This window comes from Manacus candei, unplaced genomic scaffold (genome assembly GCF_025592945.1).
Source record: "Manacus candei isolate 608988 ecotype Guabito, Panama unplaced genomic scaffold, ASM2559294v1 h1tg000028l, whole genome shotgun sequence".
NCBI lineage: Eukaryota > Metazoa > Chordata > Aves > Passeriformes > Pipridae > Manacus > Manacus candei.
Window position 1 is genome coordinate 2,485,140 of NW_026138076.1, and position 72,089 is coordinate 2,557,228.

A 72,089-nucleotide genomic window follows, 5' to 3' on the forward strand; every position below is an offset into this window, starting at 1 on the left:
TGGGAACCACCTTAAAGGAGGATAAAGTGCTGAGGAAAGCGAGAGAGTGAAGAAAATATTTTTTAGGTCATTGATGTCACACTTTACTTACAGTTCTTCTTAAGAAGACTTCTAACACAACTTTTCTTCTAGAGTAGTGTCTGAAGGGAAATCCTGATACTTTTCCCCAGAGAGTAAAAATAACACTGAAAATAAAAATTAGCTTCCTATCACCACCACCATGAAGCATTTACTTCACTACTTGTGTTATGACAGGAGAAAACATTTTATTTCAGCACTGAACCATATTACCAATTCCTTGTCAAACCTTTTTATTTCATTGTATGGATGTATATTTTAAAAAACATCTTCATTCAATGAACAACAAATAAGTTTTAAAAAAAGCACATGTATAGCCAAATTTTATTTATTTTTCAATCCTTCATATATTCAATGCAAAATTTGCAGGAGGTTCCACAAAAAGGAAAAAAAATCCACCAAAATTATCATTTTGATATGCTAAATTTAAATGTTTTCTTTTCTGTTATGGTAGATAATCAGTAAAGTATGAAAGCTTGGAGAGTAAAAAAACCCCAGGTCGAATGTTTCAGGTTTTAGTGTTCTAGAGCTATCACTAATCACATACCAGAAAAAGTATCTTGCAGTCACTAGTAGAGAAAATAAATCTGAGCAATGGATCATGATATTTATTTATCTGCTGATATTCTACTATATTTGTGGAAAATTAATTTCTGCTACATACCTCTCTTCTCCAATTTGCAAACCTCAAAATACTAGTTAATAAATTTTAAAACAGAAATGTGTCAGATTTAGATTCTGCATCCTGCAGAACATGCATACAGAGAAAATAACGGAGGTTGTATAAAGATCAATATAGGCAAGGTGTTTCAGAGGGATTTTTTGGTGTGGTTTGTTTTTTTGTAAAAATGGAGATGAAGCATGAAAAATCAAAATCAATTTGTAAAACAAAAGGAGTTTTTTGGGTGTTTTCAACACAGTACATTACAGTGTGTAGACTAGTTACCCAATAATAGTGCAAAACAAATACTTACTATGACAGAACAATGACAGAACAATTCTCCTCAGATTAATGGTAACTGACTTAGCTTTCTTTTTTAACTGACTTTAATGTATCAAAATGTAGTATATATAATTTTTTTTTTATCCGATACCTCAAATGGTACTACAAAAGAGAATAGAATTAAAGTAATAGAGACTGGCCAAACATCTTTAATATGGAAACTAGATAAAAAAGAATCAGAAAGCGATAGTGTTGGAAAAGGAACTTTCAGGCTAGATGAGATTACCGATTAAGTTGCTAAAGATTAGTCTTGGGACAAATCTTGTTCAATAAAATCATTAGTTATAATGAGCTAATAGAGTGTGAGTGTGGAATGAAAGCTGATAATAACAAAGTTAAGTGATATTATTAATATAGAACACCAAGAAATGACTGGATGACATAGAGAACTAAAAAATTAAAAATGGCCTGAAATTCAAATATAAATAAATTAAATACAAATTTCAACAAGACAAAACATTTCTCAGTATTAACAACAATAATTTTGACTATGGTGTGTAACTCATCTTCTGGAAACAGCAGATGAAGGGAAGATATAGAATTATTGTCTGATCACAGTTTCACATTACAAAACTTGCAGAACGCACCTGTTTGGCAGGAAAGTGCAATTCTGTGGTATAGGAGCTAAGTTTTATCCAGAATGGGGTTCCAGGATACACAGGAAAATATTTATACCATTTGATGAAGTTTTTGAGACCTTTTCTGTAATGCTTCTTTGAAACAATCTGCACAATTATTATTTAATTTCCTAGGAAAATTAAGTTTTTAGGAACAATTATAAGAAATTATGAAAAATTCTCAGATATTCTGAAAAAAACTTTCCAGTATGAGGATGTATTAATAAAGGACTGACTGAACAAATAAAGAAATAAATAGTTGAATGCCACTTTTACTGTTTTCTACTCTACCTGAAAAAAAAAAAGGCAAGGTGTGATTCTTTAAAAATATTTTGAAATAATCACAATCAGTAAATATATGAAATGTTGTTTTAGTATCTTCTATGGTTATTAAATGACAAAATCATTAAAAGACTTCGTGGATGCATGGAGTTCTACATTTGTTTCTTCAGTCAACTACCTTAAAAAATAAATTGGAATTCCTGTTGATGCTGCAATCAACACAGGAACAAAGAAGAGGGCACAACTAAATAATTATCAGTAATTTATGAATTAGAGGAAAGTAAAAAAAACACTTCACATTATTCAGAGAGTAATTATCTATTTAGTCGTTAGTCTAGTAAGGACAAGTGAATTAATCAATTTCCTATAAAATATGATTTCATCACATTTTAATACCTCCATATAGCTTCCAGAAAATAATATTGCAAAATTGGAAAACAGAATATTATTTTCAAAGTTACGCATTGTCTGTCCAGTAATTTCTCTTACACTCCAGTTTTGTAATGCTTGGAAAACAGTAAAGCTTTGAAAAAATTTTCTTACCTAGGAACAGCGGAAGTTCTCTTGGAATCCAAAGACCAGATGATGATCATGTTCATTAATGACAAAACTGTGATCTTATGTATGGAAATTTAGGCTAATTTAAGTGGACACAAACAATGTCATAAGATGTATATAAAGCTAGAATACTATCTGTGCATTAACAAGTTTAGCAAAAGTGAAAGCTTTGAGTGGCTGAATTGGTGCTTTTTGATTTTTACTGACAGTTTCCATTTTCTGAAGAAGGCAGGATGTAGATTCTGACTCTTGCTGAGGAATAGTGAAATGTTTGCATGATAAGTCTAACTTTCAATGACATTATTATTGCTGATAAGGCCAAGAATACTAGAAAAGAAGACCATTTACCAGTTATTTTTTATGACTATTCCTGTGTGCAATGGTGATGTGTTAAATGCCTAATCTGCAGTACCTGGAAGAACCTCCCAAAATCTGATTTTATTAACAGGATAAAATAATGAGATTACCCTAACTGTAAAAAATAAAGCTATAAGATATAGAGGTATGGAAAATTTGTAAATGAACTTATAGATATGTACACAAATATAATAACTTCACATAAAATTGAAACTTAATAATTCCTAAGAAAATTAATCTAATTGCTTTAAATATAAGCATGATCATAAGAAAAAACAAATTATCATAATAAGGATTTACCTATAAAGAATTTCCCATACTTAGCTATATACATGTGCAATCTCCATATATGCACGTTAAGTATAAAACATACAATATGATTTTATGATGTATTTATATATCTTCTAGAAATATAATGTACACATAAATATACATGATACACAGAGTGAATATCACATGCATAAAAAATGATATAGCAAATACAGTTGTAGCTATAGATGCTTTTAACATATTTTGTTGTTTCAAACAGTCTGATGGAAAGCTTTTTCAAAGCAAAAAAGAATCTTGATTCATTATGGACTAGTTTCAGTCAGAAAAATTATGTCCATGTACTGCTCCAAATCATATTCATAATCCCGATAGAAAGGAATATTTTTTTTAACATCTCTTACTGTTAGTCTTCTACTAAAAGAATGGTCCCATAGAGTAAAAATATTTTACCACTGACTTCAATGGAGACAGAACCTACATATTTTATTCACAGACAATCTAGGTGTTTTGGCATCTGCTACACAGATAATTCACAAGAAATTGTGTTTAAGAGGCCATTCGCATGTTCAAATATTTTAATGCTGCAATATCAGCAGTACAGAGAAACAAGAACATTATTTTCTTCTGCAGAGAGCAGAGGGCATACATTCTTGTAGGAAAACATATCAAGATCTAATCTGTGCAATGTTCCCCAGTGTCCTTGGAGTTGATGATCTGTCAGTATTTTCATGTATCATATTAATTTTACTTTTAGATATTTATAAATCAGCTAAAAAAATTTATACTGCAGGTTGAAATTTAAAAAAAAAATTTCAGGAAAAAAAGCCTCAACAAAACAGTTTAGATATTATATTAAGCAAGGTAACAGACAATTTTGCATGAATATAACACAACATACATTCCTCACGCATCTGATACATAAAACAAAAGGGAAAATACAGTCCTCTAAATCTTTTTACTCCTTTTTTCTAAGCCTGTTGATCGCTATGTAAGCTTTAGTTGAATCTTTCAGATCATAAACTGTTTACTATTACCCTTAATAAAAAAAGTAAGTAATTACAAATTGTAACTACGGTGTGGTCCACCAGAACAAAAAAATGTTATTTGATGAATATTACAACAATTGCAGATAATTAAAACTAGATTTTAAAGGAAAGTACCTGCCTAGAAGAATGTTTAAAAGTTATATGAGTTAAAACTATTGGAAACAACTGTTCTGAATTAAAGACTGAGTATAGCAAGCTGGATACCTAAAAAATGAGATTTGCACAATGCAGGAGGCTGAGGATTTCCAGAGCTCCCATAATATGCAGAGGCACCTGGATTACCTTCGTCAGAGTGGATTCGCACAAAATATGTCAACTCTTAAAGCTGAATGCACAATCCAGGTTTCTCTGTCCAGTGAAAAAGTCCAACATCAACTCTTCAAAACTCTTTACTTTCTGCAAAAAAAATATCATCATGAATTGTGGGGTTTTTTTTAAGTTGGAAAAACTTCACAGAAGTGGCTAAAAAAGACTCAATGCAGTGTATCCATGCACCTGACCATAAGTGATGCTGCCACTGCTTATGGGAGGTATATCCAGTTCTTTTTAATTCCCAGGGATCACCACTGTTCTTGCTGCAGTGTTCGTAATTAGTACTACCACTGCTAAAATATCAGTACAATTTCTTTTCCACACAGGTTGATTTATTGAAATGCACCCTAGATTGGGCAAAAAAAGAAAGACACAGTATGAGGAAGTCAGAAACACTTAGACAGCGGCTGAACTAAGACTCAACAGCAAGAGTAAGAATGCTCAGATGCTGTGCTAGATCCTCAGATGTTTTAAACCTCCAGGTAGTTTTGTTAATCAAAATATTTGCAGTAAAAAACAGACATTTTTTTAATTCCCTCACAGTAAAATAAATACCTTTAAGTTTATGGATCATAAAGCCATTCACCAGGTCAAACATCAAAAGATCTGAATAGTTTTGGACATATTAAAAGGGCAAAACAGCAGTCCGACATCTGTATGGAATTAGTTCTTACCCTTTACCATCAACAACAAAATCAAACAACAAGTGCAAAATTCCTCATTTCCATTTTTAACAATATTTTGTCACATTAGGATGAAGATTTCATATGAAGTCTGTGAGTGCAAACAGTCCAGAAGAGAGGAATGGGAAGTAGAAGGCAGCAGTGAACTGCAAAATACCCCATATTATCTGTGGACTGGAAAAGGCTCCTGCAGGAAAAACACTACACTGGAGTTTGATATGAAAAGAGAAAGATTATAAAATGTGATGGGCAGGGCTGTCTGTAAGCACTTTTGGTTGCCAAGAAAGCTTGCAATGTTCAGAGTTCCCTCGGGAACATTTTAGGCACTCATTTACATAAGCTGTGGATAGTGTGATGGGTAACAGCAACAAAGCTGGGCTGTCAGGGAGTTTGTTCTCTCGCCTATAACATCACACCTCCTGCCTCTGCCAGTAGTCTGGCCTCCACAGTCTAATAAAACACTAAATGGAGTTATGTCATAATGTCATCTTCTTTTAAGTGTATTTACAGGGGGCAACTTAATATGCTCTAAAGTCAGACTAGTGTTTTTTCACAGTAGTTGTCTTGAATAATTTCTTATTTTTTAAAGAAAATACTTATATTTTAAAGGATACACTCTATTCTAGTCTATTAATGATTTCCAATATGGTTTACTAGTAAATTGAAATTGTGTATACTCATGAGGGTATTCTTTTCTACGTAATTTGCCTATTCATCAGTGTGTACTTAAGGTATTTCATTTCCAGTAGGACAGAGTAAAACAGTTATAAAAAGTATAATTATCTACAATATCTGTAACAGGTAACTAGATACTGTATAAAAACATATGAATTCATTTTATTTAGATAAATTTTAAAAAACATAGTTCAAAAGCGAGATAGGAAATAATTGATGTAAGCTGAAACTTTCAGTTTTCAAAGCGACTGATATTTGAATTAACTTGCAGGTTAAAAACTGTTTTTATTTTCCCCCTTTTATCATTAAGTCAGCTGATACCTTTTAACATTAACACAATATTGTAAAACACATAGAAGTACAAAAGAAACTTAGAGTTACTCATCACAAAGCATAAAACAACATTTGGGATAAAAAAAATACTATTAACAATTTAAATAAAGAAAAAATTTCTATTTTGCACATCAAATAATATTTCTGTGGGATAATATAATTGTAAATCACATTACTAAAAATTAAATCTCTCACAACAGGGATCCCGTTCAATTATTTAGCTTCCCAGGTGTTATGCAGTCAAAAAAATTAAATATAAGTTTATTATAGAGTTAGAAGAAGCAGCACCCAGACAGGACCTCAAAAGAGCATGTGGTCAATCCTTCTTCACTAAAGCAAAATTACTTATAGTCAGAACCTTCCATTAAAATCCTATTTAAGAATATTTCTCTACAATGCCATGGAGCCTACTGCACTCTGGACCAACATTACAGTTAGACTGTTTCCTCTTACTGTCAAGCTGAAATACCTTTTGTCTCTTAGTGAGCTGGTATCTCTTTCTGCTGACATTTCCTTTGTAAGGAACTTACAACTTACATTACAGCAACAAGGCCAAGTGCAAGACCCAAGACCTGGGTCAGGATAATCCCTAGCATCAATGCAAGCCAGACAATGAACAGACTGGGAGGAGCCCTGCCAAAAAGGACTTGGGGGTGCTGGTGGCTGAGAGGTTGGACACGAGTTGGCAGTGTATGCTTGCAGCTTAAAAAGCTAATTGTATCCTGGGCTGTATCAAAAGAAATGTGACCAGCAGGTCACAGGAGGTGATTCTGTCCCTCTTCTCTGCTCTTATGAGATCCCACATGAAGTACTGCATCCAGCTCTGGGGTCCCCAGCACAGGAAGAACATGGACCTGTTGGAGCGAGTCCAGAGGAGGGTGACCAAGCTGATTAGAGAGAGGGAGAGAGCACCCCTGCTATGAGTTTAAGCTGAGACATTTGGGGTTGTTGAGCCTGGAGAAGAGGACATTCCAGAGTGACCTAAATACAGCCTTCCGGTACCTAAAAGGAGTCTATAAGAAATCTGGAGAGGGTCTATTTACAAGAACATATAACAATAGGACAAGAGAGAATGTCTTCAGACTGAGAGGAGGTTTAGATTATATATTAGAAAGAAATTTTTTACTGTGAGGTTGGTAAGAACCTAGAACAGATTGCCCAGAGAAACTGTGGATGTCTCATCTCTGGAAGTGTTCAAGGTCAGGTTAGATGGAGCTTTGAGCAACTTGGGCTAATAGAAGATGCCCCTGCTCTTTGTAGAGGGTTTGTAACTAGATGATCTTTAAGGTCCCTTCCAACTCAAACCATTTTATGATTTGTTGTTTTTAGGAGGTTATTATTATGCTCCCATTTTCATCTGAATTTGTACATCACACTTTCTTTCAGACAATCCGTGGCATAAGGGTGTATGTCCCATTAGCTTATTCAGAACACAAGTGGTATGCCTAATGTAAAAAATAATTCTTTTTTAGACAGTGCCAGTGACCAAATGCAAACAGAATTGTTATCGTCCACACGTGATTCAAAATACTTAAGTCTAAGTGAATCTTGGAATGCAACTACCTTTTTTGGCAGAGCAACATATAAAATCTTGTCTAATTTTTGGCCTCACTGCAGTTGTACATTATTTCTGGCAACACTAATGCCTAGACAATATTATTTCATATTTGCACACATTTTATTTATGTTTCTTAATTGTGACATTTATACTTTGTTTTTATTGATGATTTCAGATCAGTTTTTTCATTTTCTCAAGATCACAGTGAATTCCGATCTTTCAAAGCACTCATAACCTCTCCTATCTTAACACCACCTGTACGCATTATTGTATATCAGCTTCTAAATCATCAATGAAAATGTTAAATAAAATCAGCCATAGAACAAATCCTGCAAGTACTTCACTCAAAATCTGTGCAACAAACAGTGGATCAATAATAAAGACTAAATGTAAGTTTTCATCCATCTGGACACCAATTTTGCACCGATAGAATGCGAACCATACTTCGTGAGGTTGCTCATGAAAGCCTGTTATGCAGTCCTCAAATCTTACTATGACCTTAGTAAATATTATAGTATTTTCTTCCACCTCACTCATTACTCTATTAGTATAACAGAAAGGAAGATGTATTGATAATGACATAATATTTAATTGACCAATAGGAGGTGTTTTTTACCACTTATATATCTTCTGATTATCTATTAACACTGTTTCACAGACCATCTGAAGAGAATACTATTTTATTTTTTTTTAATTATCTTCTCTCATATTTATTTTCCTCTTCCTCCAATTTTAAGTGTTCTTTTCTTCCTTTTAGAAGGAAATACTTGGGCTTCACTAGAAATTCAGATTATTTCAATGTTTTTAAAGCAGTGTTAGTTTCTTTAATTCTTCAGTTCCTCAAGCACTGAAGACTTGAACTAAAGTATTCCTCGGTGTCTTCTTTCCATATTCTGGCCTACAGTCCTATTTCTGTGCTAAGATTAGTGTTGTAATGTGTTTGGACACAATTAAATTTGTAAAGTCTTAAGCTTCCTTTGTTTAAATCATAATTTGTTCTCTTTCCCATAAGTAATTAACCTATATATTTTACTTTGTTCTATAATACATTCATAAAAGATTCTTTTTATCTTTCCCTTTCGTTACAAAGAACTCATTTTGTCTCTTAGTATTTTTAATTTTATCCCTTTTTTGTAGAGGTACATTACATAATGAAGGCTATCCACTAAGGAACAATTAGTTATGAGGAACCACATACTGTAAATGTAATGAAAACCAAACTATTTAACCGAACTTTTCATCTGAGTAGGATGATGGAAGATGTGTCTGTGAGAACAAAGAACAGATCCTAAGGAAATAGAAAAAAAAAAAGTAAAATGGCATAAAACTTCACATTCAAGAAAATCTCTGTTATCTACAATAGCTGTGAACAAGTATGAAATTTATGAGCAAATATCACCAAGTTTATTCTTCTTTTTCTCCTTGTAACTGATGAACATGCACTACTATTACATTCTTTTAAGGAATAGATGCCTACGATGGATGGAAACGTTCCAAACATGTAGTGGTGGTAACTGTTAAATGTCATAGGCAGGCATGGTCTTGTTCAGTCCATGCTCCAAATACATGTGAAACATTGTCAACACAGCACTTATCACTAACCTTTGCATTAGCAAACGGTGCCTAGGTTGGATATATTTGCTTCTGCTCAGCACTTTAACTGTGCTCGTTGTCCTTGGAGAGTAAACACACATGGAGCTCACACATGTATGTAAAGACACAGAGACACTAACATAGTAAAGAATTATGCTTTTTCTTGTGACTTTTCATAGCATTTTCAGTCACTGATCCCTTCATGCATACTTGAAGTTTTAATAAATATTCTCAAATTTGGAAACAAAACTTCAGAATCTATTGAAATGTTAGTGTATAATGTTTTCTGCAGAGTACATATTTTGACTGATCAAGATCAGATAATCATGCAGCATAACTTCTACTCAGAAATACTGCATTTCAGTTTGGGTTTGCACCTAATTACTTTATATACGGAAATTCTTAAAACAGAGTAAAAGTATGTTTGTTCTCACTAATGAAAAAAATCTGGCCAGAAAATTAATCCTTCTCATTGTGTGGCTTTCAATTTCTCCTGGAAATAAGTAACTTCCAGATGAGTTCATCTTAGAACTTAGCAAAACTGAACTCGTATTACAATTTGCCTGCATGTGCTTAGATTTATTTCATGTTTTTATTGAGAGAAAAATATGAGAGAAATATTCTTTGTGCATACTACAATGTGTAACGAAATATCTATATACCATTTTCTATCCCCTGTGAATCTCAATCTATATAACTTCAGAACATTGTCCTTCTCAAAAAAGTGTCAATGCATGTTAGCAGTTGAACAATCCTCCCACCTGTGCTGTTTTAAGGCTCAGATAGCAAAACACATACTCTGTCTAATACTTTCTGTGTTACATGACTTTATGGCTGTAATTCTTCAGTAATGGCCTGGGGAAGAATAAAAAATAAAACTATATACCACTTCAAAGCTTTAAGAGTTTATAGCTAACTGTGTTTTTCATTAAGGAAACTAAAAATTATGATTTCTTTCAAAATTAGCCACCTAACTTTCAAAGTTAGCCAGATGTATGAAGTCAGATTTTAGACACAAGGAAGACAAAAATAACATTTTGATTTTACAGAACAGCACTAGTCATATGGTCAAAAACTCAATTCATATATTTTCCCTTAATCACCTTTGCTAGAACTTAAATACCTGGACTAGTTTGACTACATTCTGTTCTCTGAGAAAAGTGTTTCAGTTATCAACCACTCTTGTCACTACTTTCCTTCATTTTGCTATTTAAAACATTCCTATTGTCTGCTACTTTTATGAGCACAGTCACTTACTGATGGTGTGCAATGCAAAATGTATTTTCCTTCCCCAATACTAAACAAACATGCAGGAGATAGGCAGTTCTGAATGTTCAAAGTTTCTGTGGGTTTGCACAGGTTTCAGTTTAAGCAGAAGGTGAACTCATGGTGAAAAGAATGAAGAGGAAGGAAAGAACATACAGAGCCCTTACTTCAGAGTTTTGGGGGAAAAAATAAGGGGAAGATAAAGTTCTTTTGTGCCAATGCATAATTCTTTTTTTCATTTTAGTAAAATAAAGCAAATCAAACAAAAAAAAACCCCAAACAAAACCCAACTACAACCAACAACCAAACCCTTTAAAAATAGAAAACTAAGCTTATATATAAAGTATGTGGGGTTTTTAGGCAGTATTTGTTTGGTTTCTGTTCAGTTTTTTATTATGGCTTTAATCTTCTAAGTTAATTTATACTGGTTTTCTAATCATATAGTACAAAGCTGTAACACCTACAAATATTCAGCCAGTCAAAATGTATGGCCAACTAAACTTTTTGATTATATTCTGCTGTTGTTTTAAGAATAAAAATGCTATTAAATTGCTATTTATTTTTAAATAAATCAAACACTTTCAAATAGGAAAATAAAGGTTTCATTAAATATGAGGTTAGTCTCAACAAACATTAGCATTGCATTTATACTGTACCTTTTACAATGTAGTTGTTCTGTTTCATGAGACCAGAGTGTGGCAAATGCTGCCGCTAGATTGAAAAAAGAACGTATGAAGTAAAATCATGTATCTACTGCAATGTTGTAACCAATTATTCATTAAAACTTTTAAATAATTTACCTTGAATGAGTTCCCAACCTGTAGTTTTTCCAATTCAATTGTCCTAATGAATATGTTTGTTAAATTATTTTCTAGTAAGAGAAAAGCCTTGAAAAAAAAACAGAGGACAATTTGAGCTTCAAAATAGCTCTGAAAATGAGAAAGCAGCTACTGTAAGACTTTGGCTAATCCAATCACACAAATCAATCAAAATATCTATAATATTATATATCACTTCCTAGATTGAGAATATTATTTATTAAAGATTGTATGTTAAAAATATACTGAAACAAAGCTTTCATCAAATTGCTTCAATACATATAAATAACATAAAAAATATGGGAGAAATAACTCTCTCTCTCTGATGACTGCACAGAGAGAGTAAACCAGAAGGTATTGTAAAATATATCTTGCCTTTTTTATGACCTTAAAAAGCTGCAGAAATGCAAGTACTCAATGACTAGATGTATAATATGCATTTGCTGAGTCACAAAACTTACCTTTTGTGAGCCTTTTATTTTATAATTTTGTATTTAAATACTTGTTTCAGGAGACCAAAATCAGTCATAGTTGGTAGGTTTTGCAGTTATGAAACTTTGTTGTTTTATATAACTTTGCTTCTTTAAACCAGTGTCTTCTAGGGAAAGTGTTTTGGGGATTTTTTTTGAGGGTGAACTTCAGATGGAAGTTTAATGATAGGAAAAATACACAGGAATTAAATGTAAGGTGGAATTTTCCAAGGCAAAAGGGGCAGTTACATATTTAGATGCCATGAATGTGCTTGTGTGCTTGCCCCCCATTTCAGTATAAACTTAATAATATGAGTTGTATGATTGGCTGTATGATTATCTGTACTAATCTTTTTTTTAATGAGCATACATTTTACCACGGTGGTAGTGGATCAAGGGTTGGACTTGGTGATCTCAGAGGTCCTTTCCAACCCGGTTGATTCTATGATTCTATGGTTCTGTGATCTTCTTAAGGCATCAAACAATTTTCTCAAAGGAAATACGACTAATGGTACTGTAGTATATTAGATAACCCTTGAAGGCTATGCTACATTATCTAAGACTTCTTGTCTTCTCCTTCTCCTTTATCTAGACTTTAAAATAAACAGATTTTCTCATAAATAATATTTCAGAATTTCGTTGAAATTAAATTGTTGAATGAGATACTAATTCTTGCATGAAAATGTGTCTCTAATATGTACTCCCCTTTATTAATTGCTTGGGATTAATTTTGTATGGTCAATGGAAAATCCTCATGGTTATAGATGCATTAAACCATTCACATTCCAGGCATCAATACACTCTTGAGTGAATGATTACAAAAACATTAAAAATCAGATCTAAAAGTGTTTAAAAATATTCAGAGAGCTTTCTTTAATCATCATGAAATTCTGAAACAAAAAGCAAACCAAACTAATGAAAAAGAAATTTTTGAAATATGAATACAAAACCTAGAGCAAATACTGCATTTCTTAATCCAGTACAGAAAATTTCTATAGGGAGAGTAAGGAAAAAAATAATGTTTTAAAATAAAACTCTTTTTGCTTTTTACACTTCATGAAAGGAAATGGGGATATTTTTAACCGCTACTTCGGTGAACTATGAATTTTGATGCATTTTTCTTGGGATGACCTGTTGTTACACCCCATTAAAAAAGAACATTGTGTTTCCTTGCATAATGCACCATGTTGACATAACAGTGAACAATTTATCATTCTGATGAACCTTCAGGATTGAGAATTTTGAGAAACTGCGGTGCACTGAAAACCAAGATTTAAACAAACTTAGTTTATTTAGTTAACCTTTGCAGTGCCATGGGTTTGTGATATTTCATACAGGTTAAACATGCTACATGAATTTCACATATTTCTTTCTCAGAAAGTTATCCTTTACCTCAGAATACAACTAATAATAAACTATATAATATATAATTCATACTTTAAATGTTGTGTCCGCTTCAAAGAGGTACCCTGGAAACACTTTTCAAATTATATAGATCTAAAAGTTGTTCAATAGCATGGGTAGTTTCATTATTGTCACAAAACATTGTTGTTTCCTGTCCATTCTGAGACAGTGCAAGGCAACGGTGTTGCCAGACCTGAAAGTATACAACATGCTTTGAGTGTCTGTGACACTCAAAGCCAGATTGCAACAGATCAAGTTTTAGTCTTAGATTGTGCTTCATAATATGAAACAGCCAGGTAGAACCACATGGATTGAAATTAATCTGTGATAACGTGCTAAACAAATCTTGTATTTTAGATGTCATTTTGAAAATTTAATCTCTTTTACCCTTTGAACTTCTGTACTTTGCATAAAGCTGATCAAGGGACTGGTGGATCTGTCATGTGAGGAAAGGCTACGAGAGCTGCTCAGCCAGGAAAAGAGAAGGCTTAGGGAATCCAATCAACATGTAAAAACATATGATGGGAGAGAGTAAGAACAACAGAGTCAGGCCCTTCTCAGCAGTGCCCAGCGAAAGAAGAAGAGCAGATGGGGACAAAATGAAATATAGGAAATTCCTTTTAAACATAAGGGGAAAAACCCTACTGTTTTTTACTGTGAAGGTGGTCAAACACTGGAACACATTTTTCTGAGAGTCTGTGGGGTCTCCGATATATTTAAAATATGACTGGACATAGCCTTGTTCACAAATACAGGCTATAAATTACATCTGGATAGAAAATAATAGCTTGCTTTCTGAATAGACACTAGAAATTGCCAAGGGGTTTTTCAAGGAAATCTTTTTTTCTGGATTTTTATGAGGAACAAATGAGATCTGAGGGTTTGAAATCATACATAGAGGGACATGTTGTCACGGTCTGATGAGAATGGAATATTTACTAAAGAGGATGAGTTATGAGATAGACCAAACTTCTCTCTCTCAGCAACTGTAAATTCAAAATTAAGGGGCTTTAATCGAGGAAGTGTGAAAAAAACCAGAAGAAATAACAACCCTTTATTAAAAGATATATGTATGTTTGGCAAAAAACAGTAACAGAACACAAAAAAACTAGACAGTAATCCTAGAAAAACAAACAAACAAACAAAGGTCTGACTGAATACTTCTCTGTCCTTTAGCGCAGCCCCAATCGTGGCCTGCAGGGGGCGCTGTTGGATCGTTGAAGGTGCAGGGCCTGCAGTTCCCTGTTGTGGCCGGCAGGGGGCGCTGTTGGGCTCCGGCGGTCACCACACGGGGTGGGGTCTGGGGGGTGGCCTCGAATCTCTGGAGAAGCCAAAAGGAAAACGGACACCATTCCCCCAATGGAAGAAAGGCAGAAGGAAAAGCAGTTCATCCCTACAGGACTCACTGTTCCCAGATGACGGCGTTCCAAGGCTCTCCCCTTCTCTCCCAGCAAGCACAGACCTCTCTGGTAAAAAAAACCCAGTAGGTCCTGGTTGGAGTCACGAGGCAGTGGCGGCGCAAGGCCGGTGGTCAGGCCTCACCAGGACAAAAGAACCAGAAAGGTTGGCTCCCAGGTTTTTCCTCCAGAAATGCCCGGACACAGTCCCTGTCTCCGTCCCAGCGAGAGAGCTCTGCGGTCTGACCCATCCTCTGTCAGGGGGCCAGCTCCCCAAATCCCCAAAACCTTCCCCCCCTCACTCCAGCATTGATGGGCCATTAGCATGGAATGCAGTCTGGCCAGCCATTTCTTTTGTAAGGCTAATTGATTTCCTTCCCCCTTCCCTATTCGAACTCTGTTTCTCTTACAGGGAAGCAGGGAAAGAAAAATTTCTCTCTCAGATTTGTAACCTATAACACATGTCAATATTTTGTCTGCATTGTTTACAGACTAGAATCCAGATCATCTTCATACTGCACTCACCAAAATTAGAGAGAATTCAGTTTTTTCCATATATGTAAATTTTGCATCCTTTTTTTCTCCATTGTCAGTGCATGCAAAATTTTAAGTGTTCAATTGCTCTGGTGAATTTTCTTAACTCTCTAGGAAGACTGTGCTATTAAATTAAGTAGAAAGGTAAACTATCTGCACAGCTGGCAAAGAGCGCAGATTTGTTTAAGAAGTACTTTTGCTTATGTTTCTCATGTTCTCAGCTACTTCAGCAGTTTGTGAGCTTTGCAAGTGTTGGTTCTCAGACTCCTCAACATTTGCAATGCTCTGCATGGGAAAGTACTCAAGGAGCTGACATTAAAACCTCAGTGTCCACTGCACTTACTGCTGTAAGACCAGCCTTTCTCAATGTATGTCTTAAATCCTATTATTAAGCTAATGATTAACATTCTCAATTCTAACTCTTGTCCACTTGTTATCTCAAGAATTTTCTTCTTCAAATTGACTACTTTCACACTAAGGTGTGCCAGACAATACTGTCTTTTCATGTTTTCATTAATTATATTAAATTTGTAATAATGAATAATATTATTTGAAGGGAAAAACAAACTAACAAACAGAAAGTCTTTAGCAGTCAGCAGAACTAAGTCTGAAGTGTTTATAAATATTTTTAGTGACTTGGAAAGTTCTACGTTTTGCAATTTCCAGGAAATATTAGAAGAATAGCTAATAGCAAAGAAGATACTTCACTAGAACTGAATGAAACAAAGTTCTAAGTAGAGGGGTATGTTATAATATGGGCAAGTGTGAAGTCTTATGTCTGCTTTTCACTTAATTTTGCTGCTCTCTGGGAAAGATGAAAATGTAATTAAAAATCTATCAGGAGAAAAGAGTGTGGAAGATCTAAACATTATGTTCCTTAATGTCTTACTAGAATTTCTTTTATACATATTATAGCTTCTCATTTGCTCAATTCTAGTCTGGAATTTGCTAGTCATATTTTTGTCTTGAAAACAATGAACACTTGCTAATGCTGATTTTCAGACAGTTCTGATGTCTTAAAATATAGTAATTTCTCTACAAATTCTTTTAAAAAAAGGAAACTCAAACAAATGTGTGTCAGCTGGCAGTACATAAGAATAAAAATAAAATCTTGCATCAGCCTAAAAAAATCTCTCTAATCAGAAATATTTGCATTGAGGAATATTAGAGATTCAATTAAATACTTAATTTAGGAACTAGAATCACTAATACTAGTTAACCTATACACTTTAGTGTATTTAATTTAGGAGTAGAAAAAATGAAACTGAAACTTTAAACATCAATGCAAATTCAAGTGGTTATTTTTTTTCCCCTGAAAATTAGTTACCAGTATTAGTTACAGATATTTAAGAAAGTTTCTGGAGGAAAAGAAGTCTTACTTCCTAAATACATTGCAATAACCTGATATTAAATGATAGAACAACTTATTCCATTAAACCTTGCTCTCATTAACTAGTATGATTTCAGCATAAAAAGTAAAAAAAACCCAGAATTTGATATGAACAGGCAAACCCAAATAATACCAATATTTTTCTCACTTTGGCTAGTAAATTCTTCATTTAATCAGTGCCACTGAGAGTGTTGAAGCCAGCAGTAGGAGAAATTTGTCACTCACAGAAGAAAGGACTACGAAGCCCAGATCACAAATATTAAAAGTTACATGAATTTAATATGTCTGGATTTAGAATTCTGGATAGCAGAAATAACAACTGACTGGGAAATTTTCTATCAAATAGCTAGATTTCTACAGGAATGTATAAAGTTATCATGACTGATTAAATATATACCTACCTAATTATTAAAGTAAAATTTGTATAGTACAGAACAAAGAAACTTGTAATCTCCTAAACTACCTGAAAATTTATATGTTTAGTTCTGTTTCCAATTTTTTTCCACCAGGTTTGGAATACATGCTAGTACTCTGATCTAAAGAAACTTGAAAATCGTCCTGAATAACTATTTTGTTCCCTTAGTTCCTTAAAATTTGCCCTTTTGAAATACAAATCTAATTGTTTCCTTCTAATAGGAAGGATTGCCCACGTCAAAGACTATTTTCTAAATCTCTCTTCTTGCCAAATACACATAAAAAATGTACATCAATCTTAGCAGCAATATTGCATTTATTAAATACAGAAATATTTAACCCATATTATCGTTAATAGTATTTAGTTTCTACTACAAAATAGCACACTGATCCATAATGTTTATTTCTAATTTTTCATGCAAATCTATCTCAGAAAAGTTGCTAAGGGCTAACAGTGATACCCCCAAAAAACCCATTCTGATTTCCTGACCGTACTGTTTCTGGGTCAGATGGAGTTCATTTTCCCACAGAAGCCCTCACAGTGCTAAGCTGTGCCTTGGTACCTAGAAAGGTGTTGATAACACATCAGTATTTTGGCTACTGCTGAGCAGTGCATCAGCACTGTCTCTCCAACCACCCTCCATTCCAAAGGTCAGCAGGCTGGGGGCAGGCAAGAGGTTGGGCGGGGACGTAGCCAGGACAGTTGACTCAAACTGATCAAGGGGTATATTCCATACATTGTGGTCAGCAATAAAAGCTAAGATAAAAAACAATGCAGGAAAACATTCATTAGTAAGCATTTCTCTCTGGAGCAACTGCTATGTCCGCTGAGGCTTTCTTCCCAAGGAAGTGGTTGAACATCAACTGCTAATGGTTAGTAAAAAATAGATCTTTTTGGGTTTTTGTTTACTTCCATATGTGGCATTTGCTTTTTAATTATTAAGCTGCCTTTATCTCCACACATTAGGTGGGGGTTTTTATTATTTTCTTTATTTTCTTCCTCCAATCCTACAGAAAAGGGGAGCGATAGAGGAGTTTGATGGGCACCTGGTGGCCAGCCAAAGTCAACCCACCACACTGAGTCAGACCAATTCTGATTCAAATGTGTTCTATCTATATTATATGATCATATTTCATTACAGATTATAAAACATCATTGTGTTAACTTATCTTTTATTTCTAGACACAAAATATTCCTTAACTTTTTTCAATCATGATGTATTGCTAAATATGATGTTCATACTTCTGTTGGCCCTGCAATGATTAATTACTTACATTTCCTCCTTTCTTTTTTTCTGTACCAAATACTTGCAATTTAATAAACGCTTTTATGAGTTGTTCTTCTCCCAGTAGTCTGTCTCCTAGCTCTTGACTGGGCATAGTTTTTTAGCTGCAACTCTCTTACTCCAGCTGGCATTAGTATTAGCATTTTTTCTATTTTATCCTTATTCATTTTCTTTTCTTTAAGTAAAAGCAAATCCATTTTGCAGATACTGTTTTATTTTTGCAGATACTTTTTATTTAAATTAGTTATATAAGATAAATTAATTATTCACTAGTTTGGGGAGTCCCAGGGTCATTTCTGGTTTTGTTCAGTGACTATTAATATAAAATGCCTGAATAGTCTTGACAGCAAGACTGACTCCAGCTTATTTCAGAGCTGCAGGTAAGTAGATGCTGAAAAGCTCAGTGATATTTAAAAGTTGGAATAAGAAACTCGAATAGAGAATTTGTTACTGTTTTACACCAGACAGTGGAATTAAGGAACTATACCCTGTACAAAATATCACAAAGCATCTAAATCCTTTAAAAGTGTGTCGCTTTTTAATCTCAATATAACTGTTATTATCCTAATCTTCTATGAGATTTTTTGCTTTATACTGCCCAAGGTTATTCACTCACTAGGTCTACCAAATTATAAATTACAGCAATTTGATCTACATTTATCACAGAATCACAGAATGACAGAATGGTTGCAGCTGGAAGAAACTTCAGGAGGTCATCTAGTCCAGCCCGCCAGTAAAGCAGTTTCACCTAGAGCACGTTGAACGAAATTGCATCCAGGCACCTTCAGAATATCTCTAGAGAAGGAGACACCACAACCTCTCTGGGCAGCCTGTTCCAGTAGTCTGTCACCCTCCATGTAAAGAGTGTTTTCCTCATATTCAGATGGAATTTTCTGTGTTTCAGTTTGTGCCCAAAGCCCCCTATCCAGCCACTGGGCACCAGTTAAAGAGTCTGACCCTGTCTTCTTGATACCCACCATTAAGATATTTGCATGTACTGTTAAAATCCCATCTCAGTTGTCTCTTCTTCAGGCTAAATGAGCCCAGTTCTCAGTCTTTTATCCTAATAGAGGTGTTCCAGTCCCCTAATCATCTTCATAGCTGGACTCTTTCTTGAACTGGGGAATGCAGGACTGGACACAGTACTCCCGATGGGGCTTCATCAGGGCAGAGTAGACAGGGAGGATAACCTTATTCAACCTGCTGGACACACTCTCTATTATAACTATATATTGGCTACATAATAATTATATTTAATATAATAGAAAAAAATATTACATACTAGAATAAGAAATAGCTTGAACCTTAAAAATACATAAGTGGTCTATAAATATACTGTCTGAATAATTAGACTCATTACTCATGGAAAAATAAGTATAATAATATAATATCATGATACTGCTGAAATGAAAGAACTGACAATTTATGTGGTCATAAAGAGATGGCAATACACAAGTTAATATTATAAACAGAAAATACTACAGTACTTAACCTGTGGTGAATCCATCTCTGAATAATGGGTGATTTATCCATTACTTTTCCATTATTTATCCATTTATCCATTCAGATTTTTGTCCTATTCTAGAGAGCAATTTGTTATCTCCAATTTAGCTACTCAATTTTTCAGCTAGGTATTACTTCTTTGTGCCAGCTGATCATTGCAATTATGCTATAACTAAAGAAAAGTGCAAGATGAAAGGAAAGACATTTGTCAAAATTTAGAAATTCATGTTTTATATTAAAGTCTATTTATGGAGAACTAAATGGAGGAAAACTTACACTGAAAAGGAGTTTTTAGTAGGTTAACCCTGGCTGAGCACCATGTACTCACTAAAGATGCTCTCTCACTCCCCTCTGCAACTGAACAGAGGAGACAAAATATAATGAAGGGTTCATGAGTTGAGATAAGGACCAGGAGAGATCACTCACCGATCACCATCATGGGCAAAACAGACTCAAAGTGGGGTTATTAATTAAATTTATTACTAAAAAAATCAGAGTAGGATAATGAGAAGAAAAATAAATCTTAAAAATACCTTCCCCCCACCCCTCCTCCTTCCATGTTCTCCCTCCTCCCCCCCAGCAGTGCAGGGAGGTGGGGAATAGGGGTTACAGTCAGTTGTTGTTTCTGCTGCTGCTCAGAGAGAGAAGTCCTTCCCCTGCTCCTGTGGGGTCCTTCCCATGGGAAACTGTCCTTCATGAACTTCTCCAGCATGAGTCCATCCCACAAGCAACAGTTTACCACAAAACTGCTGCCACGTGGGTCATTTCTCCATGGGGTGCAGTCCTTCAGGCACAGGCTGCTCCAGCATGGGTCCCCCACAGGGCCAAAAGTCCTACCAGGAAACCTACTCCTGCTCCTCTCTCCACAGCTCTGTAGGTCCATGCTAGGACCCTACTCCATCATGGGCCTCCCATGGAGTCACAATCTCCTTCAGATATTGACCTGCCACCTGGTGTGGGTCTCCTCCATGGGCTGCAGGTGGGTCTCTGCACCCCGATGGTCCTCCATGGGCTGCAGGGGCACAACTCTGGCTCCTGGAGCATCTCCTCCCCCTCCTTCTCCACTGACATTGGTGACTACATTGTTGTTCTCATGCTCTCATTCCATTCTTCTCTGGCCACAATTTTCATCTGCACAATAACTTTTTTCCTTCTTAACTATGTTACAACAGAGGCATTACTATCACTACCATTCCTAATTGACTCAACCTTGCCCAGCAGTGGGTCTTTCCTGGAGCTGGCTAGCATTGGCTCTGCTGGATGTAGGGGAAGCTTCTGGCAGCTTCTGGCAGAAGGAACCCATGTAGCTCCCCTGCTACCAAAACCTGACCATGGAAAACAAATATAGGGTTTAACACTGAAAACTCACTAACTCTTCTCCTGAGAACTTCTATATGCAGATAAATATTTACCTGACTGTGGCATGTATAGTCTGCTTCAGTACTGCCAGGTGGACACTGTCAAATTTTTTCAACTTCAGATAAAATCAATATGTAGCTAATTTTGTATATATGGTCCACTTTAAGTGTGGTTTTTCCATAAAGTGAAATGAATTTAGACAAAATATTTTTGACACTGTTTAACATATTTTCAAAAAGGTTGCATTATGCAATGAAAGATTGTGTTTAGTCATCAGATTTTATATATTTTCTGCACAATTTAAAAGTGTATATATTTTTGACATTTTGTGTTCAAATTCACTGCCATAAGGATCTTCAAAAACATTTAATAAAATTTAGAAGTTTAACCTTAGATATCATACCATATCATGCTGTTGTTTGAAATGGAAAGAAACATTGCATTAACTATTCTTACCTTATTACTTTGTGTACTATATCACACTGTTGCAGTCTAGGGTGGCATACTGTATCAAACATGCCAGCTAAGAAAGTAAAACTTTCAAATTATAGGTTGAAATATTAAAAAAAATCTGCTGATTAAAAACCCAAGCCAAAAATATTTTGACTGTTTCTGTACATTTCCAGCGATTAATCAGACAGGTAAATGTCAAGGGTAATGTATCCCAGCAGTGCAGTCTCTTGAGGCCAGTGAAAACCTCCTGTAACATGTACTACTCGTGGTTTGAACAAGTAACTGAAAATAACAATTTTTAACATAAAAATCATCATTTATTTATGAGGTGTCATTAGTGGGAACTACACTTTATAGGTAAACAGAAAGAGAAGGCCCTAGTTTTCAGTCGCTTACTGCTTATATCAGAGATATAAGTGCTTATTTTCCTAATTGCATGATTTGAAAGGGTATCAATGTACATAAAATGCAAAAGATACACTTTTCTTCTTCACTGTTTAAAATATTAATCAATTATCAGTTGACTTATAAAAAGGAAATTCCAGATTCTTCTGTATTTCACAGGCATTCTGCTTCAGACAACACATGCCTTATGTGAAAATCTTCCTTTTTTGTCATATTGACTTCCTGAAAAGGTATGGTTAACTTTTTTCATTTTAAAGGAGTGATGATGAGTTATAAAGATAATATGTACTGAGTGAATGTTTCTATACTATTGCTCTCTCTCACCAAAGAAAGACAGTAATTTTTAAAAGTAGGTTTATAGGTTTAGGAACTTTTCCTTTTTACTATAATTTGGCAACTATGCATGATGTTTACAGATAATGTCCTATTAACATTACACAAGAAAATCCAAACTTGTCTTCAAAAAGAAAAGTAACACCCTTTCTTTTGATGGTTTCATTAGAAATAAATGAGAAAAGTAAATAAATTCCTCCATATTAAATGTAAAAATATTCTCAAATATCTCTAAAAATGTACACAAGTGTAGTACTGGAAATATTCACTTTGCACCCATGGCCTGTGATGAAAGAGTATTCTCCTGCAGCAGAAACCAGTAAAAGTAGTTCAATTCCTTTAGAATTCCAGAGATAAATTAAGCCTGCTTGTTTCCTCACAGGATCTCCATTCTTTCCACTCTTGGCAATGCAGTGGCAAAAAAAGTTTGAAGAGAAGTCAACATCTGTGGGCAGCCGTGGCACTGTCCCAGATGGGGTGAGCTGTATGTAGGCTGGTGAGACACAGAAAATAGATTTCCCTATTGCTACTACACAAGAGTACCAATGCACTCATGTAGTCTTTTAATTTTTTATTTTTTTTATTTTTTTAAGGAAATGAACTGACCCAACCTTTCATTTTCTATGAAATAACCAGGCAATTAAATCCTAGAATGCTTTGTACCTGGAGCTATAATCTCATGGGTCCTATTTGGAGCTACAGGTAGGTGCTTACTTTCGGGAAACAAGTGCTTTCTTTGTCCCTTCACTTTTTAGTTAGCTCAAAAAGAGATACTGTGCTTCCACTAAGCACTCTACAGTAGTTTTGCACATTTTCACAATCGTGTTAAAACATTCTCTAACAGGCCCCTGATATATCCCATAAAAAGTTTATTCATTCCTGTGAGTCCCATACTAATCTAGTTTTCCCCTTCCTATCAGTTACAAAGTTTTGTTTGAGCTTTGTCATGGTAACACTGGAGTGACTTCATCAGTGGCTCAACCATTGGTGGCCTGGGAGTTCTTATCTTTGGTATACTCACTTTATCTCCTGATTCATTTTGTTTATTTACTTATTTTCCTGTCTCTTGTTTCTGTTTATTATTGAAAAAACTGCTTGTTAGATACTCTCACTCAAACCGGATATCCTTACCTCCCAGGGATTCACAAACCTTTAAGTTCCCCACCGGCCACCACCTGGATGCAGCACTGTTCACCACCACTCTCTGGGCCCGACCCTCCAGCCATGACTAGAACATATATAAAACAACTAGAAGAAATAAAGTGATAGCACATATAGAATAAAACATAGAGTGAGTTTAAAGTGCTGTAATAATGAACAAAGAAACTGGTTAAATTCAAACTATATGGAGGCTGTTCTCTAGGATCATATATTAAGCTTTTTTTACCACATATTTGTTATGCTTTGGGTTTTAATTTAATCAGATTCAGCATAGGTTTTTCTCTTCAGTACAGAAAAAAAATTAATAAAAATGGAAGTGAATCTTATTCAGTTTACTGTGTTATGATTTTGATAGCAAAAGAAGACTAACTATAAGCTTAACCGAAATTATATGTCAACCCAGAATAAAAATAATATTAGAATATTTTATGCTTTAAACCTTTAGAATAGGAAGCAATAAACAAAAGCTTCTCCCAGAAACAAAGCATTTATTAAAATTTATATGTTTTTCTCCAGTATGTATGTTAATATTCCAGAAATTTAATACTTTGCATGGCATGAACTATTCAAAGAGTCATGTTTCTTAATCTATGTTGTTTGTTTTCTGTAACACAATGCAATTCATGATAAAGGTATTGATATGATGTGACATTCACTGAACTTTTAAACGATTTCTTTGTTCTTTTATTTATTTCTTTGTAGCTTGGATCAAAATCTCACTATATCTCCTTAAACTGAATATATGATTCACACACCACATTAAAACCCCTTTCACACCACATTTGTGGTGAAGACATTAAAAGTTGAAAGTTGTTTTGTCTATATGGGTCCAAATAAATCTCTTTTCTACTTAACTGTCTAATAGTGCTAATTCTGTGGGGAAAAGTCTTACCTCACATGTGATGACTCAGAATACTTTGGATTTCTAATCAGCACACTTATGCAATTTTGTCCTTGGTATGCAGTGACTGTAGCTAGCATATTTACCAACACTATTATACTTCTGAGATTTAAAAAAGAAATAAAATATGCAAATACTGGGGAAGGATATTTGTGGCAGAGGTTTTGTGAAGACAGAGAAGAGAGCTGGGAACAGAAATTATGCTTTGTTAGTGTGTCCCCCAAAAGATCATATTACAAGTACTCAGGCAGAGGAAACTTCATGATGACAACCAAACTCTGTCTCAGACAATTTACATTCCTATTCATCTTCCCTGGCTGCTCCTGTTTCAGTAGATCCAAATTCTTGCCAAACCAACAAATGCAATCTCCAATGTTTTCTGTTTTGAGTTTTCAAACATCAAGTTTGCAATGCAACTTAAATCTCTGTGTCTGACTATTTATATGCAGTTCATTTCTATGAACTCACAGTTAATTGAATATGCTCAGTGCCCAGGCTCCACCAACACACATGTGCATGTGCCAAAGTTGTGCTACATCTCCTTCCACACTCAGGGGGCCATCCTTTGTGCAAACTTAAGAGGGGGGAAATGATGAAGCTGCAGAGACCAGATAAAAGACTGAAGTGAACATATGTTAAAACAAGGCTAAATGCATTTTTTCTAACTGATCTATAAAATCAGAACTCTGAGATAAATTAGCAAATGTAAGAAATTCCAGCAGGATATGCCTCTAAGTAGGAAACTCAAACATATGGCCCTCCTAGCTTCTGGGTATTTAAATTTATTGAAGTATGCCAACATACACAGTATTCAGTTCCATATAATTATGAAACAGATCATTAACTGTTTTAATCTGTCATATCTCTTGGGATCCAGGGTGACATGTGAAATCATGATAACATAGCTATGGATGTAGAAACAAAAACAGCCCACACTAGTAAATAATACTATTATACTAGGAAAATACTGAGCTGTACAAATTCAAATCAGCATATTTTGCATGCTTCTTTGTACCACAGTTGCAGAGGTTAGCACAAGCATTCAGGTAGTGAAAATATTTATTCAGATTACATGTTTCTACATTTGTACAAAGGCTACGCTTATCTTTTCTAACCTGTAGTTAATGAGGTTCAATAGCTAAAATAAAATTATCACAGGATTTTTGTCCTTCATTGTCTAAGCATACTAAATTATAACCAGAACATGCTGATGTGTTGTGAGAAAATATCAAGGAAAGATGCTCTCACTAACTTCTTATGGAATGATAAAAAAGCTTCATTTACGAAGACTGATTAACAAGATGAATTTATACCACATGAGCAGGTAAAATTAAAATTTAGAATAAATGCTCTGGTTAGAATAAAGCGAGAATTGTTGTCCGGATCAGTATCAACGTGAAAGAAGGGTGTCAGTGTACAGCATGATTTTCTATTAGATGCTCATACTTGAGGTCTCTTCAGGAGGCATGCACTAAGCAAAATGGATGGAAATATAAAATATTGGCACCATTCCTGAATTTTAACCACAAGCAGGCAAGCAAGTATAAATTAATGATGAACCAGTTAAACAATGGTATTAGGGTATTGTCTCCTGTGTCTTTCCTCTCCCATAAACAACAACTTTTGCATGGCTAAAAACTGTTGGAGAAATAAACAACTCCACTAGGCATTCAAGAATAAAGCTGGTCAGAAACTCTCTAGGGACTTTTTAATTTTTAGTTATTATTATTTGAATCATAAACATTTTTCAAAACATTTTAGGCTTGATTAATTTTAAGCAACCCCACAGCAGAGTTCCAGGTGAAACCAAGGCAAACCTGGGCAAGAATGAACTTCAGAAACAGAAAGATGTTAATCAGATTTTTTTTTTCACAGAACAAATTATTCTGTACTTTGTTTCTGTTTCTGACATTCATAAGCAAAAGTTAGGTTTAGCATTCCTCAGAGAAGGCTTAGTTTCTCCTAAGCATAGAAAAGTATATATCTTCTTGGGACTAAAGAAGGGTGGACACACTGCACATAGTCTGTTGTAATGTGCAAATCACTTTGTGGTCCATCATGTGGCACACTGAGCATATTACCTGAATGTGGATATTAACACACCAAACCTGCCAACAACCTAGAGATTCCATATTCACTAACCACTAGGAAACTGCCAGTACAAATAATATTTTTTCTTGGCCTACCACAGGTTATTCAGTTGACTTGATAGCTGGGTCTTGCTTGTCTATTCCTCTGTACTTAAACAGAAAAAAATTCTTCTGCTATCTAGAGAAGAAATAAGGAAATGGTAACAACATGCAAAAGAATTTTAAGAGTATGTCTTGTGAACTTGATAGATAGCCATAAAACTGGAAATATGGGGCGGGGGAAAGAGGGAAAAATAGAAATTGCTATAGAAAAGACAATTATCTTGATTTAGATATTGGCACAAATGAAATACACAAAACCACAGTCAATGCAGCTTGGAATATGAGGAAGAAGTGATATAAAGTTCATCTAATAGGGTAGCCAGTAAAGAAAAATCCCTTTCACCTTCCATGAAAACTTGAAGGTACAAGTAGTTTCTGATGAAAACCTGTGAAAACAAGTCCATTATTTTGATATGAACGTCTAAACAAAAGAAGGTCATAATTGGTAAATACCATATTTTAATGTCTAGCTTTGTATCTCTACTCTTATGGAAAACACTAGGTTGAATTTGTTAAAAGTTGCCTTTTCCTGTGAGGTAGTGAAATTAAAGCTTATGATTTGGGGGAAAGGAGAAATTGAGAAAAGAAAGTAAATAGATCCTACACAAAGTGAGGAGGGTCCAATTCTTGGGTATTTTTTTATTCTACTCAAAACCAAATTTGTCTCTCAAAATAGATAGTGGCTGATGTTCAGAAGGGATGAGAAGATAGACTATATTATTATTACTCTTTAACTTGTAATCTTAGTATTGCCTCATCAATTCTCTGAAGCCTGCAAAGTTATTTAATCAGGTGTAAAGGACATATTGCAGGTGGAAACAACAGTGAAATATAAGCTGAAAGAAACTGTGTTAAAACAATTCAGTGTCTCTTAAACAGTCTTATTGTGTGTAAAAAGACTACAGAAAAGTTTCCTCAGTGAATATTTCCAAAAATAGCAAAGAAAAAATTAAATATTATGAGACATTGGATATCAGTTTTAAGCTTTGAAAAAATTCTGTTTGCAAGTATTTATAACTTGAAAGGTGTGAGTATAATAGCAGTTATGCTTACAGAACAGGTTAAATATTGTCAATAATGTAACAAAAGTATCCTATTTATTACAAAATCTATGTAACATAGGCATAGTTTATTTTTTAGCTCATTTTGCCAGTATATTTTGATATTTAAAGTAAAAAGGAAGTATTTAATTCCTAAAAGAATGAACATTTAAGTACTTACTTTATTTCATAAAAAACTTTATTTTCCTTATTGGTGCCTATAAGCATATGAGAAATATATGTATTTCTTCAGTTATATTCTGTCTTCTGTTAAGCAAATGGGATTTTGGCAATAACTTAAAAGAACCTAAAAAAAACCCCATTTTTGCCATTATAGAGTTTAAAAAAAAAAACAAGTTTAAAACAAAGGGAGCTAAAGGACAGAATCAGATATGAGGAAGTGCAAGTTCCAATGCTCACACAGGTAAAATCAGAAGGCAGAAGCACTGACTTTCAAGCAGAGATGGAAGTTTATTCAGGGGACGCTCACAGCTGCAGCAACCAGTCGCAGCTGGGTGGTCAAAGCACACACATCCCAGGGCTTCCCTGCCATGCATATCAAAGGTGCCCCCCCCCCTTTCGTCTCCCTTCCTCCACTTGTGGGAAGCAATGCTTCTTTGGCATCTTCTTCAGATGTTCCCTTTTTAGTCTCGCAAAGGAGCAGTTTCCACAGGAAGGACAAAAGGTGGTTGTTCTCACACATACTCTCAACGTGTTTCTTTAGCCAGAGCAGGCTTCTTGAGCAAAGAGAAATCCAAATCACCCTGCCTCTTCACCCACCTCTTGCTCAGGAGTCCCGTCCACCCCCTACAGGAAGCTACTATTCAAAATAAAAATATCTCAGTAGAGAAATATTTTATATACTCCTTTGCCTTTGAATGTTTAGTTTTGTGACCTAGACTGACAGTTTTAATGCATTATTTTATATGTGAAAAAGAACTTTGCTGAGGTAAATGTAATGTTGTTACATTACAGTTTGTGCATGGTATATTGTGCTGTCAGATGATAAATGATATTCATGACAACTGCTGCTATTGGTGTGGGCATATCATATTGGTTTTCTTACAAGCTGTACTCATTTTCATTTCATTTGTAACACTCTAATCAGTTAAAGGCCATAAACATTTAATATACAGCTTGAAAATATATTGGTTTAAATAAATAATATTTTTAATAAATTGTTGCATAAGAAAATATTCTTTTTTATTTAAAACATGTCTCCATTTAATGTTTTTGTCATGCACGACTTTACTTAGGACTTAACTTTTCATAGTTTAAAAATGGGAGTGATAAAAAGAAGTACCAGTTTTTCTGTCATCAACAATGTTTCACCATTACATTATGCTGAATGACTGAAACATTGATTTGTGTATGAAAGGTATAGAACTGACAAGGCAAGTATATTCAGTAGATTTTAGATCATGCATAAATGACTTAGTGAAATCTAGTTTGTGACACACATGCCTAACTTATATATAATTGTGGAACAGCAATATAATTTCAAAATACTGAATCAGTAAAAACATATATATTTAAAGTGATTAGAGTACATTGGAATCAGGTCCTATGTACTTCTGGTAAAAATGTTATGGGGACAGTACTAATTCTGACAGGTCTTTCACAACAGTTTTACATGAGCAACTGAGTCCTAAATTATCCTGTGATTACCCTAAAAGTGAATATCACTATGGAATTGATAATCCAGGAGAAAATATGTCATGCAAATTGTAGAGTGATTTTGCAAAACATAATAGCATTGCAAATATCACCATTTCAAAGTTATTTAGTGGAAGTTTTATCTGTTATTGTACTCTTCTGTTTTTTGCTTCTGTATAACTTTTCCCCTATAACATTTTTCCAGAGTTCTTGGAAGCATATAAGAAACTAATGAAAAATCATTACAGTCTGTAATGAATACTAATGAACTCGTTGTGAGGTAAAAAACACTTGTGGGAGAAATTCTATTCCTGATGGTATCCTGCCCTGCTTACTACACTGGCACTACCTTGCTTGTTTGTTTTTAATTTAAAGGTTAATGTTTTGTGGGATATGTAATGAAGAAGGGCCTTTGAAAAATGATGAGAAAAATAAGTTAATGTAAGCCATATAGCTAGATATTGATATGAAATTTTACTAGAAGATGAGAAACTAGGATTTTTTTTGACTTGTTCAACAGGTGAGTGTCAGTAGAATAGCTCAGAGTCAGACACAGAGTTTGAAAGAACTGGAGACTTCACAGACAGTGACAGAAGCTTTTCACAGTTTTCAGTTAGATACTTCCTGATTTTCATCTTTGCTATAAAAGAATACAACTCTGTGGAGTTTTCTTCTGGAATTTTCACTGCTGACAATCAGGAAATTGATCACTAGCAGTCTAGCACAAATCTTAGCCTGGCTGAGCAGTAAACTTTCTTATATATATCCCAAAATTTTTAGCATCAGTCTTCCCTCATAAGTGAACCAGCAAAAAAATCCATCTGAATATGAAGAATATCCACCCAGATGTTATACTAATTAATATTATGCTAAAAGCATGATCTCATTATTTAATGTTCTGCATGTACTGAGAATGTTAAAATATGGAAGTGCTTAAATAGGGCGTTTATTACACAAGAGCTCTAATGATCTTATTTATCCAATAAACCATCTTCTTTGTGCACAAGGTAATTGTCCCCAGATAAATTAGAAAGTTACTTCCAAGTCCTACCAGACATCACTTTTTTTAATGTTACGTGTAGAGAAAAAATTAGTTCAGTATTCAAGAAAAATAGTCTGAGCAGGTGTGGTGGTTTGATGTTGGCCGAATGCCAGGTGCCCACCAAAGCCAGGCTATCACTGCCCTCCTCAACTGTACATGGGAAAGGGAATACAGCGAAAAGCTCATGGCTTGAGATAAGGACCAGGAGAGATCACTCACCAATTATCAACATGAGTAAAACAGACTAAGTGGGGACATTATTTTAATTTATTACCAATCAAATCAGAGTAGGGTAATGAGAAATAAAATCAATTCTCAGAAACACCTTCCCTGCACCTCTCCCTTCTTCCTGGGCTTATTCCTAAATTCTCCTCCTCCTCTCACCAGCAGCACAGGGGGATGGGGAATGGCGGTTGTGGTCAGTTCATCACACTCTGTCTCTACCACTCCTTTCTCCTCAGTGTGAGGACTCCTCACATTCTTACCCTGCTCCAGCATGCAGTTTCTCCAACAGCAAACAGTCTTCTAAGAACTTCTCCAGCATGACTGCTCCCTGTGGGCAGTTCTTCACAAACTGCTCCACTGTGGTTACCTCCTACAGTCCAGGAACAGATTGCTCTGGGCTGGGTCACCCATGAAGTCTCAAGTCCTGACAGCAAACCTTTTCCAGCATGCGCTGCTCTCTCCACAGGGTCACAGGTCCTACCAGGAGCCTGCTCCAGTGCAGGCTTCCCACAAGGTCACGGCTGCCTTCAGGCATCCTAGTGCCTTGGCATGGGATCCTCCAGGCACTGAAGGTGATGAACTGGAACAGCCTGCCTCACCATGAGCTGCACCACGGGTTTCAGTGAAATCTCTACCCTGGCATCTGCAGCACCTCCTTCCCCTCCTTCTTCACTGACCTTGGTGTCTTCATAACTGTTTCTCATATTTTCACTCCTCTCTCCAGCTGCTGTTTTACAGCAGCTTTTTTACTCTTCTTGAACATGTCATCCCAGAGGCACTACCACCATCTCTGAAGGACTCAGCCTTGGTCAGTGGTGGGTTCATTTTGGAGCCAGCTGGCACTGGCTCTGACCGATATGAGGGAAGCTTCTGGCAGCTTCTCACAGAAGCCAACCCTGTAGCCTCCCTGCTACCAAAATTGTGTCACACAAACACAGTAAAATGGGAAACCTCTTTCGTTTGCCTGCCTGTCTGAACACATTTCTTATAACGTTAGCTACATAATGGAATACAAGTGCGTCCTAAATTATTACAAACAAACTTGATTCAATCCCCTGTATTTTCTAAAATCCATTTATCTATTTTACCCACTTCCAAACTGTGAAGCAATTTTGATACGTATTAAATATTAACTATTATTACAGAGAGAAGGTTTGAAACTATGAATATGAATGGTTAATGTATTAGAAATATTGAAGATCTGTAAATAGTTCTTTATCTATGATGTCTGACCTATTTAGCAGAATTATAGTGTTATGTCTTCAATACTTATCTGGAGTAGAACAGACATATCTACAGTCTCGCAATATACCCTACATTGTGTCTCAAGCAGCTTTCCTGTTATGTCTTCCTTGCCAAAAATTATATTTGCCAGGTCAAGTTATCACTTATTTTACATTCGTTTTCAGACAATCACACTCTGGTATTCTAAATATCAAGGCCCATCATTCCATCTTATTATGATGCTGCTGTGAAATTTTCTAAGTATGTAAGGAGCTTTACTGTTCCCCTGACCAATTTTGCTCTGTAACAACCTAACAGATTAGTATGGGATCATTCACTGACATGGCAATAAAACTGAAAGCATCCATGAGGGAGCTGGGGTTGTTTAGCCTGGAAGAAAGTAGGCTCAGAGGAGACCTTATCACTCTCTACAACTACCTGAAAGGAGGTTGTTAAGAGGTGGGAATTGGTCTCTTCTCCCAGGCAACCAGCAATAGGACAAGAGGAAATGGCCTCAAGTTGCACCAGAGAAGGTTCAGGTTGGATATTAGGAAGAATTTCTTTCACTGAAAGGGTAGTTAAACATTGTATTGGGCTGACTAGAGAAATACTGGAGTCACTATCCCTGGAAGTATTCAAGAAATGACTGGACGTGGCACTTGATGAACATCAGACTGGAGGTCCTTTTCAACCTTAATGATTCTATTATTCTTTGATTTCACAAACGCTTTTTTTCCTTCCTCTCTTCTTCTTCAATGCAATCTGCTAATATCAAGATATAAAATCAAAACTACTAACATTTTTTGCTACAGCTGTTCTATCTGTGGTGTCAGTTATGTTAATAACAGTCTTGAACTGATACAGAATAGACTGACATGACCTGTGCTGATATAAATTAATATTTCCTCAATTATTTCAATAGAGTTATGATAATTTAAAACTGCTATTGCCTTCTTGTTTTAGCAGACTGAAGACATTCTTATGATAGTCTCATCTCTGGAATTACTCCTTTTCTTAAGAGCCCTAAGAAATATGCTAAAGCATCTCATGATTTTGGACACCATGCTTATTTTTTGCTATTATTTATAAAAGCTTTCCAGTCTTCATCTTATTATTATTACTATCATATTTTTATTATGATTTATGATCCATATAACACAGACAAAATCTACCTGTGTCCCCATTGCCCCTGATTTTTAGTGATCTGTGGCAGAACGAGTACTAATCCCACAGTTTATTCCTACCTTGTTCTCTACTTGGTTTCCCAGCGCCTTAAACCAGGTTCTCATCTCCTAATGACTTTTTTTTAAATTTTGGCACATAAATAAATCATCTTTGTCGTCTTTTAACACCATCATTCATATTCTTAATGTAGGAAGATATTGTTTCAGAGCTTAATCTCTTGCTGTGAAAGTAACAAAGCAACCTGAGATCAACTTCTAAGATCAGAATTGCCTAATATCCAGTGTATACTCTATTACACTGTAGAAATTATTTCAAGTTCACACTTGTTGCATCCAAGTTTAGTCAGACTTGGTTATCATACTACCATTGCATTTTCACAGCCTTTACTACCATTCTCAGGAATCCTTCTCTGACATTATTTCTAATTAGTATGAAACCTATCTACATGTAGGAATTTTTGAAAACTCTACTGTATAAATTTTTAAAAACTTTATACTGTCCAAATTTTGACTTTAAAAGAAGCAAATTATACAAATAAATCTTCAGCATAGTTAAGTTTTTAAACTTTGTCAATATTTTTTAAACTTTGTTTCTGAATTACATGGATATATTTGTAAGTCTAACAATATATTGAATTACTTGAAAATACTATGGTTTAGAATATATCACATGTGAAAATATTCCTTGTGTTGTTTTTATTTTTCTATATTAGATCCTATTTTATATACTGATGTACAGCAATCTGAAAGAAGCATTCAATGATGACTTATTCAAGTCGTCAATTTGTGCCCAGTTAATCCTTTGAAATATTTTTTTAGTTATTTCTCTCTTGCTGAAGTTTGTAATATTAAAATTTCCTTCTCCCGGAAGAACACTAAGATTACATTCATATATAAATTTATAAAATACATATGAACAACTTACAGATCTATTCTATATTTCGAACAAATATCTCAAAACTATTATGTGTAGTGCATATAATACACAATAAGTAATGTATAAATATACATATATATGTTGTGTGTATATACATATACCTACTGGTTAGAGGCTTTCTGCTCCCCTTCCATGTACAGGACAAGTGAAGTTAGGCAAAGCATTTTTAAATTGTGTTGCCTGTTAAATCATATTGACTGCAAGTACTGATAGTTCAGCAACTTTCTATTGTCACAGTTTGTTCTACTGAGCCTTGGGGAGAGACAATTGTAGCATGTTTTCTGAACAAACAACACTATTTGACATAAGAGAGGTTTGGAAACTAATCATCAAATGACAAGTTTTCCATGCCAAAACTTTGGAATCAATCAGGCTGTAGCAGATTTCCCTCTAGGCTGAAAAGATCCATTTTTTCTGACTCCCAATTCCCATGACCTAATTACTGGGAATATTACAAACTTGCTGCCAGGCAACTCTGAACACTGCTTACTGTCTTAAACAATATCAAATATATGGCCCTTAGTGGAGTTGTATGAAGAGAGGGATAAGAAGGTCACAAAATGGAGAGAAAAATAAAAGATCCAAAAAATATAGTTTGTCCTGCTAGCAGAGATAAATCTTTTCAAGTCAATTGGGAGTAGGTGGCAAATACAACTTGAAGGATCTCAGTTTGAGAATGAGAGTTGTGTACCAGTTACCTTTTTTCAAGAGGAAAAGAAAGAGGGAGACAGTTTTATTCTTTTCAGTTTTCTGGACTTAAATCTCATTGAATATTCTATATAATTGTGTTTCAAAGTCTTTCATGATATTACATGAAGAAGCACAAATAAGAGGAAAACCCACACTGAGAAACTATTAAGTAAAAGAAATAATTCCAAAAATACATGGTGTTTTTACCTTAAACCATAGAAGTTTTAACATAGGCATGTAAGCATGTAAAACTACATGTTTAAACCACACTGCAGAAATAAACAGAAAAGCAATTGACATGTTAACATCAATTTAAAAAGGACTTGACAGATCTAGAATTTAAATGTCAGCCTAGCACAGCTGGATTTCCTTTTCTTAAAATTATACATGTACCTCCTTTTTTGGATAAGCAAATTGTCAGATATGTCGCATATATTGTCAGAAAATACTTTTATCCTTCATGGACATGGAATTCTTTGGCAATACAGTGCAGGCCCAGAGGGAACTGCTCAAAGTGCCTGGCGCTGAGCAGAGGACTGTGGTAGTCTCCTCCCTAAGCACCCACACCTAGGAACAAAAAGGAGAATGGTTTCTGGAAGCACTGGGGATTTTTATTCCACGTCTCCTGAGTTCTCACAAGGCTTCACTTAAGGGACCCTCCTTTCTGGCAGATCATGTGATGCTGGGGGCAGTCCCTCCCTGGCTCAGCTCAGACAGGGAAGGGGGATGGAGCGTCCTCCCACACTTCAAACCACATGATGATATCAAAAAATTCACCAAAAATCTTTCACATTTAACTAAAATTACAACATTTTCCTACAAGAGATCTCTACTCTTATTTGGTTAAACACAATTTCATTGAGTAAAGAATGAATATAATTCAAATTATCAGGCAATATAAAATTTCTTGGGTGCTCTACAGAAGGGTGACATAGTGTACCTACAGTAATTCAGTACTTGTAGTAGTGCAGTCCCATTAAGGAAGTTATTTGTAAGGTACACGTTTAACCTAATAATATTACACTGTAATGGGGACACTGCCAGGGGTCCAGTCCTGAAAATTAGTCAATGCTTTTGGATGTTATATAGTTGTTTCCCTACTATCTTATTATCTTGGAACACAATCACTTAACTTTTTAAACTTCTCCATAGAAAAGAAGAGAAAAAGAAAAAAAAGGAAAAATATATATGAATGATGTCACAGATGCATATACACAATCAAGCAGTGAAAGGAATTTATTGACCATTTTTACCTATCCATTTACAAAATGAATTCCAGCCATCACTTCCTTAATGTGATACATAATGAGGCACAACACAGATGTTATGCATCTCAAGAGCCACCACATTGTAATGAAATCTCTAAGAGTGTTATGATATTCATGTTTTACTTAATTTCTTCACATTGTCATTCCCTCTCACATGCACACACAAAAAAAATATGGTTCAGTTTCTATAACATTCAACAATTATACTAAAATACCACTTCTGAAGTTCTTAAACTTTATTTGTCCTGTAACAGGGTTTAATGTAACACTTGGATCATACATAATCTTTTCATTGAATATTAGCAATCAATTTGGATTAAATGAGATTTTTCAGAAGTGCAGCTCTATAGGACTACCACCACAATACCTTGCCTCATTCTGTCCACCTCAATGATTCCCTTTCTCCTTGTTAGTTAATTCTACCCTGCACACTTGTTCTGAATGGCCTGACTTTTTCTTTTCATTTCATGTACTCATGCAACTCAAGCACTAATTCTTCACTCTGTTTACTATTTCCGATGTCTTAAGTTCATTTTTCCCATTTGTGAGCTGTCCCTGTTACTCTCACTTATCACTTATTCCACCATCTTTGTCTCATCTCAAATTCTTTCACACCATGTCCTTTCCCAGTCAAAAAAATTGTTTTGGAGGGATGTGGGCAACAACTGTCTGAAATTCTTGGAATAGATCTTATTTCTTGAGGACACATTGCACCATCTGTAGATTCTCTTGAATTTTTGATCTGAAGTCTTCCATCTGAAGAAAATCTCAGAAGGCCCACAAAAACAGGATGATTAATATAAGAATAGTGATTCTAACTTAGAAGATTATAGGATTATAAATGCTATTTTATCTAAATTTAAAATGTGTTGATCTTGTTTTCAAAAGCCAAGTGCTATATGTCATTCGATAAGGAAAAGGAAAGTGTTATATTTGTTAGAGCTCCTTTGTTCGTTCCTATGTTCTCTGGTCTCAGGTATATAACTAGATATGATTATAAATGTAGCTTTGGGACAAGTAATATAGAAAAATAAGATGGCTATACTAGGTTAGCTCAAAGGTACATCTAACTCAACCTTGTCCCTGATAATAGCCAAAAGCAGACACAGAGAAGAAAGCACAGGACTATAAAATACATAGCAATACTTCCCCTGAATACTTTCTTAGTCTCACTGGATCACAGATTTCTGAGCTGTAAATGCTTTGTGCATATTTAAACACTTTTTCCTATCCATCACCTTCTGAAGATAAAAACTTATGAATCCACACATGATTCTTGATACAAGTTCTACTATTCAACGTGTTCTATAAAGAACAATTACCTTTTACTTGTTTTCATATGCGTGTGAATTATAAAGAGGAGTATACTGATCTCAAATACCAAATGGAATGATTCTTACATTGCTGACTACAGAAATGAGTACTCTCATGTTTTTAGGTAGGTTTGGGTCTAATCACTGGCTTTAAAAGATTTGCCATCATTTTTTCAGCACAGCGAAACAATAGGTCCTATACAGAATCACAAATACAGAGAAAGGCTTTATGGATCCTCTATGGGTCAGTGTCATATTTATTAAAAGAAAATATTGAAAAATTAAAAAGATCAGACAAATATCCTTCATGGATGGTATCAATGATAAACAATATTAACAATTCATAGGAGTTCTAGATAGAGAACAGAAATACTTCAGGACAAGTAGAATTTCCCTATTTCCAATATATGATAGACATATTATTGCATAATTGATATTTATTTAACAAAATTAATAATTCATTTCTCTTCTTCCATTCTAGTCCTGTTTTCAATAAGTTTACAAGAGCAAATACTTCAAAAAAAGAAACATAGTCAATATGCGCTACTTATTGTTTAAGTTGTTACGCTCACATTTAAAGGTTCTGAGTTTAGGCAATATCGTGGTACTAAGAAATGTCCTAGAAAACCACCAGTACGAAAACCATTGCCTTGACACCAACTTCCCAGACAGTAAATGACAGGTTAAGTGATTCTATCTAAACTTGGAAAGTATGAGCAAGAATGCTAATTTTTTACTGTAACTTTTTAGTTAAAAAATAGCTACAGCACTGCAAAGACAGTATTGCCATTGGTAATAAGAATTCTTACTAGCTTTGCAAAGCTTCAGACTGGGCTGTTAGACTTGCCTTTTTGGGACTCAGTCTTCACTTGCTTAGAGCTTTGCTTTAATGAGTTAAGCTGAAAGAGTAATTATCTAATGACCAAGTGGCTCTTAATTAATTTTTATTTTGTTTGGCTTTACATGAGTCTGTGTTATAACATTTTTGAGAATTTCTACATAGAAAGAAACAATTAGTTATGCTGTGGATAATGAGTGATCCATGGCCCAATAATAATCATGAAGCATCTAGGAGAATAGGACTGGGGTGATAGCAGAAGCCTGAAGGATGTGGATACTGAATATCATACTGGCTTTACTAAGGGTATCAACAGCTCCTCAGTGGACATTACCACTACTAATGAAAATATAGAAGCTGATCAAAAGGGATAACAGAAAGAAAAAATTACATCCATCATATGCACAGCACATAATTTGTGGTAAAATCATATATAGTACACAGTTATAGAAGAGTAAAGAAAGAGCAAAGGATAAAGGTTGTTAGAAACACACAAAAATGGTCCCATGCAGAACCTAGAGCAAGGAGAAACACCATTACTTTCAAGAATGTGTTTTTCCTGACAAAAAGGAGGAAAACAACCCTCTAATTAACATCTCACTCCCAGAGGGCTGAGCAACTCCCTCAGTAACTCATCACAACACCCTCAGAACCCATGCTGAAAGATCTGTGTTGGGGTCTTTGATGAAATTGGAAATGGTTGTGAGAATATCTCTCCTCTGGTGAATTTTCTGCTGGGGTTCATGGCCAATTTGGAGATGGCACAATGATGTCTTCGAAAGAACAATCTAGCAAAGGCCTCAGTGGAGGCTCCCAGACACCCAGCAGGGAGGCTGTGGCTGGTCTTCTGGCTGTGGAACTGCTTTCAGTTGGGACTAACTCCAGGCTCCCAGCTGTGTGACTGAGTCACTTATTTATTCAGACAGTGATCCTGAGCTATGGGCTGAAGTCCTGGCCTGACCTCAGCCCTGTCTTGACACCAACAACCTGACACAATTGCTTGGCTGCATCTGACCTTGATCATTGTCTGTGAACCTGGCAAATGAGAAACAGGTTTAGATTTCAGGTTGTTTTGTTTTTGTTGGGGTTTTTTTAACATATAACATCTGCTAACTGTAGCTTTGTTAATGAGGGTTTTTTCATACTAATTAGAAAATTTGGACTGAGAGTGTTTGTACCACTGTAAATAATTAACAGTAATAGCCACTTGCAATTTGTTCACACAATTGAAGTTTTACTAATTTTTTTTTTTCATGTATAGAACATTCTCTATTTCTGCCTTTAGTTAGATTTTGAGCAAAACATGTTGTCCTAGAATTGTCAGACTCCTAGTTCATTCAAGCACCAGTTGTTCATTAGGAGGTTTTCAGGGGTAACACTTGTGGACATGAGGCTGCTTCTCAACAACTGTCTTTGATAGTGACAAAAACTACACTAATAATACCTTGAAGTTTTAAGTAAATCTAGTTCCACCTGACCTACCTAATCCACAATCTTTCTTCTATTGTCTTATTTCTGATTTTGTCATGTCTAATGCAAAGAACTTGAGTATTCACTTAAAAAGAAAGTGAATATCCTAAATTATTGTTTGTTTTGTTGTTCCCCTTAACTACAAAGAAGACCATGATTTAGAGACTGTATATTAACTTTGCCAATGTTTATACTTTTCAATTTTATAAGTGGCATCTTTTAAAATACTTCTAGAGAAACTCTCATACGAGAATTAATTACCATGGATTCTAAATCTTAAAACAATGCTCATTTTGCCAGATTTCTCCCATTACTACACTGAACTATTGTTACCTTGGTGATGTGCTTATCAAAGCTTTAGTGAAACAAAGCTACATTTAACCATTCATAATGTAATTAAAATAATCATATCATTTGTGACGGCGTGACACACTTCACCCTCGTCTTGCTGTTAGCAGTCACACTGAAATACATACACAGACACAGCTAACCCTTAGCTTTAAATTTTCAGGTGGTTTTAAGAAAAACATATCTTAGGAAAGAAACTTGGATGAAATGATAATTTTTATTTATAATGGTCTCTGTTTAAGTACGTACTTTGACTTTACCAGTTGCATACTGGTTGCTGTTTTTCCTTAGCTGATGTAAGGAATTCTTAGTCACTGTACTTAGTTACTCACCCTTCTCACTCAGGTGGATTTCATTTCTTCCAATCAGTCCTCAATACTCAAGATATGGATGCACCATGGTCATAAAAAAATACACTTATTCTTCCTTTTAGAATAGTTTTAAAATTGTAGAATTTGTATCTAAAAAGAAATTATGAAATATTATGAAAATTTAAAGCATATAATTATTTTTCATATTTTCAGTGCTTTTCTGCTTTTTTATTTTAATAGAAATGCAAAGAAATTTTTTTTTCTGCTCAGAGGACACTGATCTACAAATACAATTTTCCTAGCTAAAAAAATGTAGGGAAAATACAGCTAAGATATTCATTATGAGTACATCTCCCCCTGCTGCAAATCAAACTGTAAAATCATTTTTTCTGTAGATGTAAGTTCAACTTAATAAACTGCATGAATTAATAAGGAAATGTAGTAGTGGAATTAACTAGCATCACACATTTAGAAAACAATATTATACTGTTTCAAATGCAAACTGAATATGTCTTTTAGTATTCTTTGCTTTATTGCAAATAAATGTATTCAGAAATAAATATTTTGTAACAAAAGAATTTTCAGCCCACTTATTAAAAATGTGATTGCATAGTTTTGTACAAAACACTGTCTTATCATTCCAGTTTCCTGCCAGATACGAATGGAGAAAAGCAGGAGAGGAAAACTTTAAAGCAAAGAGGGATAGCAGTTAAAAACTTCCTGTAACTCCTGTTTTACTTTTCCTGAGTGAGTAGTGGATTTTCACATGAAGCATCCCAAGAAGAAACTATATAGGGTAAGAGCTAAACAGCAAAACCTCAGCATTGCAGTTATGATACTTTGGCTTTCATTTATTCATTAGCACGAAAAATGACAGTTTTTCCAGATGACCAAAATATATGAATAAGCTGTGAAGGTAGGCTGTGAAGTCATATCTATTTAGTGAAATCACTGCCACTTGAGTTTAAGTATATTTGATAGATGTCATCAGATATTTTTATTACTGTCACCTGTGATATTCTCTCATTTTGGACCATTTTCCTAACTCCAATTCTAGCTCTGAACTATCTACCCAACTTTTAACTTCTTCTAAAAGATCATTTTGTATAGCATTCAGTGTCTGTGAGCTCTAAGAATGGTCATAACAGCAGTATCTAAAGATGTTATTTAAAATCCATTTGGCAAGGTGGTAAAAAGCAAAAAGGTAATACCTTTTTCAAGAGCTTAAAAGAGTGGACATCTAAAGGGATGTCATTAACTCATTCTAAAATAGTTGCTGGATTATTACTTTGCTGCTTGAAATCCTTACAGATGTGTGACCTTCCACAGCTGTAATAACTGTACAATCTAACTGATGCTAACCTAAGTCGTCTGTTGCAAATTCTTCAGTCCTTGTGTCACCTGCATAAAATATCCGTTGATTTATTCTGATTATGAAGAGGAAAAATAAACAAACAAACAAACATAAAGAAAACAGAAAAAGCTCTATGTAAAATAATATCTTTTTTTCTCTTTGTCAGACTTAACAATATTGCATGAGGGTATACTTCCTCTGGAAGCACGTTATGGTAAAGTGTTTCCCTGGTGATGTGTATACTACAGCAGTATCAATGAAAGCACTAGAAACATTATGTTTTATCTAACAAATAAATATAAGCTATAGAAACTGAAAGTCCCTTTTATTGCTGGGATATATTCACATATATAAAAAACATACAATGTATATCTATATATATATTAAACAGTCATTATAAAGTGTTCTCTAAACATGTTATCAAACTTAACAGTGGAATTTGAGTGGGACTACTTCAGCACACAGAATGAAAAAATGTAAAAGAGCTTGACAGTTTAAGGGCTGTATGCTATAAGAGGGCTATAAAACTACAGAGAGCTTTACTCACAATGCTGAATTCATTTCTGTGCAATGTTTGTATTTAGCATGAAGCATTGGCTGAACTATATAGTCTTCAGCAGAGATCTTTAGGATAAAAGAAAAAATATAAAACCCACATAAAAAAAAGATGCTCCTGTCTTGCAATCATTGTATAATCTGGGAAAAATAAAGAAGAGTTAAGATCTAGCCCTATTAAGATCTAGCTTGGAAAAAGGAAGCCAAAAGGCTTCAGCTGAAGTTTCCTAGAATGTATAAATACAATTTTCATATCTCCATTTCAGTGGTCCAGGAGATCCAAGGAGACTTTGGGGCTCCTAGGTAAACTTAAGATCTTTATATAACACTGCGTGTGTTGGAAATTATAGTCTCTCATGATTTATTTTCCTTGCAGCAGCATTTAGAGGCTTGTGTGGAGATGAGATGCACTGTAATTATTACTGTCCAATTATATAGAAAAAGGGAGCCTGAATTAAAGAAATAAATATAAATACATGTAGGTCTGACAAATGAAAAATTTATTATATCCATGATACAAATGAGGAGCTTAGCCAGAGATGATAAAGAAGGAACTTGAGATCTTGAAGAATATGAAGAACTAGAAAGATAATCCAATATTTTCTTAATATCAGTTATAGCTAATTTACACAACTTTTGTGAGACAACTATTAAGCTACATATTTGAGACATTTTGGTTTTATGCTTATGTCTGTGTTACTGAAATTGAAGAACTTTTATGATATTACATAGATTACTGAATACTGCTTTATAGCAGTATGTATTGTTATTTGATTTTGAGTCTTTACCCTCTTTGCATAACAAAATTAAAAGACAGCAACCTTCTCATTAACCTCAAAATTTACAGCTTCCAGCAAGATTCACCTTTGTCTACTTCATTAAGAATATTTAATTATTTAATTATTTTTAAGCTGGAAATATTTTCAAGAAAAATTTCTGAAATACAGAATAAATAGTTTTCTTTCAGGGTTTACTAGTCTGGAATACTAATGCTTGGATTTTGTAACTGTCAAATTTTAAAAAGAATTTTAATTTGACTCTTACTGCAAGTTCTTGAATTGATCATAGATGAAAGGTATTGCTTTGGTTTTGCCTATGTATGTTTACAAATTGAACAGTTAAATATGTATTTTTGCTTACATGGGAAAGCACAAATAACATTGTTTTTTAATCACATAATTGTGCTGTCATTTGCTTTCATGTATTTAAATAATGATTACATCATTATTCATGTCATGGACTTAGATTCAGAGTGAAGCAAATATGTATGAAAATCTCAGCAACGTGTTTTGAATTACTGCTTTTGGGAAGAGTACATTTTGTTTTATTTGGTCATGTGTAAAAAATGTGTGGTTGGGTAGGCTAACTGATTATGTTGAATTTACAGGAACATGTTTACCTCCAACTCTCCTCTGATGAGCAAGGAACTGGACTTTCTGCTACACTCCAGACTCTGGCCACTAGGAAGATAACAATTTCTATACTTAAGCAACAGGCTTTCAAATATGCAATCTAAGAGTCATTATTAACCCTTGTATTAATTGATGACCTTTTGGAATGTTAATGTAGCCCAGCATGAGTTGACTTTACCACAAGCCATTGTTTCCTTTTAAAACAGCACGAGATCTTGAGAAAAACCTCTCAGAACTCTCTATGGGGACTTAATAAACATCAGTCACCATGGTGCAGAAACAGGGAGGAAACAAAGGTACTTTAAATTTCTTCTATTTCATGTTGCTCTATTCAACCTTTTCCAATTAATTAGTTCCTTTAAGCAGTGTATCTGATCCTGAGCTCACTGACTATCATATTACTATTATAGATGCTTTTCTTAAAAAAAAAATCCTAAAAACTCACCTCAGCAAGTATCAGAACTCCTTAAGTGATACAAGGTTGTATTTCACAAATATAAAACTAGCAAATAGGACCATCTGCTTTGCATTTTAGTACTAAGAGATCAATAAGAACTGATGAGCAAACAAAACCCTTTGGGAGGACCTGCATCTCTGAATCCAGTGTCTTTATTCTGTGTTTATATATCCAAGTATTCCCTGGATTAGATGTACAAACAACCACCCCTGTTGAACTGTAGTTAAGTTCACATATGAGCAACTAAGATGTACATTAAGACAAAAAGAAATCTTCTTTCTTGCTAAATAAATACAAACAATTTATTTGGTGCACTGAATTTCCACTATTTGGCAGAGTTAGAAAGCAAATGCAACTTCCAGTTACATGTTAAAGATGAATAAGTGCCCCACAATACAAATAAGGCTTGTTCCATAGTCAATTAAGCAATTGATTTCACTGGTAAATAGGAGTGTGTGAAAATAGTAGTAGTGGTCAAGATTCATGTTTTCACCATGTAAATCATAAACATAATACTGTGCCTTCATTAACTTAATGGTTAATATAGAAGTATGAAAAGAGGCATTTATTCATAGTTTGTAATTGGGCTTTGTTTTATTAGACATTTGTTTAAGTTTTTATTAGGATTTAAATCTACATATTATATTTCTTATTAGATGCAAGAGACCATGCAAAGATTCTTAAATTAATCTAGTTATTTATATCTATGCCGGCTGAACCTTCAGTCTATTCCTTTATCAGTATACATCCATCTTCCTCTAGCTTATTTCCCATCTTATGAAATTGGTAGCTATTTTTACACTTTATCTAACTGAGTAGGAAGAAAGGATTTTTCTAAATAGTTGATACTTCTTTGTCTCTTTTTAATAATCGTGAATACTTTCTTCTGTAAAGAATAGTTTACCTTGCGCTATTCTGCAGGGGAAAAAAAAATTGAAATATTGTACTTCTTTGAAAATTGCTTCATAAAAGAGTGGCAAAAACTTTTCAGTGTTTGAGATATGATAAGAACAATTAATTGTCCTAAGATGAGTCTTGTCACTGCTGAAAGGAGGCAAAGTTCAAGACATTTCAGTTGCTTCTACATAGGGTGAACTGCTTTAAGTAAGAATTGAAATCAGTAAGTTCATACCTCTATCTCAATAGAATTTTCTAATGGGTTAAAATTACATGATGGATAGAGAATATTTATTAGCTTTAGGTGAAAATTTATTTCAGTAAGAAAATGTCATTTCTGAATCGTGACCATATGTGAACTTGTAACAGTTCCAAGTATAAGTCTGTTCACTTATATATGTGCAATGTATTACAAGGGATATAGAAAACAAAAGGACCTTAAAAAACATCACACTGTGATGTCTAAAGTAAAATTTAGGTAGATTTTTTTTTATTAGAGATTTAAGGGATAAAAACAGGTCACATAATCTCTATTTAACTACTTAGGTTTCTATAAGATTAAATCTTTTAGAAGATATACCAAAATATCTACTCCCAGAAGCAATTTTTTTCCCCACAGGACTAAACTGAACATTTCAGCAATAATTTCATGCATTTGGCATTTAATTTGGGTCCACAAGCTAAGTATCAACTTTTTCATGCCAACTTCATAGGTAAATTTTAAACTACCACTTAATCTGAGCTTATCCTGGCTAAACTAAGGATATTAACAGCACCTGCATTTCCAAAAGAATCTAAATTGCATTATCTTGTTTAACAAAGTTATTTTTCATTACTAGAAATTTTTGCAAGCCACAGCAACTGTCACCATAAGTGGCTGCACACAAGGTAGGTGTACATGTTCATCTGGAGTCAGTTGTACCTATGTGACATTTCAGTAGGTCAGGTGTTAACCAGCTGTGGTAGAAATTCTCTGCATGGGTTGACAGAACCCTTGAGCCTATATTTGCATATCCTGATGAACTATAAGGTATGTGGTCTGTTTGGGACTGTGACACATGTGTACAAGCATGATCTAACCCAGCTAAGACACAAAAGAGGAATCGGAGCTTTATGATACTGTGCTGCTGTTTCAGAGTGTTCTGGCTAAACGAATAATCATATATTACTTGTGAACCTGACAATAACTTTATCTGAACCTAGGAATATGAGGAGCTTGATTCTTGGATCTCTTTCAAAACTGTCAAATTCACATTTGATCATTAAACTTTCCAGTTGTTTTTTCTTGTAGTTACAAACCACATGCTCTGCTAAGGGCAGTTTTTGTTTTGAGTTTTTGGATTTTGGTTTTTGGGGTTTTTCTTGTTTGTTTGGGTTTTTTCCCCAAATAAAAGCCACTCAAACAAAGGAATTCCTTTACATGAATCTTTCCCTTAATCTACCATAAGTTAAAACAGTGTAAATAAAGCAGGATAGAAAACCAAGTTGTTTTTGAATGATGAAAGCAATTAAAACTATAACTTCATCTATTTTGTCACCTAATCAACGATTTTGTCAAATCCTCTTCCCCCCCCCTTCCCCAAGTCTTCCTATATTTCAGCAGTATTCATCTTAGGCAAGAAACAGCAGCATCAATGCTAGTCTGCAACCAAGTTCTAGCTAATCAGATGGTAAGAATGTGTGTGCTTTAGGATGGACAGCTGATACTAAAAGAAGTATGCAAACAGGTTTCTGCCCTCTCTCAGGGGATGCCTAACATGGGTCTCTATATGTAAGTTGTAATTTTCTTCCAGCTTTTATTGTAATTTTATTTGGAATTAGTTGAAATTAACCAATGGATGCAGAAAATTATTAAAACTAGACAGCCAGATGGATTAAATAAAACACTTTAGTAAACAGGCTAAGAAAATGCCTTGCACAGGACATCACATCCCTGTGAAGCTGGAAATTATTTTTACAGGTGATATGCATAAGAATAACAATTTTTTGAGGATATGGGAAAACTGTGAAAGATACCTAAGCATATTGGCAGCAGCAGGTGACATTATAATAAAGATTAAAGCCGTATCTGGTTTTACAAAAAAAGTGAATTGTGAAATATTTTTTCACTGCTGTCATTATTGTTGTTTTGAAATGCAAATATATCATGATTCATTACAGTAATCTTTAGAATTAGGATTTTATTCAGCTGAAAATAATGTTTGAATTACTATAGTAGGTTTAATCATTTACAGTTGCTATATGGCTGTATTTGTTGAATATTTAATACAAGTTTCCAGAAAAATAAAAGCTCTAGACTGACTTAATTGCATTTGCTACAGTGAAAAGAGTAACTTACTACAAAGTATAACTTTTGGATGATTTACAAGTTAAGAATTACTCTACTTCTCCATCACAGAGGACTCTGCTTTTCATTTCAGTCACTGCAGGAGAACAGTTACTCTTGCGAGGGGATGCGGGAGGAGAAAAATGTTCTCCAGAAGGAAAAATCCACTGAAAAAATAAAGGTGGGGTCATTCTATATATTCCCACACATAGATTGCTTAGTCTATTGTGCTCTTCATGTTATACTTCACTTTCTGTGCTCAGCCTGCGGGCGTTCATGGCGGCACTGGCGGTGCACGCTTCCGCCACCAATCAGACATTGGAATGGGCTGCCCAGGGAAGTGGTGGATTCACCGTCCCTGGAGGTTTTTAAGATGAGATTGGATATGGCACTTAGTACCATGGTCTAGTAACCACGGTGGTGTTTGATCAAGGGTTGGACTTGATGATTCTGATTCACTTTCCTTATTAACATGACTCTGCCATTTCAGTTGTATGTATATTTTCAACATTTGCAAACTAACCTGCAATACTAAATTTTGGGAATTATGTTCTATGATTCCACTTCAGAAATTAGAGTACGTTTATGGGAGAAGAAGTTTCACAAGATGAGACAATAGACAACACCTGATAGATTCTTCTTACGCAGAAACATGTAGTTCTAAAACGAGAATAACTAAATTACTTTGGAACTTCCATTTATAAATTGCTCTTGCTAGTATGATATGTAATTTTAAGAAGTGTTAAAGCTAAAAAGAACGTTGTATATGAACTATGTAGGGTAGTTGGATAATAAACTGTTTCTTTAGTTTGAGCAGAAGGAATGTGATTCATCCCCATTTTTGACTCCTCTTATGGTCTTTTACAGAACAGTTATGCACTAGAAACTAGAATTTTGCCCAAGATTTATAAAATGTTTTGCTTACATACTCCAGATCAATAAATGCAAAAATATAAACCATAATATATAACTTCAGCCAAGAAGCATTTTAGGTTGCTTGCTTTGCTAAGTGCAAGGTTATCTCTCATGGTGCATTGACAGCAATAAGTATGGCTGTCACCTAAGCAATTGCTATTCGATACAAATGTGTGTAACTGTGGTTCTTTGTTGTCTGTCCTGTCAATAGATCAGGATAGAGATATAATGTTAGTTTTTTGTAATGAATTAATATGAGCCATGTAGATGCCCTACAGGGACTTATTTTCCTTGATTATTTTTAAAATATATTTTTTTCCTTATGGTTAAATAATAATTCAGAACCTTTTAATTTAAAATAGATTATCAACATGCTTAGGACCAAAACCAAAGACTAATGAATAATTTTTTGAAGAAAACCAACAAAAATCTATATCAACTAAGAAATACCAAGTACAAGAGACTCGAAGGCTTTTTATTTTGCTTTGGTTTTGGCTATTTTTTGATACATCTCTAGAAGATATCAAAACTGTGGAGAAAATACTATCACAAGCCTAGGAATTATCTGCAGAAAATTCTACAGGAGGAAGTTGAGTCAGTGAAAGTGGCACAAATAGTTTTTCTGAAGTATTTAGTTTCTTGGAATCTTTTTTCCAGTATATGAATTCATAATTTAAATTTCAGTAATTGGCAATAAATTGCGTTAAACTCCCCAAGATGGGACTGTATAGCTGTAACATTGATTGGAAAACTGCTAGAATCACGAGTATATTTCTTAATGGTGTCACAGTATCATAATATTTTCTTAGGAACTTCATAAAACTAAACATTTGATTAGTATCCATTTTTACTTTCTGAAATAGGTATCCGCTGGTTTTGTTATTGTGATCATAAATATTCTTTTTGATTCATAAGTATTGTATTCTATTCTATTTCACTTAGCATAACCAAAGCCTAAAATAGTACCAATCTTCAGAAATCCCCAAACCTTGTGAAAAACCACATAGTAATTTTAATATATGGAGGTACCATTCTAACCTTATTTAATTTGACTTAGTTTCTTTTTGTCTGCCTGCAGTATTGCCACTTGCACACTGCTTTCAAAGCTTAACAAATAACTTGCCATAAATCAGCAATGCTTGCATTTTCTATTATATATTCACCCATGGTACTTATCCATTAATTTAAAAAAATCATCTTAATTAAAAAATATTATTTTTTCATGTCCCACTACCAGTTGCAGAGAAGTATTATGATAGTCACAGGTTATTTGTGGCACAACTGGAATGCAAAAAATACCATGTGAAAGTGCAAATCATATCCTGAATTACGTATTTGAATTTCAGCTTGCATTGCAATTTAAAGTATGGATTATACAATAGATTATTCATATAACAATATGCTATGTTACATTACTTACTTACAAGGTATGTGGGAAAAAAAAAGGAAACACCTTTGTTAGAAACTACATTTTTGAAAAGACTTTTTTTAAGTAGTTTCTGGGAGAAAATGAACAAACATATATGCCTCACAATTAAAACACTGCAATATTATTTATGGAAGAGATATACTGTAGATTACTGTGTGGGAAAAGAAGAATTTGGAGTTAAATCAACTTTTGTAAAGATATCTTAAGAACACTTTATGGTAGATAATTAGGAAAAAGCAACAAATGGATCCATCTAAAAAATAGGAGTAACTTGTTAAATAAATTTCTAAGCATCAGACAAATGATTTTTATAGAGTATTATTTGAGAATAACTACAGAATAAGTAACTGAAATGGAACTCTATACAATGGATGTCAGAGCATTTCTTTTAACAAAAAAAATACAAAGAAAAATAAAAAGATGAAGTGGTAATCAGACTGAACAAAAGAAAAAGAAAGAAAGGGCATCAGACCATTCCAGTTTCAAAGCTGGCCATATTTTGTTTGTATCAAGCAATTTAGTGGTCTCACTGGTATGAAAAGAATATGGCAGAGTTAGAATAGGCACACAGAAGGTCAAAAAGGGATAATTAAACAAAGGAATAGATAGGCTTTTGTGCAGGATGTGATTAGGTGGAATAGCTCTAAAAAGACAAACCAGGAGGAAGAAAAGGGCTATAAACCCAGGAGCTATGCAAAGAACAAGGATAAGAAAATTATTACTAATCATCTCTCCAAGCACAAGAATAAGACAACAATTGAGCTCACCATATTTTCCAAACAGGGAAAACTGATGATGCAATATAAAGTTAAGCCACGAAAGTGCTCTCACAGAATATTGCTAAAAACTGGGATGGGTTAAAACTTGGACTTATGTAAAACAAATAACTCTCAATAGATTTATATTTATTATTGCCATTTAATGAAGACAGTGCTTCTGGTTTGTAAGTTTCTGAAATACACTCTACTGGAGACAGGGAAAACATATTGAATAATTATTGCTAGAAATTTGTGCTGTCTTCACTCCTTTTTTCCTGAGCATCCACAATATTCAATATCATCAGGTCTCTTATTTAATTATGCCTTGGGTTTGTTCTAGTAGATTAATTTTTTGTTATATATATATATAAATCTATCTTTTCCAAATCTTTACACACCACCTGATACAAGTTTACTTTTTATTGTAGTTTGTTATGCTTTTCTGAAACAGATTTTTCTCAATATTTTAATAGCATTCTAAAGTTCATATGATAGAATAGAAGTATTTCAGTCAGAAGGGACCTACAATGATCACCTAGTCCAACTCCCTGATCAAACTGTAAAACAACCATTTCATGCAACACAGGTGAATGAGTTTGCCTAACATAACTCTCTCTGTAAAATGAGGACTTTTGTGAGTTTGTAGAAGAGTATTCTTTTTGTGGAGGAACAAGGTGCAGAACTACATCCACTTCTCTTTTCCCTTATAATTACAGAAAACAACATATTTAGGCATATGTCCTTCAGGTCTCAGTGGAGATGGCCTTTGTCTCTAGTGTACATTAAAAGGGAAATTTAAAAGATTCCTCACCCTACCCAGGAAATAATTTTTTATTTTCAGTAACTGTCTGTTTTCCCTTTTTGTTTGAAATATACAATTGCTTGGTTATGCAAAGCATAATGTATTTTATCTTGGCTTCCTGCCAAGTCTCCAAAACTTGACAACAAGGCCTGCTTCCCAGAGAGGGAAGAAAAAACGAACCACGGGAAAAAAACTGAAAGAAGTTTGAATGAAACGGGATTCTATCAAAAAGGTATATATTTACAATTATATATATATATACAATTTTAATATATTATCCACAGCAGGGAGCTCCCTGGAGGAGGGAAAAAAGGGAGGGGGAAACAGGGATAAAAAGAAGCCTAAAACCAAATATCTCCTAAATATACCCGTTAATAGAGAGCTAGTCAATAAATATAAAAACTAATTAAATACTTCCCTGATCGGGACAGCAGAGCTGTGCAAGGCAGCAGCCAACTCCCCCCATGCCTCCCGGAGAGACTGGAGATAACGGCAGGTCGGAGCAGGCAGGCGCTGACCTATGTAAGCAAAAACCGTCTGCGAGAGGGACCTGTCGCCTTCAGCCACTGGAAGAGAGAAGAAGAGCAAACTCTCTTATCTGTGCCTTTTTGTATGTTGTGCTACGGAAAGGAATAGCAAGGAATACTTCCTAAGTCATTACCCTAGTTCCTTCCTGGTTACAAGCTGGTCTCCAGGAAGGCCTAGAGTGAAACCATCACAGTAAACACTCACAGAGAACAAAATACATGGTTATTATCAGTAGATAAGTTGGTTATTTTGCTTTTCCCTCCAGCTATCTAGATGCTGATGGCTGGTTTATATTTATTTATATTTACATTTGTATTTGTGGCTGTATGTGCCATTGTCCCATCAGAGGTAATACACCCAAACTGTGAACATGCTTTCGAATAGGGTGATGCAATGTGAAATGTAATGATCCAGAAGTATTTCACTGTGAACATTTTCCTGCCTTTTAAAAGTTCCTATTTAGAGAGGTGTGAACATTTCAAAATAAAATCTACCCCGTGACCCACAGTATTTAGGTGAATTTCTTCTTATATGCTTGTGTTCCATTCAGTTAATTTTTTTCAGCTAACACGAGCAAAATCAAGTTACTTTACCATTCCCCAAAATAAAGTGTCTGCACATAAAGAGAAAACTTGCATTGTGGACAAAAAGTCTGTTAAATTTCAGTAGAGTTACAAAGCTCAGCAGAAACTATTCCCTGAGTTTGCAGAAAGAGGAAAACATTCATGCAGACATAAGTTTCTAAAGTAAAAAATTCTCCTTGAATATTGAAAACCAAGCCTGCAAAAACAAACAAGCAGGTTGCTAAACTTATAACTGTTTAATAAGTCTGTTAAATCAACTTGTTACTTCAAACAGCTGGTTATGTGCAGTAGGCTTGCATATGTTGATGGTATCACAAATGATTCACACTACTTAAAATCTCCTTTGGAGTATAGTAAAATGATTGAGTCATCTACTACTTTCACTCCTTTTTGAGCCTATATTTGTCAAAGTTGTTCAGCTTTAGTAACTGAGAAAACAGTGTGGTCTAAGATAGTGTCACTATGATTTGATACTTGGAACCACCTTGCTATCTCATACACTCACTGCCTCTCCTCAGAGATACTGGTTTGTTCTTATCTGACATGCCATACTAGGTGAAGGATAGACTGATAAACTTCACGAAGGACTATTTATCTTACAAGACAGTGCTGCCACAGTACTACCCTGAAGCTTAATAAAACCTTATTGTTCCTCATTTATCCCAGAGTTGCTACCATATCCTCTTTCATACATTATTTATTAGCTTCACAAATTTAGTATTTTCACTGTTCTTTTGCATGATAGACGATCCATTCTCCTGAGCACCTTATTAATTTTCACAGCATACTTTATCTAGTTTGAGTTTGTCTGTCTCAAACATGTAAGACCTCTGGCCAATGTTCCAAGCCCCTCTTTACTATAAGTTCTCATCTAAGCAGCTCCAGGTTCTTCAAGTATTCCTTGGTTTTCAAAGCAAGAACAGAAAACTACATGTTTTCCTTCTTTCTTCTGCAAGTGCTGGGCTGGAAAGAAAATATAGCAGAATTGTAAATTACAAACCATATTAAACCATCAAGAAACACAACATATATTTAACAATAAAAAAGTCTTTTTGTGTATTACTTCTATTTTGATTAAGAAGAAAATAATAATGGTCTTATGGAGTGATTTGCTACATAGTTTGCAGGTCAAACATCCAACCAGTAAAAACTAGAAGAAAAAAGAAAATGTAATACTATCGTATCTATCTATCTATCTATCTATCTATGCCTCTGTAGTTGCTAAAAGAATAAAATAGACAAATATGAATTACAGGTAGGGTTGCATCTGTATGTGCTTAAGTTGGTAGATGATACCTTTAAACACATACTTACAGTGTAAAATTATTGTTTTCCATATAATATCATGTAGGAAAGGAGCACCTGGTTTATGGTACTATTCTGTGAGGATGTATACAATTTACCTAATTAAATTTTACGAAAGCATCAGTTCATCAAGTCTTGCTGTTATAAATTATGCTGTATGTAATTTAATTTCATTTTAGCTGATAGACCATTTATGTGACCTATAGCTGCTAACAGCTCCTGTATTTCCATTTGTATTTCTACAGTAACACTGTCTGTATCTTTTTTTTCAAGATGTGTTGTGATAGTCCTTGACAATACTCTTGGCAGCTATAGCTCCCCATGTGACAGGCACAACATGTTTTGCAGGTCTGACTGACTGACTCCTGTTCACATTTGGGTCTAAACAATTAAGTCACTTATTCAGGGAAGAGGGCTTGTATTTTGCATTTCAGAATGTCTAAATAAACATAATGTGAACGTCTTATGAATGAAACAGTCATGTTTTATTTTTAGGAACTCACCTATTTTATATACTAAATACTGTTTTTTAAAAGTCGACTTATAATATGTCACTATTTTAAGGCTGCAGAAAGTAAAAAATGATAAAAAATATATATCAGTTATGCTTTTTTCATGGGCTTTCAACACAAAAGGAACTTTTAGTTCTAATAGAGTCTTTTGATGTGAATTTTTCCTTAGATTAATTCCAACTTGTTTTTTTCATCCTTTGCAGCGAATATGCTAATAGAATTTACTGAATACAGCTCTTTTTGTAAGTTTCTGCTTTTTTTCCTTTACTGTAAGCTGTAAATCAATAGTAACTGATTCCTGGGGCCAAATATGTTGACAGCAGCTTAATCAACTTGTGTCCATGCTACTTTCAATGTCACCTCTAGCCACAAGGCAGGAAATTCTTTCAGAGCATTTTTCTTTGAACCGTTCCACTATATTTTCTCTTTGTTTATTTTAGAACATAATTCTGGCCCTTTCTCTCGCAAAGTGCTTTTAGTCAGCAATTTTTTGAGAGTGCCTCTTTCCTCCCAGCTCTCCTTGTCTTCTTGAATTTCCTTTATACTTTCCCTCCTAAGAATTTGTACAAGTTCTTTTTGGTAAGATTAGTATGCTTGATATTAATAGACATTTTATGCTTGCAAAAACTGTACTAAGATTGAGGCAAAGTACTTCCTATTTGTGCTATATATTCCTGTGTCAGATATCTGGCTACATTACACTCTCAATTTCTCAAAATACTAAATGAAGCAAATTTTGTAAAACCATCAATTGGAAATCTTGGAGAAGAAGTAATGAAAGGAGAGAAATAAATAAATAGGAATATTCAGTATTTACAAAGATAAACATCTAGTAAGTTCTTCTGTTTATTAAGTCATATTACTGTTTGAAATTAAAAGTTTAGTAATATATAGTGTATCACTAGGTCATCAACAGCATCTTCAGAACATCTTAAGTTCAAAGCTTAACTGTAACAGGTTGATGATCATAATTACTAAAAATATATTTCCTAAACATAAAAACTTTAGTCAGTCCTCTGAACAACTGGATGTAACAAGGAAAACACCCCATCAATTGCTCAGCAGAAAGGAGTGCTGTCTATAAGAATAATGTGAATTGCAAAATAGGAAAGCGATACAATTTGATTGTTTCATAAAGCATTACACGTATCCCTGCCAACCAAAAGTGAGCCTTACAGTCATTTTGTTAGGTCTCATCCCTAAAACTCAGTAAAAACACATTGTTTTTCTCTCTGGCAATTCAACAGGAGTATCTGTCTTAGATTGTAAGCAGGAGCCATTCATGCATCAAATTTACCTTTGAAATTGTTGGTAAAAAAAATAATCCATAATCTGGATAATCGTAGCCTTGTTTATTTGTTTGTTTGTTTACCTTCTTTCTTTTTAAAATAAAACTAAAAAAATCTGTTACAGATGGGACAAAGTAAACAGTCTGTAGTGGATGTGGGTACTGGGTTAGTTTCAGAATTTACAAGGCAGTAAATTCTGAAACTAGGCTATTCAACTGGGCTGTTCTCCTTCCTAGACAGGATCTAGTTCTAGCCTTGCCTACCTCAAGTAAAGAGATTGTTGTTAGTCAGGTAGAAAATCATGTTAGTTTCTACTGTGCAGCTGCTTGCAGTTACAGGTATTACTAGTTAAGCTCCAGGATGTATCCAAGTGTTTGTCATCATATATCTCCCTGATTTCCAGAATCTTCCCCCAGTTCTCAGATCCTTTCTTCAACAAAGGTCTTTACCTGCTTTCCAGGATTTTAACATCACAGTTTTCTCTGTCTAAGTAGTGCATGTGCAGAAGATATGAACAGCCTTCTAACTGATAATTCTGTCTCACTTTTTATTATTTAGAGGATTCAGGACTTTTTTCTTTAGTTCAGATATTACTAAAAATTTATAGCCAGCCCATACCAATTGTAGCTAACAAGTAGAAAGCAGGCTTCTTCTGGAGAGATCAAAAGTTCAGTTTTGAACATTTATACGCACAATTATCTGGTCCCTGACAATGTTAATAATTTGAGTTATTTTTTGCCTACTACAACCTTCGAGTGATTTATTCATTTTGAATATGAGCTTCAGATGTATTCAGTTACTAAAGCCACCCAAAATTTCGACAACAATAATTTAGACAGAGATAAAATTTTCTGACTTGACTTAAGGTGTCAAAAATTAAGAATTTATTTTAAGTGGTAACCTACTTCCTTTTGATCACTCTAGCTTACAGTCCCAGCATGTAACATAAGTCATCCTAAAATAGAAGCTGAAAGCAAACAAGCAGAATTAGTAGCTCAGGAATCAAGACCTCCTCCTGAAATGTGCCCTTTGTCCAGTTCAGTCTATTTATTTAAACCTGTTTCTTCCACATCTAAAGCAAGTACAAGAACTGTGTGTTCTCTGCCAATGTTTCCTGAAGATTGCTTTAAAGATCTTTTTCTGACAAGATTTCCATTTCAATGCACTGAGAAAGCAAATATTTCTCAAGATTTATTTTTTAAAATATAACTTTCTTGAGTATAGGCTAGAAAAAACTGCTGCAATATGTAGTATTTCTAGATATTGTCACATAGGTGTTGTATTTGGGAAGGAACGGAAGAATTGTGTGTAGACAAAATAATATGCAAACAAAAACATATTCTCACATAAGATAAAGTCAATTCCATTTTGCTCAAGGAGGAAATCTCTGAGGTCAGACCTCTTGCCTATTGTTTCTGAAAGTTTTATCTTTTTAATCTTAAACAAAAAATTACTGTTTTAATTTCTTTAATTCAGCCCAAAGAAGAGAAGGCTTAGGAAGATCTCATCAATGTATACAAATGTCTGAAGGGAGAGTATAAAGTGTGGTGGGTGGCTGGCTACCAGGACCTCAACCAGCTGCTGTCTTGCTCCCCCACCTTAATGGGACAGAGAAAGAAAATAAGATGGAACAGCTCATGGATTGAGATAAAGATGGTTTAAAAGGAAAAGCAAAAACTGCACAAAAAAGCAAATCAAAGAGAGGATTTTATTTACTACTTTCCGTCAACACACAAATGTCCAACCACTTCTTAGGAAAGAAAGGGTGGTGGTTGCTTGGGAAGACAGAAAGCATAACCACAAGAGTCCCTGTATTCTCCCCCTTTCTCTCAGCATTTATGGTTATGTATAGGCTATTATGGATGCATATAGGGTGTGGAATACAGGTTTGGTCAGTTTGAGTCAACTGTTCCAGCTATGTCCTCTCCCAGCCTCCTACCTATCTCCCGGCTACCAGCCTTTGAAAGGGGTATAGGTTGGATAGAGGCTGCACTGAAAGTCTTGAAGCTGTGCAGTGTTGAGTAATAGCCAAACATTGGTATGTTTTCAACACTGTTTTAGCCACAGCACCATAGGGGCTGCCATGACAAAAGTGAACTCCATCCCAGCCAGACCTACCACAAGAATACAGACAGGCTCTTTTCAGTGGTATCCAGTGACAGGACAAGAGGCAATGGGAAAAACATTAAACACCAGGGGTTCCGTCTGAACATAAGGAAATACTTTTTCGGACAACTAAGCAAAACTACAAGTTGCTCATATAGGTAAGGGAATCTCTATCCTTGGAGATATTCAAAAGCTGTCTCAACATGTTCCTCAGAAACCTGCTCTGGGTGGCCCAGCTTGAGCAAAGGAGTTGAACAAGATGACCTCTGGAGGCCCCTTCCAACCCCTAACATTTTGGGATTCTGTGATAGTATACAAAGGTAACTTACTTTTAGTAGGTATTTCATTAATATATTTAGAATCTTCAATGCAGCATACCAAAGGGAATTTTATAGTCTATAACATATCATTACTACTTTATCTTAATTTTGAATAAAAAGATACAAGATATAGGCCAAAGGATTACAATCACCAATCAATCTATCAATAATATGACAGAGCACTTGCCTGTATTTCTCAGAAGTGTTGAATGGAATGAAAGAACTTTCATGGTTTTGTTAGAATGTCAAGGTCACAACGATAAACTAAATGTTTTATTTAATTATTATTTCATGAAAGATTTCTACAGTTAATAACAACCCACATGGAAATAGATATGAAAACATTATGGAGAGATTAAACAGAATTTTCGCCCCACAGTGGTGCATACATGAGACATTTTCAATTTGATTATATAGGATTTTCCCTAATGAAAGCAGAATGAACTCCTTTTTTACTAAATATACTGACTTAATCCATGTGGAAAGTAAAATGATTCTATTTTGAGGTACACCCTATGAACAATTATGGAAACATTATTGCTGGAGTTCTGTGCTTATGTTCAAAAGAAACCATACCAGATGCGAGCTGACATTATTATTAAAATCAAAGCAAAAAGTAATAAGCAAGCAGAGCAAGAAATACTTCCAAAAGCATTCATAGATTCCTTAGCATAATGGGGAAAAAAAAAGCAATCTTTGAAAATCATGCTTCAAAAAACTCCTAAAAGATATCCTAAATTCGGCTACTTTGCATATGAATCTTCTCACTCATATACATACTACCATCTTAACTAAATCTTTATCTATTTGTGCTTCCACCACTTCTTCACTAGTTTGGATATTGTCAGTCTTACTATTCTCACACTGGAGGTATCTTATCTTTATACACAGTTCTAAAAAAGTCTGAGGCCCAGATGGTGCATCTTTCAATAAATTGTATTTTTCTTCTTTATCGTCATTAAATACAAACCTACACTACTGTATTTAGATAAAAGTCAAAAAGTAAAATGGTCACATCAGTGTTTATTTCAGAACTGGAGAGTGCTTTTGAGCAGGATTTCCACATCAGCCCTTTTACATAATCTTGGTTTTCACTGTTCCTGCAAACTTAATTCTATTTCAAATCTAACCAAACTCAAAGAAGTGCTCTAGAACTGAATTTACTTCACAGCAACTGCTAAAGAGCTTTCAGTTCATGACACCACAGTGGAACTACCTCAGATAAAGCTGCCGTAACAGATATAATGTGATGTCTTCACAGCCTGTTAAAGGTAGATTATTTAAAAGTAATTTGTTTTGCAAATCATGAGGTGAAACACAAGATGCTTCAAAAGAGTGCAATTGGACTCTGACACTGAAGTATGTAAACTTTGCCTAACTTTGCTTCTTGATTTCTGATGAAGACCTACAGTTTTCTGTAGTAAATTTATTGATCATAATTAAACAGAAAAAATATGAAAATATGAAAATTTTAAAAGGGTCCCTGCTAACAGAAACTCAGTATAATGAATAAGGGCTTCTCACTGTAATAAAAGGCCTTTGTTTTGACTCTTCCACAGTATATATGATGGAATTTCCACAGTCTATGTAGGAGGAACCATCTGGAGTATATAGTGTTCAGCTATTCTAACATTTTTTATTTCTAATACGTATACCCAACATACTAAAGTTGTAACAAAAATATTGTTTGGTAGAATTTATGATAATATAATAAGGTCATAGAAAAAAACCATTTTTTAATAACTTGTCAATACAGACTGTTGGGAACAGGCAGTTATCAGCACTGGTCATTGCAAGTAATTAACTACTTCTTAAACTGTATCTTCAATTTTACGAGGATTCATTACTGTATTTGTGTTGAATGTTTGTGTAGCTCAAAAGAGTTTCCTCATGTTTTACCAGAGAACAACGTGATGATGCCCAAAAGTATAAATGCTTTGAAATTAAGGCTACTGTCTCTTTGCATTGTGTACTCAGAAAACATCAAACAGTTGTGAAGACAACATGCAACCTCAATTTAATTCTGAAATTCTATTACTTTCGGATACAGATCTTGCAGTGAACATCACTGCAGGAGCAAAAGACTACTCCTTCTCCCAGGTGATTATTTTATAATGAAAATCATAATTTCTGTCACTTTTTCATTACATTTTAACTGTTCTGTCTTGCTTGGCTGCATGCAAACACTTAATGAAAGTTGCAGTTGTTTTTATGTAAAAAGCCTCACTACAAAGAGGGCTGGTTGCATGCCAGAGTTCTATGTATTCCAGGCATTCAAAGACTGAAGTCAAAGTCTTAAGGCTAATCTAAAAGTGCAGCTATGGAGTACTTAATTAGTCGATACACAAACAACAATAAATTTTGTTTCTTCCCCCCCCCCCAATTATTATGCACATTAATAAGCAAGCCATAAGACCTGAGAATGCAAAAAAAAAAAAAAAAGAAGAAAGGACATTCCTTTCTAAGTTTCTTGGCTTCCTGTTTTGAAGTATCCAATTGACATAGTATTTAATCTGAATTAACAACCAACACACATTAACACCTGGATCAGAGTCTCCATGATGGTTTTTAACTCAAAACATGTTATTCATAGCAAGTGAGACAAAGGAGAGAAAATGCACATAAGCAAAAGGACAAAGAATGAAGGAAGACAAGCTGAAAAACCATGCATATTTGAAGGAGAGCCATACGAGATATATTTTTCTAATTCTGATTACTTTCTCCATGTAAAAATGTAAGCCTAAAAGACAGAAATCCCAGCTGCAAGAATTAGGTGAGTTTGTTTGTTTATTAAGGATCCTACTTATAATTTCCCCATTAAGTAGCTTGTTTACAAACACATTCACAATTGCAAAGAAGTTGTGAAAATGTGATTTTTAATAAGACCTACATTTGCATAAATCCCCAATGGATTGACAAAAGTTTGTTATGAAGTACTGCAATTGAAAAAAAAAACTGGAAACACAGTGAGTAGAGAAGCATTTTTTGTTCCCAAAAATCAGTGTTAACTAATTTGTGCCTTTAACAAACTGTCATTTAAAAACTCCTATGTATAAGAGAGCCTTTTGTCTATGTAGAACTACAGTCATTCATATGCATGAATCTCCCGATCCAGAAAAAATTTCAGATTAGTTTTCAGTATTCTTGAATTAGCTTCCTAAATTCATAGTTTACTAATTATTTTTTTGTTTCAGACTGATTTCAGGTGGGAAAGGACCCACATTATGTCCTCACTTGAAACTGAACTATGATTTTAGATAGCACTGTGTAGATTCTTCTACATGACTAATGATAACAAAACTTAGAGGAGTATACACACTCAAAACTACCTGCACAGGCAAATCAAGAGCACCACCATTATATACCTCTAGAGTGGGATTCAGTTTACCTGACATGTGATGCAGTTCACCAGAAATCTGCCTGATTTACTGTCTTTAGACTGTATATGGACTGAGATATCTAAGAGTGGATGAAGTGAATTCATGATATGGTCATTGATACAATAGGATCTGTGGGCGTATACTGTATACACGTACTTCAAAGTAAAGCAGTAGAGAACACTATGAATCGACAGGAATACATCTATTCCTTTGTAATGGCAGCTGTACTAAGAGGCTAGTAAAGCCTTCCCCAGGCTTTAGATCAACAAGGACAGACTATACATGTGTAGGTTTTGAAACTGAACTCTCAAAATGGGGTGGCTGCATGCAAATAGGAAAGATTTTTAGCCATCCTAAACTCTTAATCCTGGCAGAGATTGAGAGAGAGGTCTGGACCAAAGCCATATGATGAAGTATTGAAATATCTTAAATAAAACATATGAGTTGAGGTGTTTAGGATCATACCTTGTCATGGTTTTTACTACTAATGGCTGTAGTCATTGTGTCTTTTCCTTCAGCCAATATACACAAGCTTAACAGCTAAAACTGTAGCTAATAAAATTATCATAGTCACCTTGAACACAGTTATGGAGCTTGTTACAGTTATTTTGTCCTCCCCAAACCCCCCAAAAATGCTGTGCATTTGTCCATAATGAACTAAATTTTTAAGTAATTAATGAATCTTCAACTTATAAATTTCTGCCTTTCTTAAAATTAAACAGATATATATAAAATATATCACTACCAACAAGAAATTCTTCAAGTTACTGATCTACATCTTCAGTAATTCATGCGTTTCTGGCTATCAAGCACTAAAGCCCTCTATATATCAAGAAAGAACAGAGTAGTAAATATTATGCCAACTATTCCCTTTTGGAACAAACATGTAGTAATTACAATGAAGCAGCATTTAACGCGAATAAGTGTTTTTACTCCAGTCTGCTTTCCCCTTTCTTCTCCAACTAAAATCTATTCATCCTACATGTACTAATAAAACCCCAAAACATAAAGAACTGCTGTGTGAACTCTAACATCATCACTGTGACTGCCATAATTTCATACTATTTTTTTATTATCCCCAGGTAGCTTTATCTGTTATGGTTTTTTTAGTTTTTCCAGCAAGCAGATAATTTAATTATTTATCATCTCATTAGCATGCTTGTTGATATTAAATACTAAATGTGCAAAGTTATTTCTGTAGCTTGATAGTGATTTTTAAATCTTTTGATCATTTTTGTTCCCCTTTGCTTATTATCACAAGTTTGTAAGGCCCCAATTATTTTTAATTCAGTGCCTCAAATACAGATCCTTTATTTCAGTATTTTTAGATGAAAAAGGCAAGATGCAAGAAAGCAAAACCCATTAGCCTATATTTGTACATCTGTATGAGAAATAAAAAAAAGGACGAACAGCACTTTTTCTGGTTTCGGTAAGCATGTCTTATCACCAACCAAATATACAAGTTGTAATTTTTAACATGTTGTGGGGTTGGTTTGGCTTTTTGTTTGTGTGTTTTTTGGTAGTAGTTGTTTGTTTTTTAATCTCTGAAGGAGAGGCTTTCCAAAACCTTTAATATATTTTATAAATATAATAAATAAAGTACATAAATACACAAATAAATTTTAATTGCAATTCTTAATGGAATCAAAACAGTACATCTATTATTTAACTAAATTTACTATCTGACTATTTAACTTTTTAATTTATAACTATATGCAACTATTTCCATATCTCTCTCTATGGCTTTTCCCAAAATGCTGCAGTTCGCCTGAAGCTATTGCAATCTTCAGTGTAAGATTTTGACATTTTTAGGATGTGCTTATTAGACATTCAGGTGAGAGACTGCATTGTAACACATTCTGTCAATCTCAGAATTATTTTGTAAGCACTGTTGTTATGTATCTTCTCTTTGCAGAATAAAAATTACCAAACTTGATAAGCCTACTAAAGACTTAGGCTGTATCAGAAAGAATAGACTGATAAAGAATTAAAACTTTCACAGGTTAATAAATCAACATGCATATGTACAATATCTTTTAATAAAGTAGGTATTCAATCCATACTACTAGTTACAAGAATGGATTGCTAAAGGTTCTCTTCCCACCTGGGTTAACTTCCTTCCAGATTTAAAGTGGCTCATCAAATTAGATTACCACTGAGCCCAGTGAAATGGAAGCTGAGGAAGCTAGATCACCCTGACTATTAGATCATAAAACACGTATCTGACGAAGTGGAGGGAGGATGCAATCCAATGCTTTAAGGTGATATTTAGAGGAAGCGCATTTCAAAAATCAACACTGTGAAGTTACATTGCACAAGTGACTGGTTAAGCTATCCAAAACCCAGCATTTAAGCAGGACAATAACAAATTTCTTTTCCTTCCACCCACCTCCTTGCTTCAGTAATAAAAAATTAAGCCAATATTTACCTCATTTTCAGTATGTACATTCACTATGCAGGATTCAAATAAAACACAAAGTTGTGACTTCACTCTTTCATTAACAAGTCCTGGTGCTTCCAAGCAGTTGTGAGCTGCTACACTGGTGCAATGGAGCGCAATTCAAAGAAAACATCATATATCATAACAGCAGACGGAGAGAACAGGCATTCCATTGGATTAATTTACTGTGTCTCCCAGTAATTAGTTTGAACCAAACAATTCAGTAATATGGCTATACTGTTTCTTGGAGCTGGTGCTATATCTACAAATTTTATCAAAGAATAGATATCATATCATTCAAGTAAGCAAATTCATCTGTGAAGCAACATTCTAAATAAGATTAGAAAATGGATATTGTAACTTACAAAGTGTTTTAATATGTGCAATGCCTTTAAGGTCTAATAAAGATGTTTTGTATTTTCATTTTATTCTATAGTCATGAGTCCTTTCTCTCCCTGCATTATATGGATCCCTCTAGTCCCTTTCTCATTCTGCTGATAATCCATTCCGTTCAGAAAAAAACCCAGTATTCAGCATTTCTGCCAGTTGCATATGAACACTATTCATCTCTTCTATTTCATCTCACTTGTCAGTTATGGCAAAGCTTAGACAAAGCTTCTAAACTTTTCAAAATATCTAAAAATTTGAACAAAGACAAGACTTTGACATACAATGCAGCAGTGTAGCATTTAATGTAAATCTACCATGGAATGAATATTATTCAGAAGCCACTCATTTGGCTAAGTTGATACACTTTCTTTCACAGCTTTCACTTTCTCTCGAAAATAAAGGCTCACAGACAGAAGGTACTTTGTCACAATATATTTGTGTGCTAATCGTTGTTTCTGAAACTTTTTTTCTTATCCTGTTTTTAAAAAATAATTCTCTGGGGAAAGAAAAACATTTTCTGAACATGCTAAGTGTTCAATGCTTTATCTTGCACCATCTATATGTTAGATTAACTTAGAGTTAGTACTACACAGTAAGATATTTTTCAAGTTTTTATGTCTTTTAAACAGCTGTTACAGTTACAAATATATATATAGTCTAAAGACCTCCAAGGTCTTTGGCAGAACACTACCATGTCAACTAAACCATAGCACTAAGTGCCATGTCCAGTCGTTTCTAGAATGCTTCCAGTGATAGTGGCTCCACTACTTCTCTGGGCAGTCCGTTCCAATGCTTGACAACCCTTGCAGAAAAGAAATTCTTCCTGATGTCCAACCTGAACCTTCCCTGGCACAGTTTGAGGTTTTTTCCTCTCGCCCTGTCACTGGTTTCCTGGGAGAGGAGGCCGACCCCTCCCTTACAACCTCCTTTCAGGTAGTTGTAGAGAGTGATGAGGTCTCCTGTGACCCTTCTTTTCTCCATGCTAAACAACCTCAGTTCTCTCAGCTATTCCTCACATGACTTACTCTCTAGACCCTTCACAGCTTTTTTGCCCTTCTCTGGACACACTCCAGCATCTCAACATCCTTCCTCAATTGAGGAGGAACTCAACATAGTAATCAAGGCGTGGCCTCACCAGTGCCAAGTACAAAGGGATAGTCACTTCCCTAGTCCTGCTGGCCACACTATTCCTGATACAGGTCTTCTTGGCCACCTGTGCACACTGTTGGCTCATATTCAGCCTGCTGTTAATCAGTACCCCCAGGTCTTTTTCTGCTGAGGAGCTCTCAAACTACTCTTCCCCAAGCCTGTAGTGCTTCATGGAGTTGTTGTGGTCCAAACACAGGGCCCAGCACTTGGCCTTGTTGAATTTCATGAGCCTTGGCTCATCAATCCAGCCTGTACAAGTCCTTCTACAGAGCACTGCTACCAACTTAATGTTGTCTGTGACTTACTAAGAATGCACTAGATCCCCTCATCCAGATCATCTATAAAGATAATTAACAACACCAGACCCAATACTGAGCCTTGGGAAACCCTGCTGCTGCCAGCTGGACCTAGCACCATTCACCACAATTCTCTGGGATTGGTCATCCAGCCAGTTTTTTACACAGAGTGCATCTGTCCAAATTATGGGTTGCAAGCTTCTCTAGGAGAGTGCCATGGGAGACAGTATCAAAGGCTTTACTGGAGTCCAAGAAGACATCATATACAACCTTTCCATCATCAACTAGGTGGGCCACCTGGTCATAAAAAGAGATCAAGTTTGTCAAGAAGAACCTGCCTTTCCTTAACCCATGATAACTGGGTCTAATTTCCTGGTTGTCCTGTACATACCGTGTGACCACAAGATAAGTGGTAGAGTTGAGATCAGCTCAGTTGCTTAGAGCATGATGCTAATAATCCTAGGCGTGAGTTCAATCCCTGTATGGGCCACTCAGGATCTGGACTTGATGATCCCTGTGGGTCCCTTCCAGTTCAGAATATTCTGTGATTCTGTTCCATAGACTTCTTTGGCACTGAGGTCATGCTGACAGGCCTCTAGTTCCCCAGATCGTATGAGGTTTTTATATCCAGTACCTCATGTTAATTGAAAGCAGAGTCTCTATGGATATCACTATCAGAGAAATTACTTACCATTCTACCATAGCAATGAGTTGTACAGAATTTATTAGGAATACAGAATAATAATGAAAAGGTTGCAAATGTCAATAGAACCAAACCTGGAATTGGTTAGAAGAAAGAAATCAGAAATAGATAACCCAAATCCCCTAGATAGTTCTGTCACCTATATTTTCCTCTTCATGTTATTCATCAATTCAGCTTTTGCACAACTTCCTGTAATAGCAGGTAGTGCAATACATAGTTGTACCCAAACTACAACCAAACCTGGAGGTTTGGTACCAGACCAACTATGTCATAAAATTTATGTGGGCTAGAGAAACATAAACAAAACCAAGCATTTACTGGTAGTCTAATTAAAGGATTAAAATCTAAGAAGATTTTTTGTTAGTACAGTTACAGTGATAGTTACAATTACAGAGAAGTGTATCCTATTACTGGTCATTCCCTTTCATAATGCAGTCAAAACTGCTCTAACTGAATAGTATCTGCCTATTTCTTTGGTGTTATTCTTACCTTTCTATTTTTGTTGAACAAAAGATAAAAAAAACTCAGCAAGAAACAAATCAAAACAACACCAAAACAAACAAAGAACAAACAGGCATGCAAATGACAAGTCATTAGTATTCCCAAGTTCTTTACTAGATTCTCACTCCATTTTATGTTAAAGTTAATATATGTTCTACAGCTCCCTATTTCTTTATTAGTCCACAATCTGTGATTTTTACATAAGTGTTGCATGTTACATGCGTGTTGGACATTTGCTCTTTGTTTTATTATCTTTAAAATTACCAACTTCCAGGGTAGCATTTCTTTAATGCCTGGTAGTTGATCACTGATGATTTCTTTCTAGCCCTGGGGCCTCTTATCTTTTGTGCAGACTTTCAGGGTGTCTATTCCTGTACATTATTATTCTAGAATCATAGATAATTCACTTTCCACAGGATAAGTGCTGCTTATTACTAGCTCTCAGTAATAGTATTAGTAGAACAGAATTAGCATCCGTTAACTACAGAAACATATAAAAATTACACTAAAAAATATGCATAGCTAAAGCTGAAATACATTAGGTAGTATACTGTTAGCCTTTTAACAGCTAATAATTGCCAAAACTGTTGCAGGTAGGCCAAGTTCAGACAAAGCAAGTGGAATCAGTTAAAATTCTGAGCCTTTGTGGACTCAGTGCAATGCTATGGCTTCTGTGTACTGCAGGAAGCAATTTTACATTGACACAATTGAACATGAAATGATAAGGAGCTCTGTTCCTCCTTTAAGAAAAGGCTGGAGGGAAGACGGATTTGTTCTTTCTGTCTTCAGAGAGAAGATTCCAGGATGCTGAACTGGTACCTAGATAGAATGCATTAAATTGCTGACACCAGAAATCATGTCCTGACATGAAAACAATGGAAGAGTTCTAACAACATAAACCACTCTTCTAATTGCTACAAAGCAACACAGTTCCTCCGAAATCAGTTAAATGCAATGTTTGGCAGGAATTGAGGAAAACAGGAAACACACTTTTATATGCAAAGTCGATTTTTTTTTGTTGAAACCTGAAGACTCTAATCAATGAGTATTGGTCCACATTTAGTTATAATAGAACAAGAAAAAAAAAAAAAAACAAAAAAATAATGCTAATAAAGGCTTTACATTTCACTTTTCTTCATCAAAATTCTACTTTATAGCCATATTCATGGAGTATCTTACATATGTTGGAAAATTATTCTATTTTTTTCTTTATTGAACTTAAAATTTCTTTTACCCAGCAATCAAGTCCACATTTGCTTAAATGACCACTGGTGAGTTATTTGTAGCTATGGGATCTCTTCTATAATCCTGTGCCTTCCCTTCTGAATCATGTCTGTACCCTTTTACACTGCACTGTGCCCCTTTCAAAATGGTGCTGTCATATGATGCCTGTATTTATATTGCTACAACTGTTAGTGTGATAAATATTTCCTTCTATATAGAATAATTACTTTCTACTACCATCTATAGAAAAAATATACCACATGATTATATAAATATAAATTAAAACCATGAAATTGAGTAATAATTCACTGTTCATTAGAAAACTGATGATATGGTTAAACAAGTTTATTTCAGTCAGACAGGCTAAAATAAAAACAGACAAAACTGGCAAAGTCTTCAAGCACTGAAAAGTTGTGCAAAGCTTGTTATGTTTCGATAACACTGGCAACTTCATATTTACTGGGCTACAAGGTTCCTGCCAAATATTTTATTCTAAATATTCAAGGATAGCCTACAGAGTTCTCGCTAGTTAACATGTTTATAGAATACATTTTCCAAGGTTTAAACCATCACATCAGCTTGTGGATAGCTTACCTATTTAGTAGCTCTGCAACTGAATGTTCAGCCCTTGTATCCCAGAACTGCTGTCTGTGCTTCTGTGGTTGGGTGGCCCTGGCTGAATGCAGTTTCCTACCAAGCTACTCTATCACTCTCATACTCAGTAGGACAGGGAGTGAGAAACTAAGATGAAAAAAAAACCCTTATGGGTAAAGACAAAGCAAAGGTTGAGTGCACAAAGCAAAGAAAAAATCAAAATGTTTTATTTTTTACAGCCCATCAAAAGTGATGTCTAATCCCTTCCCAGGAACCAGGGCTTCGGCATGCATAGTGGTTGCTCCAGAAGACAAATACCATAAAAATGAGCGCCTTTCCTTCCTCTTCCTTTCTCTTAGCTTTTACATTTGAGCAAATTTTACATGGTATGGAATATCCCTTTTGGTCAGTTTGGGTTGGCTGTCCTGATGATGTCTCCTCCTAAGATCTTGCCTACCCCCAGTCTACTGGTGGGGGTGCAATTTTTGAGAAACAGTGCTAATGCTGTGGGAGCAGTGCTCAGCAGCCACCAAAACACTGCTGTGTTACCAACACCTTTCTATATACCAATACACAGCAGAGCACAATGTGGGACGCTGTGGAGAAAATTAACTCCATTGCAGCCAGACCAAACACAGTCTCACAGATTCAAGTTGTGCAGCAATAAGAACTTCAATAGTTACAGGTGAGTAATTATCCTGCTATGTTCATAAAAGGATTACCTAGTACTTCAGGGTATTGCAGACATTTGTAATTCACTCCCACCTCACGCTGCATTTATATTCTGCAAACTGTATTTCAAAGCCTGAAAGACTTTCAGAAATAACTAGGTCCTGACCCACAGCTGTTGAACAGAAGAGTAGTGATTTCTTAAATGATTTTAGGAGAAATTACTGGAAGAAAGTTCCTTGGGTCATGCTGATTCTATAAAATCTAAAGGAAACAAATAATAAGAATTTTCTCAAATCTGGTGTGCGTTTCTGGTGCAATCCCATAAGTTCAGTGGCCAAGCTGCAGGCCTTTTTAATGTATCACATAATTTCAACTTCTACTTTATGTTAACTTTACTCTCTTATTTAACAGTCACTTATTCATGAGTGGTGCTACACAAAAATAAATGCATATCTTCCCTGAAAATTAAAATGGTAAACTAACCATCCAAAAGAACCTTCAGTCAAGCATGCCTAGCAAAATAAGGATCTATATTCAGACCCAAATGTACAGGAACATGTTCAGTTTGAAACACCTGTTCTGAAAGTGTTCAAAGACCTTTGTTTGTATTAAATCTTTAATTAATACTATCTGAGAATGGGAACAAACTGCAATTACTCTTGTGTGAAAACTATATCAACTAAGTTGGAGTAACATTAAGAGTTTTTACGAAGGTAATGTTGCTAACATATTGTTTAGGGACTGGTATTCTAATGCTGACTATTTTGGTTTTATGTTGCTTGTAATAGTAAATCTACTAGTGCTGGAAGTAGAAAAAATAACTTCTTCAAGAGAAGAGAGATAGCAAAAAAATCTAAATCAAGCTAGAGCTGAGTATCTGGCCTTAAAATAGAGCCCAAGCCAGGGTAGGCACTTTGACTCTGTAAAAACTTCATAAGAATTTTAAGACAACTGAAAACAGAAACCTAAAACTGGGTCTCAAGGAAATGTTTTTCTACATGGACTTCCTCGTGGAAGCAGGTGTTGGTATGAGAGCACTTCTAGATTACTTCTATAATGACAGACTTTTGTATAATTGCATTATATGCATTATATGTATTACATTTGCATTATATGTTAATTTGCATTATACAAAAATACATATTAAAGCCTTTGTATCTGCTGAAGAGTATTCCAGTACACAACTTTTACCTTTCTAGAATTACTGGAAGTATAAATATATTTTTTTTGAATAGGCCAAAGGAAAGACATGACCCATTTTCCTCCTGTAAAGATTTGAAATGCTATATAAGGAAAATAATCTAGATTCACAGAGCAAAGTAAAGAATAAATGGGTGTACCTGTACCCTTCTGACTCTGACACTCACTTATTTAAAATAATGTCTTGTATAATGCATGGACAGTATTAGGATAAAATGGAAATGAATAGGATGCTATCATTTTCATAAATAGAATACAGATTTTCATCACCACCGTAGAATGCCTAAACTGTAGGTCATATGATTCTGTTTCATTGGTTTGAAGAGGAGACTATCTTTTCTTCTGAATACATTTTTGCTCTTCCAGATGCAGAAATAACCTCTATATTTAATTTTAGTCTGAATTTCTTTCTGAAGTCTATTCTCTAAGCAGTTCAGAAAAGTCTAAGCAGTAAGAAACATTTCAACTGTGATTTTAAAATGATTACTGGACTAATCAGTTCCATTCAAGAGTGAAAGGAACCAAATGACCTACAAAAACATGCACCTGGCTACTCACACAGTTAAGAGGACTATATGCACACACTAAACCAAACTTCTTTGGGATCTTTGAAATCTCAGGGTATAAAGACAGATATTTGCTAGGCTTAAATGCAACAATAGGCATAAATAGCAACCAGGAAGAGGCTTTCCAGTGTCTCAGTAAATATTCCACTTCAGCTACTCATTTTCAACTTTATAGATGGCCTTTTTGTTTTGTTTTTTACTTTGTTGTTGTTGTCCTTGATTTTTCGTTGTTTGTTTGTTTGCTTTAAATTCAACATGGTAAGGCTACTTCATTCTACATACAAATAGTTCAAAGAACAAAATTTTAAAAAATTAATCTCTGTAGCCTTATAGTTTCCTACCCACAATCCAACACCATTTTCTAAAAGTATTTATTCAAAGAAAAGGTTTCCATGAGTTCCCAGCATCTGTTCTTAATAAATGACAAATTATTGATATATTTTTGTAGCTCATAACATAAAAGCCAAAAAAACAAGCAAAACCAACTAGCAGGCATGCATGAAATTTTACAGAATACAATTTATCTATTTTCCTATTAAAAAAACAATCCTTTTAGTGAAGATTGCATTTTATAACAAGTGAAACTAGTAGCAACAAAATTGTTGAAAGCTATTAATTTTTCAACATGACATTTTTCTAAAGGAAAATCTAGGCTAAAACCCATCACAACAGGAAATTTTGTCTGAAACACTGGGTGCTGTGCTTGTGTAAAGCAGAGAGATGCAGTAGGTTAAGTACAGGAATCTCTCTAAAAAAATCAATCTTATTTCTAAGTGCGAAGATAAGCACAAAATTAGGTTAATGGAACTTATGGAATTTTTTTTTCCCTAGAACTGCAATATGAATTAATCAACATACAAGAAATGTTGACTTCCTCATATGAAAGGAATACTAAGTAGATAAACTACTTAAAAAGGTTATTACTTATACAACAAAATACTTTAAATCCCTCCCATACTACCACTATACTTCAGTCTCCAAAGTATCATGGAACAAGCATTTTTTCTATATCAAAGTCTTAAGGAAAAAAAAAGACTCTGACAGTGATATTATGTTAGAAGTCAAAAAGTTTTCCTTAGAACTTCAAACCCCTCTGCCTTTGAAACCTTGAAGAAAGCACAACAAAACTCTCAGCTCCCTCTCATCCCTACTTTTACTAAATACTGACCAGTATAAGCATCTTTCCATACTTGCTTTCAAAGCACTTAGCCATGTGAGGGCACATTTT